We start from the raw sequence: 72,089 nt of genomic DNA, 5'->3' as shown, positions 1-72,089 counted from the left end.
GTGCTAGAACGCCTGCAAATTAATGGTTAGAATGAACATTGCTGCAAAGCAAATCCAGAATCCCACTATTGCTTGTTTTCGATTATTTTTCCTTCTTTAAATTCCTAGAAGCACTTTCTTCTCTCACTCCATAAATCTCTCCTTACTTCCAACTTTATTTCTTTCTATTATTGATAATGCGTTTGAACGGCTGCCTCGCTATGTAGATTTTTATATACATACGGGATGGCGCCTACTCTTGGTAAGGCCACTGGTAATTTGTTAATGTTAGGTAGGCAATTTTGTTCTACTGATTATTGCAAACAACTCAGCAGGAGATTAAAGGAAAACAAAGGATGGATTTTCTTGTGGGTAGATCTGACCCCATTTAATGTTACAGTGCAAAGCTTGGTTTTCTTTTCAAATATTTCGCTATTTGATTGAAGCATTATCCAGTCATGTAGAAGTCTTATTTGAGTACGTTTACATTCCAAATCTGTAAGGACCAGTAGTGTAGCACATTCCACTTCCCTCCTGCCCTCAATGGCGTTGACACTGTGTGTCACTCTTTGAGAACTGAAAGCGATTGACAGTGTTCTTCTGGTACTCTGCCCTCAGTTTGTTCCTCAAACTCTCTTCATTCTAAGATTGCTTTCAATCACAGGAGTTAATGATAGTTTGATCATTAGGTGTTAACTACATTATATTAGTAATATTTTGTGAATGTATTACTATTTTTACTATTTACTCCCTTCTTGTTTGTGCTGTCAGTGGATAAATCCTGCAGGTTCACCTGCAAAAATCAAAGTAATTTACTATGTGAATTTGCCATGTACCACATTTACCACATTTGTTCAGCGATTTGGGTTTAATAAATAGAGATGGGATTGACATATGAGTATTACTGATCTTAAGGCAGATGAGATGTGTCATTTTGGTTGATGTAACATAATTTCAATAAGTTTGCCCTTAGAGGAGCACTATAGTGTTAGTAATAGAAACATGTATTTCTGACATGATAGAGCCAGGAGCGTCTATAATATTAATAGGGCAAAGCATTTTCTTGGGCCCCATTGGGCCTCCCCGGAACAATTCAAGACATACATAGACATTCATATACACTGACACATACACACACAGTCAGACATTCTAACACATATATTCACTTACAGACATACTGACACATACACACACAGTTAGACATTCTAACACACACATATTCACTTACAGACATACTGACACATACACACACAGTTAGACATTCTAACACACATATATTCACTGACGGACATACTGACACACACACACAGTTAGACATTCTAACACACATATATTCACTGAAAGACATACTGAGACATTCACAGATACATACTGACAGACAGAGACATAGACTGACACACAAATATATACTGACTGACATATTGCCACACATTCAGGCATAGTAACACAGAGACACATACAGACATACTGACACACACAGACATACACTGACACACACACAGACACTGACAAACAGACATGCTGACACACACAGACACATACACTGACAGACATGCTGACACACACAGACACTGACAGACAGACTTGCTGACACACAGACACATGCACTGACAGACTTGCTGACACACACAGACACATACACTGACAGACATGCTGACACAGACACTGACAGACAGACATACTGACAGACACATACACTGACAGACGTGTTGACACACACACAGATACAGACAGATATACACACACAGAGAGACACAGACACTGAAAGACATGCACACACACACAAAATGTAGACTTTTGTACATGTTTCCTACTTTGCCTGGCTTAGCCCTGCTCTTCTCTGCCTCCTTGCTGTCTCCCACTCGGCTCTCTGTGGGAGGAAGTGACAGCCGCAAGTCACTTCCTCCCATAGAGAACAGAGAACCGCACGCTGCCCAGCCGGCTACAGGATAGCAAGAGGCTTACAAATGCCCACCAGGTGGCCCTTAGTGAATGGGCCACCCGGTGGACCTCCTTAGTGTGTCGTTGGCCTAAGCAAGGGGGGAGTTAAGGGCAGTGGGGCCCACTGGGCAGCTGCCTTGGGTCCCCCAGGAGTACCTGGGCCCGGGGCAGCTGCCCCGTTTGCCCTGCAATAAAGATGGCCCTGGATAGAGCTGAAGTGGCTGGTTAGTTTACCAGCCAGGTAAAAAGGTGATTTTACTCACCTTTTCTTCCACGCCGCACCGGTCTCGCTCTGCCTGGCTCTGCCTCCATGGTTAAAATCATCAAGCTTGATGACCTCAGCCGATCCAATCCGTTCCACCTTGGGTGGTAATTAAGCAGTGTGCCAATCAGCATCTCTTCATAGACATGCAATTGATTAATGAATCTCTGCAGGGAACATTTAGCATCTTTTATGCAGCACAGACCCAGGAAGTACTTCTAGTGATTGTCTGAGTGACAGCCACTAGAGGTGTTACTAGGCAGCAATGTAAACACTGCCTTTTCTCTGAAAAGGCAATGTTTACAGTGCTAACACTGCAGGGACAGGCTATTGTTTAGAAATTGATTAATAAAGAAGATTTATGGGGCAAAAGTAGAGCAAACAGCTCTATTGGATTCCATGGTGATTACCCACTTATAGGACCTTATCCCACGACTGCTCTGCATAAATGACCTGAATTTATTCTTTCACTCATTCAATAATGATGGTTAAATGGAGGAAATCTAAATCTACCAGCTGATCACGGCATTAAATCTACCAGCTGATTACGGATAATAAATCTACCAGCTGATCACGGCGTTAAATCTACCAGCTGATCACGGATAATAAATCTACCAGCTGATCACGGATAATAAATCTACCAGCTGATCACGGATAATACATCTACCAGCTGACCATGGGCAATGTGAATTTGGATGAAATGCCTGCCTGTCTTTAGAAATGGTTGTGGTGACTCCTTAGTGTAGTTTTATTAATCAAAATGTAGAAATAAAAATAAACACATGGAATTAATTTAAAACATTAGTATCTAAGACCTAATAGATATTTTTTAGCCTGATTTACATAATTGATACAAGTTGATATAGTAATTAATTAATGGCAATAATTGAGTCATTAAGTGATAAATATATACGATGATACAAGTTTATAATGAATATACCCCCTGTATGGTTAAGAGTTCTGTATACGTGGTTATAATAAAGACCCTTGACGTCCTTACATGAGGCGCTGTCACATTGAGTGTCTGCTGTTTAAACTTTGTGACTGCAGCCTGCATGCATCAGGTGATTGAAATTGATTTGTGATCAATGGGATTTGTCCCAGTAAAGTCTTGAAGTGGCTGAGATTTCATTTACAAGATGCATTCCAGTAAGGGAAGTTAAAATATTTGCAATTTCTAGTCTAGTTCTTACTACAATAGACCTGCTATCCGATTATGTGCTTCAGGAAATTTGCACTGGATAATCCTGGGTACGTGAAGGTTATACCCTGGATTGTTTTTTTTGTTTTTTTGTCAATCTGTATTTTATTGAGGCATATTAGATGGGATACAGAATAGAAAGAGGGAAATGCGCATTTAGTATACAGTATAGGGTTCAATAACAGTGGTGTCTAACATTTCCATAGTACTTGTACCTCTTTTTTTTTATATATATATATTATGGTTAAACGTTGTTCTTGTAACAGGTTTAGTCAATATGCAGTTTCAGTCGCTTAACATAGACTAGTTGTATGGGATTAAGTGCGTAAGCTTCGTATAAGTTAAATGTGCAGGTTCAATATTTCCCTGTTATGTAGATTTAACTTAAAGAGTAGGAACACGCTAACACAATAGGCGATTAGCTGCTTGCAAAAGTTACAGGTTCTAATTGCTTAATTAGGTTCAGTCGTGCTCAGGGCTCGAGTCCTGCAGGAACGCGTGGGAACGGCGTTCGTGCACTTTTTCCACAGCAGGAACGCCGTTCCCATTACTAGTCCTGCAGGACCCAGGGCTGGCACAAGCAGCTGCGAGAGCAGGGGGAGCACAAATCCGAATCCCCTGCCTCTGACTGGGGACTCGGATTTCTAAACTCACCTCTCCCCCTGCAGTCAGTGGAGTCCTCCAGCCTCTCCTGATGATGTCAGTAGGAGGGGGCGTGACTTTCTCTGCTCTTCTCACAGGACCGCTGGGGAGCAGAGGAAGCCACGCCCCCTCCTCCTGACATCATCAGGAGAGGCCGGCTTACTCCACAGGCTGCAGGCTGCAGGTTCCAGATCCTGTCCCACCCCTCCTGGCCCAAGGTAATCCTCAGGGAGGGGGGGAAGGCACTTTAGTTTTTTTTTTTTATCCCTTTCCTCAGTCCCTGTCCCCCTCCCCAGTCCCTGTCCCCCTAGTCAAGGCCCTGCCCCCCCTCCTCAGTCCCTGACCCCCTATTTAAGGCCCTGTCCCCCTATTTAAGGCCCTGTCCCCCCTCCTCAGTTCCTGCCCCCCTCCTCAGTCCCTGTCCCCCTATTTAAGGCCCTGTCCCCCTCCTTAGTCCCTGTCTCCCTCCTTAGTCCTTTTCCCCAGTCCATGCTCCCCTCCTCAAGCCCTATCCCCTTACTCAGTCCCTGTCCCCCTCCCCAGTCCCTGTCCCCCTATTTAAGGCCCTGTCCCCCCTCCTCAGTCCCTGTCCCCCTATTTAAGGCCCTGTCCCCCCCTCCTCAGTTCCTGCCCCCCTCCTCAGTCCCTGTCCCCCTATTTAAGGCCCTGTCCCCCTCCTCAGTCCCTGTCCCCCTATTTAAGGCCCTGTCCCCCCTCCTCAGTCCATGTCTCCCTCCTTAGTCCTTTTCCCCAGTCCATGCCCCCCTCCTCAAGCCCTATCCCCTTACTCAGTCCCTGTCCCCCTCCTCAGGCCTGTCCCATTCCTGAGTCCCTGTCCCCCTATTTAAGGCCCTGTCCCCCCTCCTCAGTTCCTGCCCCCCTCCTCGGTCCCTGTCCCCCTATTTAAGGCCCTGTCCCCCCTCCTCAGTTTCTGCCCCCCTCCTCAGTCCCTGTCCCCCTATTTAAGGCCCTGTCCCCCCTCCTCAGTCCCTGTCCCCCTATTTAAGGCCCTGTCCCCCCTCCTCAGTTCCTGCCCCCCTCCTCAGTCCCTGTCCCCCTGTTTAAGGCCCTGTCCCCCTCCTCAGCCCCTGTCCCCCTATTTAAGGCCCTGTCCCCCCTCCTCAGTTCCTGCCCCCCTCCTTAGTCCCTTTCCCCAGTCCCTGTCCCCCTCCTCAAGCCCTATCCCCTTACTCAGTCCCTGTCCCCCTCCTCAGGCCTGTCCCTTTCCTGAGTCCCTGTCCCCCTATTTAAGGTCCTGTCCCCCCTCCTCAGTCCCTGTCCCCCTATTTAAGGCCCTGTCCCCAGTCCTCAGTTCCTGCCCCCCTCCTCAGTCCCTGCCCTTCTATTTAAGGCCCTGTCCCCCTCCTCAGTCCCTGTCCCCCTATTTAAGGCCCTGTCCCCCCTCCTCAGTCCCTGTCCCCCTATTTGAGGCCCTGCCCCCCCTCAGTCCCTGTCTCCCTCCTTAGTCCTTTTCCCCAGTCCATGCCCCCCTCCTCAAGCCCTATCCCCTTACTCAGTCCCTGTCCCCCTCCTCAGTCCCTGCTCCCATCCTCAGGCCTGTCCCTTTCCTGAGGCCCTGTTCCCCTTCCTCAGTTCCTGCCCCCCTTCCTCAGTTCCTGCCCCCCTTCCTCAGTTCCTGCCCCCCTCCTCAGGCTCTGTCTCCCTCCTCAGGCCCTGTCCCCCTTCCTCAGGCCCTGTCCCCCTTCCTCAGGCCCTGTCCCCCTTCCTCAGGCCCTGTCCCCCTTCCTGAGTCCCTGTCCCTTTCCTGAGTCCCTGTCCCCCTCCTCAGTCCCTGTCCCCCTCCTCAGTCCCTGTCTCCCTCCTCAGTCCCTGTCTCCCTCCTCAGTCCCTGTCCCCCTCCTCAGTCCCTGTCCCCCTCCTAAGTCCCTTTCCCGAGTCCCTGTCCCCCTATTTAAGGCCCTGTCCCGTTACTCAGTCCCTGTCTCCCTCAGTCCCTGTCCCTTTCCTCAGCCCCTGCCCCCCTCCTCAAGCCCTGTCCCCTTACTCAGTCCCTGTCTCCCTCCTCAGTCCTTGCCCCCCTCCTCAGTCCCTGTCCCTTTCCTCAGTCTCTGTCCCCCTCCTCAAGCCCTGTCCCCTTACTCACTCCCTGTCCCCTTACTCAGTCCCTGTCTCCCTCCTCAGTCCCTGTCTTCTTACTCAGGCCCTGTCCCCCTCCTCAGCCCCTGCTCCCTTCATCAGCCCCTGCCCCCCTCCTCAGCCTCTGTCCCCCTCCTCAGCCTCTGTCCCCCTCCTCAGCCCATGGCCCCTTCCTCAGCCCATGCCCCCTTCCTCAGCCCATGCCCCCCCCCCTCCTCCTAAGCTCCTGTCCCTCTTCCTCAGCCCTGCCACCTTACTCAGCCCATGGCCCCTTCCTCAACCCATGTCCCCCCCCCCTCCTCCTAAGCTCCTGTCCCTTTTCCACAGCACTGTCACCTTACTTAGTCCCTGTCCCCCTCCTCAACCCCTGTCCCCCTCCTCAGCCCCTGTCCACCTTACTCAGCCCCTGTCCACCTTACTCAGCCCAGTGCTCTTACTCAGCCCCTGCATACGAGCATCAGCCCCTGTCCCCCTCCTCAGTCCCTGCCCCTCTTCTTCAACCCTGCCCCTTTTCCTCAGCCCCTGCCCCTCTTCCTCAGCCCCTGCCCCTCTTCCTCAGCCCCTGCCCCTCTTCCTCAGCCCCTGTCCCTCTTCCTCAGCCCCTGTCCCTTTCCTCAGCCCCTGTCCCCCTCCTCAGACCCTCAGTTCCTGTCCCCTTCCTCAGCCCCTCAGTTCCTGTCCCTTTCCTCAGCCCCTATCCCTTACCTCAGCCCATGTCCCCTTCCTCAGCCCATGCCCCCCTCCCCCCCCCACCCTCCCCCCCCCACCCTCCTAAGCTCCTGTCCCTCTTCCTCAGCTCCTGCCCCCCTCCTCAGCCCCGTGCCCTTACTCAGCCCCTGCATACAAGCGTATAATTTTTTGGGGGGGAGGGGGGGGAGGGGGCGGGGAGTGGATCTGGGGTGAGTTCCTGCACTTTTTTACCCAGGACTTGACCCCTGGATATACCGGTATTTGATAAACAAGTTGTTGATCCAAGGAGGAATCTAATTATGGATAATGGGCTTCACGGGTGAACTTAATCAGTTTTAATCTCTTTTTCAACCTAAACAACTATGTATAGCTTGTAAGTGGAGCACAGGAAGAGAGAGAGTGGTGGGGTTATCCAGGGATGTCTTTAATGTTGATTGGATCCTGGGCAAGCATTTGCTTGGGGCCCCTGGTCCCTGTCTCCCCCTCCTCCATTCCCAACCCCAACTCACTGGCATGCAATCACGGCTGCCACTAAACCCAGTGACATAACTAATGCAATAATTTTTTGGGCCTCCCCTCTAGCTCAAGAGTGGAGAAAAGATAGATCCCTATTTGGCAATTCTTGTAGGGTTGTATTTGTATTTGTAAGCAGTGTTTGTGCATTTGAATGTAAGCAGTTTATGCATTCTTCAAATTAAATGGGCTTTTTGCAGGGGTGGATGTAAAACTGGGCCTTTAAGCTGCAGTCTTCAAATTAAATGTTCAGTTTGTTCCTAAAACCTTTCGATTCCAGGTTAAAAACATTGCCCACATACGCCCCTTTCTTACACAGGATGCTGCTAAGGAGCTTGTTAATGCTCTAGTAATCTCTCGCATCAATTACTGTAATTCTCTCCTAATTGGTCTCCCCAGAAGCCGTACTTCCCCCCTACAATCTGTGGTGATTGATGCTGCCAGGCTGATCTTTCTCTCCTGTCGCTACTCTCACCCCCCCTCTGTCGATCTTTACACTGGCTTCCTGTCCCCTATAGGTGCCAATTTAAATTACTAACCCTTACCTATAAAGCCCTAACCAACTCTAGCCTATCTTACATTCCTGATTCATAGGTATGCCCCCTCTCGGTCTCTGCTCTACTGGTGACCTTCTCCTGTCTGCTGCTCGCACCCTTACTGAAAATTCACGCCTGCAAGACTTCTCACGGGAGGCTCCTTTCCATTGGAACAGCCTGCCTACCCCTGTCAGACTCTCCCCTAGTCTTCAATCCTTTAAGAAGTCCCTCAAAACCCATCTTTTCAGGATTGCTTATGGCCTCCAAGAGTAACTTCTATCTCTCAAACCTTCATCTCGCTCTCTCCTATAGGGCCACACTCCACTCTCACCTCCAGTTCTGCTACTTTCCCACCATGTCTACTTGCTGTCTCTCTCAATACCCTTCCTATTGTGTTTTTATACCCCACCTCCTCTAGACTGTAAGCTGGTTTGAGCAGGTCCTCAGCTACCTGTTCCTGTTACATTTTGTTATTGTCTCATTTGGTAAATTCTCCTCTTATTGTAAAGCGCTGCGGAATAAGCTGGCACTATATAAATAATAATAATAATAATAATAATAACAATAACTAAATATAGATGCATGTAGGGAGAGTGTGTCAGGTTGCTAATTATGTGTGGGGGATAACTCCTTGTTGAAATATATAAGAGAGGGAAAAGAAAGGCAGGATCAGAGATAGATAATTTCTTATATCTCTCGACCTAAACCTTCCAAGAATTGTAGCAACCCATAGATAAATAGTGGAATGAAGTAAATTAAAACATAACCTTTAATAAACGACTATTAAAACTGAAAAGTGGCTATAAGTGCTATATACACGTGGAGGGGAGGGGTATTCGGCTAGAAGGAACAAACATATTTAGTACCTGGGAACATGGAGGGGAATACACTAGTAATCTTAAAGATGCAAAAATCCAAATAGGTGCGTGCAAGTGCACCCTCCCATAGTGTTATCAAATTCCCAAAAATTCTCCAATCCCCAACTCACAATGCCGAAATCTAAAAAAGTTAGACCCCTAACCCCTTGCTAAATGTCTATCCAATAATAATAATAATAATGTAGGGGTGTATATGTATGTACTGTTACCATTAGAATTCAGTGTCGTACTTGTGTGTGGTGTTTGTGTTTGAATTTAGGGCTGTTTGTCTGTATGTAGTGTTGGCTTTTAAATGCAAGTGTGCTTTTGTGTGTAGAGTTGGTGTTTTGTATATAATTTTAGCATTTTAATAAAGGGATGTGTTTGTATGTAACTTTTCTTATTGCATACAGGGGTGTGCTTGTATGTAACGTTTGTAATAATCTTTTAAATGCAGATGTAATCTTTTAAATGCAGATGGTTCCTATATTCAAAAAGGGTTAAAAATCCTTGCCTGGAAATTATAGACCTGTGAGCTTAACTTCTGTGGCTGGTAAAATATTTGAAAGGTTATTAAGGGATAATATTCAAGAATTCCTTGAGAAGAATATGGTTATCAGCAAAAATCAGCACGGTTTTATGAAGCACAGGTCATGTCAAACTAACTTGATTGCGTTCTACGAAGAAGTAAGTAGAAGTATAGATCAGGGTGTTGCAGTGGATGTGATCTATTTGGATTTTGCCAAGGCATTTGATACAGTTCCACACAAAAGATTAGTGTTCAAACTCAAGGAAATCGGTCTCGATGAAAATGCTTGTTCTTGGGTAGAACATTGGCTTAAAAACAGAATACAAAGAGTTGTTGTTAATGGTAAATTTTCAAGCTGGACAGAGGTGGCAAGTAGTGTCCCTCAGGGGTCTGTTCTGGGACCCCTTCTATTTAACATTTTTATAAATGATCTTGAAGACAGCATTGAAAGTCTTGTTTCAGTGTTTGCAGATGACACAAAACTTTGTAAAATAATATAATGTGAGCAAGATATTACTTTGCTGCAGAAGGATTTAGATAGACTGGAGGACTGGGAACTCAAATGGCAGATGAAATTTAATGTTGAAAAATGCAAAGTTATGCACTTCGGCGTAAAGAATACACAAGCAACGTATACCCTTAATGGAAGTGAATTAGGGATAACAACACACGAAAAGGACTTGGGAATTGTTATAGACAACAAACTATGCAACAATGTGCAATGTCAATCAGCAGTGGCCAAGGCCAGTAAGGTATTGTCATGCATGAAAAAGGGCATTCATTCTCGGGACGAGAATATCATTTTGCCTCTCTATAAATCACTGGTAAGACCACATATTGAATATGCTGTGCAATTTTGGGCACCTGTTCTAAAGAAGGATATCATGGCACTAGAAAAAGTGCAGAGGCGGGCTACAAAATTAATAAAAGGAATGGAACATATCAGCTATGAAGAAAGGTTAACAAATTTAAACCTATTTAGTTTAGAAAAACGTCGCCTGAGAGGGGATATGATAACATTATACAAATATATTCGGGGCCAATACAAACCATTGTGTGGAAATCTATTCACAAACCGGACTTTACATAGGACACGAGGCCATGCGTTTAGACTGGAAGAAAGAAGATTTCGTCTAAGGCAAAGGAAAGGTTTTTTTACTGTAAGAACAATCAGGATGTGGAATTCTCTGCCTGAAGAAGTGGTTTTATCAGAGTCCATACAGATGTTCAAACAGCTACTAGATGCATACTTGCAAAGACAGAATATTCAAGGATATAATCTTTCAATGTAGGGTAATAACTGCTTGATTCAAGGATAAATCTGACTGCCATTCTGGGGTCAAGAAGGAATTTTTTTGTCCTAGCTTGCTGCAAAATTGTGCTTCAAACTGTTTTTTTTTAATTATTATTATTTTTTTGCCTTTTGGATCAACAGCAAAAAACAGGTGTGAGGAAGGCTGAGCTTGATGGACGCAAGTCTCTTTTCAGCTATCTAACTATGTAACTATGTAACTATGTATGTACTTTTGTGTGTAGTATTGATGTTTAAGTGAAGGGGTGTATTTGTATGTAATGTTTGTGTTTGCAGTGATGTATGCACATACATACTAACACAGATATACATGCACATTAACACGCAGTTACACACATAAACACACTGATACATGCACACACCTTGACACAGACCTACACATACTCAGATGCACACACTCAGGTACACACACATACTCAGATACACACACTGGCACATTCACACTGTCAGGATCCTGTCCTTACAAGCAAGACTTTCTGTATATCCTGTTCTTTAACAAAAACAAGTTTCTACATTTTGTTTTACCACTAGTGGCCTCCCTTGCCTCTAGTTTGACCACTCACCTTATCGTTCTCACCTGCCTGGACTACTTTGGGTTCCTACAAAAGGTAACGCCCAACTCACCACTTGGCCTTGACATTGAAGTTGATGATTGCCTCAAAAAACTTTATATCCTGGCTCCTGAGTTAACCTGCAGATTTTCCTTATTGGCTTCATAACCTCCTATAGTCACCAACCTGCTCCAAACTTACCTCGATCCTGCCTTATCTACAACCCTGCAGAAAACCAACCTGAACTCCCTATATTCCTGCTGAACATCCAACTTGCTTAAAACAACACTGGACTTTAATTTACTTTGTGGCCAGGGGCGGACTGACCACTCGGGCACATCGGTCATGGACCGAGGGCCCGAGGCAGCCAGGGGCCCGGCCGCACAGCCATGCTCGAGCTGGAGAGATCAGAGATCAGAGATCTCTCCAACTGGAACGGCCAAAAAAGTAAAAAATGTATTTTCCTTTAATAGGTTGCTGGGGCCCCTGATGCAGTGCAGGGCCCCAGCAACCTACCGCTCTGTAAATCCCCCCCCCCCCCCTTACCCTCACATGAGACCTGGCAGCTTCACCAGCTCTCTGCCAGGTCTCCTGCTTCCTGTCCCACGCGGCTCTGTGTGATGGGAGAGGAGAGCCAGGAAGTGAGCCTTTACTTCCTGTACTCTCCTCTCACACAGAGCCCGATCAGCAGGGGATCAGCAGGGGAAGAGCAGCAGCCTGGGAGAGAAGAGGAAGCAGAGAGAAAGGTAGGCACTACTTACCCCCCCTTACCTCCCCCCACTGTGTCACTACTCACCCTCCCTCTCTCTGTCAATGTGTCACCCCACTGTCACTGTCACCCCCTCCCACTGTCACCCCCTGTGACGGAACCATCCGTCTGTCTAGTACTTTTGTGGATTCGGCTATTTTAGGCCATCCGTCTAAAGGACTGATTTGGGATGTTATAAAGCATGTTTTACCGTTCCAGCCTGTTTTCCAGCCGTTCGCCTCGTTTCGCACGAACTCCCTGTCTAACAAATGGGTGGCCGCCATTTTGGGACTGTTGCACGTGTTCGCGGCCATCTTGCGTACGAACAGCGGTGTTTGCCTGTGAACGCGTGGAACTAAAAACGGATACCCAAACAGGCGAACACCGCTGAGACCTCCATACGCCCAGAAGTTCGTGTTGGAACTACCGAACGACGAGCCATTCGGTAGTTACTTGTAATCAGCTATGGGGAATCCAGCGAACTCGGAGACAGTTGTGGATGATAAGGATTTCGTATGATTTTAACCGGCGAACGGAGACCGACTGCAGGGCCGAAACTTGTGGAACTCTTTTCGGCTAGAAGATCCGTGCAGTCGGTCAAAACTTCAATCGTCCATAACTCCCGAACCCCTTAACCGAATGGGCTAAGATTTGGACAGAGTGTTCCCCTAACCAAGACCTTTCAAGCGGTGCTGGACTCAAGGGTGTACCCCCTGGTTTTGGGGTACATCCATAACTGGGGTGAATTATTGTACAGTTTAATTGTGTTATGTGATTATCTGAGGGGAGGAGAGGTGGGGGTGTTACCCTGTGTATAATTGGTTATTTTCATCCTCCCCCTGGGAGTGCCCTGTGTGTGCCTTTTCCTAATAAAAAGCAGGCTGGATGTTCCAGTCCTCAGATCTTGTTTTGACCCTCAACACGGAGCTTCAGTCTCGTTATTGGGGGGATTCTTATTTATGTCACCCCCTCCCACTGTCACCCCCTCCCTCTGTCACTGTCACCCCCTCCTTCTGTCACTGTCACCCCCTCCCACTGTCACCCCCCCTCTGTCACTGTCACCACCCTCCCTCTGTCACTGTCACCCCCTCCCTCTGTCGCTGTCACCACCCTCGCTATGTCACTGTCACCACCCTCCCTCTGTCACTGTCACCCCCCTCCCTCTGTCACTGTCACCCCCGTCGCTCTGTCACTGTCACCCCTCCCTCTGTCACTGTCACCACCCTCCCTCTGTCACTGTCACCCCCCTCCCTCTGTCACCCCCTCCCTCTGTCACTGTCACCCCCCTACCTCTGTCACTGTCACCTCCCTCTCTCTGTCACTGTCACCCCCTCTCTCTGTCACTGTCACCACCCTCCCTCTGTCACTGTCACCCCCTCCCTCTGTCACTGTCACCCCCCTACCTATGTCACTGTCACCACCCTCTCTCTGTCACTGTCACCCCCTCCCTCTGTCACTGTCACCCCCTCCCTCTGTCACTGTCACCCCCTCCCTCTGTCACTGTCACCCCGCCTCCCTCTGTCACTGTCACCCCGCCTCCCTCTGTCACTGTGTCACCCCCTCCCTCTGTCACTGGTCACCCCCTCCCTCTGTAACTAGTCACCCCTTCTCTCTGTCACCCCTCCCTCCCTCTGTCACTAGTCACCCTCTGTCACTAGTCACCCGTCACTGTGTCACCCCCTCCCTCACTGCCACTAGTCACCCCTCCCTCTGTCACTAGTCAACCCCTCCCTCTGTCACTGTGTCACTAATCACTCCCTGTGTCACTGTGTCACCCCCACCCTCCCCCTGTCACTGTGTCACTAGTCACCCCTCCCTGTGTTACTCCCTCTCTCTGTCATTGTGTCACCCCCTCCCTCTGTAATTGTGTTACCTCCTCCCTCTGTCATTAGTCACCCCATCCCTCCCTCTGTCACTAGTTCACTAGTCACCCCATCCCTCCCTCTGTCACTGTGTCACCCCCTCCCTCCCTCACTCTGTCACTAGTCACCCCCTCCCTCACTCTGTCACTAGTCACCCCCTCACTCTAGTGACAGAGTGAGGGAGGGGGTGACTAGTGACAGAGAGAGGGAGGATGTGACTAGTCACGGGAGGGGGACCCTGAGGGTGGGGGCACCCTTAGGGCACTATAGTGTCAGGAAAACCGCTTTGTTTTCCTGACACTATAGTGATCCTTTAACATTTATTTAATGCACAGATATTTGTGCACTCAAAGGGCCTGGGATCTAATTTTGCCCGGGGGCCCCAAAGGCTCTCAGTCCGCCCCTGTTTGTGGCTATCTATTTACTCCTACATCGGATTTACTGATATTCCAATCTACTTTGCATCCATCACAAAGGACCTGCTACTACGATATAACCTCTTATCCAAAGATACTGAACAACTACAACCCTATTTAAGTATTATTTCTGTCTAGTTATGTTTAGTTGTTTTCTTATATCCTGTTCTGGGGCATATTGCCTAAATCCTGTTTTCTATTATCCCTCTATATTGTACCTATAATCTCTCTTATAGGTTTATCTTCTATTATACTTCCTATAACTTCTTTTATAGGTTTATCTTATTTCAACTTTGAGCTAGTTGTCTAAATCCTTTATATCGTGGGCTTCTTAATTTCCAGTATATTTAGACATTGTTCTGTACACTATTTTTTTTTTTTATTCCTATAACTACAATTATAGGATATCCTGTGTTTACTAGTATGTCTAAGCTAGAAAATAAGGACCCTGCAATTAACCCCAGTTTCAGTCTCATCCCTAATCTGCACAAGATCATGACACACACAGAGATACTCGCTTACACAGATATGTACAGACACTCAGATACACATGGTTTGACACAGAAATACACACACACACACTCCGATGCACAAAGGGGTGTATTTGTGTGCAGTGTTGGCGTTGGAATGCCGGGATGTATGCATTGCCACATACACACAGATGCACACTTACACAAACACTGCGATACACACAGGAACACAGAAACATAGGTACACATGCAGCAGTGGCGGATCCAGGGAAGGGGGGGGGGACGAGGCAATTGACCCCCTCCTCCCCCCCATGAGAAAACCGACGGTCTCCCTCTCCCCTGCCAGCATATGCAGGCGCTAGCCCTGCAATGTGCCTTCGCGGACCGCAGGGGAGATCAGAGATCTCTCTCCACGGTACGCAGGCACGGTGCTGACAGCCGGCTGGGGAGGAAGTGAGATTGGACCCGGGAGCTCAGCCTGAAGCTGCTACCCATACACACATACACTGCTACACATACACACACTGCCCCCCATACACACACACTGCTCCCCATACACACACACTGCCCCCATACAAACATTGCCCTACACATACACTGCCGCCCCATACACACACATTTCCCACACTCACACATACACTGCAATCCTCACACACACACACTGCAACTGTTACACACACATACTGTCCCACACACTGCATCCCTGACATACACTGCCGCCCTCACTCACACACTACAACCTTCACACACACACACTGCTCACACACTGTCCCCCTCACACACACACACACACTGCACCCCTTACACATTGCACCACTCACACACACCACTATGCCCTACTACAACCCCATTTCCCAGCAGACCTCAGGTAAGTTGTCAAACTGTTCTTAAACGGTTTGACTACTTACTCTGGGAGGGGGTCTCGGCACTATTGACACCATAACCACTACACTAAGCTGTAGTGCTTATTGTGTCTGGATTATTTCTTTAAATAATCTACTAGTGCCCCTCCCGAGATCAGGCTCTGGATCCGCCACTGACATGCAGTAGTGTATTTGTGTGCAGTTTTGTTGTTGGAACGCAGGGGTGTATTTGTGTGCAGTGTTAGCGTTGGAATATACTAGTGTGTTTGTGTGCAGTGTTGGCATTGAAACGCTGGGATGTATGCATTGCCACACGCATAGATACACATTTATACACACTGACATTTATATACCGTATTTATCGGCGTATAACACGCACCGGCGTATAACACGCACCTCATTTTAAGAAGGAAATTCCAGGAAATTTCCCCCTCTCCCATAGTATTCCCCCCCCCCCCTCATCCCATAGTGTGCCCCAAGTGTGCACACTTCCTTTCAGTCCCGTCGGAAACCGGAACCTGAAATTGAAGTTCCAGTACCGCGGTGAGCGCTGAACACCGGCCCACGCTTCAAGACAAGTAAGTAATTATGGGATATCGGCGTATAACACACAACCAGACACACACAGGTAGATGCATTGCCAGAAACACACACACACAAACAAACAGATAGACACACAGCCAGATATACACACACATACGGCCAGATTAACACACAGTCAGTTTCACACACTGACACACACACATCTAGATACACACACAGCCAGACACAACACACCACAGCCAGATACATAAACTGACACAGCTATTCAATAAATAAATAAAGTGTTCAATAAAAACATGGCAACATTTCATTCTTTGTGTGTTATTAGTTTAAGCAGACTATGATTGTCTATTGTTGTGACTTAGATGATGATCAGATCACATTTTATGACCAATTTGTGCAGAAATCCATATAATTCCAAAGGGTTCACATACTTTTTCTTGCAACTGAAAATAAATATATATATATATATATATATATATATATATAACTCAATCACAGACAGACACACACACACCATGACAGACAGACACACACACACAGCATGACAGACAGACACACACAGCATGACACAGACAGACACACACACAGCATGACACAGACACACACACATACACTCCCACTGACAGACTGACATACATACTTTTTGCTACCTGTGGGTGGGCAGACAGATAGGTGTGCTGGCGGCCGCAGGGAGAACTTGGATGGCGGCCACAGGGGAAGCTCAGGTGGATGGGTTCTGAAAACCAGTCACTATCTGGTGTGACCACCATTTGCCTCACGCAGTGCAACACATCTCCTTCACATACAGTTGATCAGATTGTTGATTGTGGCCTGTGGAATGTTGGTCCACTCCTCTTCAATGGCTGTGCGAAGTTACTGGATATTGGCAGGACCTGGAACACACTGTAGTATACGCCGATCCAGAGCATCCCAAACATGCTAAATGAGTGACATGTCCGGTGAGTATAGTGGCCATGCAAGAACTTGTTTTCAGCTTCCAGGAATTGTGTACAGATCCTTGCAACATGGGGCCGTTCATTATCATGCTGCAACATGAGGTGATGGCCGTGGATGAATGGCACAACAATGGGCCTCAGGATCTTGTTACGGTATCTCTGTGCATTCAAAATGCCATCAATAAAATGCACCTGTGTTCGTTGTCCATAACATACGCCTGCCCATACCATAACCCCACCGACACCATAAGCCACTCGATCCACAACGTTGACATCGGCAAACTGCTCACCCACACAACGCCATACATGTTGTCTGCCATATGCCCTGTATAGTGAAGAGAACACCTCTACAAAGTGCCACACGCCATCGAATGTGAGATTTTCCCCACTCAAGTCGGTTACGACGACAAACTGCAGTCCGGTCGAGACCCTGATGAGGACGACGAGCATGCAGATGAAGCAGTTTCTGACAGTTTGTGCACCTTTAATACAGTGTAATATGCGATATCTCACTTATACAATGCAATTCAATCACTCTGATACAGTGAAATTTACACATGTGACTCAATCATATGGCACTTCGAAAATACACAGGACATTGTACACTTGTAATAAAGACTGATGTAATATTTCTAGACAATGTGTACAGTGCACTTTACATCTGGACACCTGTAACTCAATCATATGGCATCTCAAATATACACAAACTATTGTACACCTTTAATACAGTGTAATATGATATCACTCACTTATACAATGCAATGTTCACGTATAACTCAATCATATGGCATCTCAAATATACACAAACTATTGTACACCTTTAATACAGTGTAATATGATATCACTCACTTATACAATGCAATGTTCACATATAACTCAATCATATGGCATCTCGAATATACACAAACTATTGTAAACTGTAATATAGAATACTATGGTATCTGTCACTTGTACAATGCAATGTTTGCCTGTAACACAGTCATGTGGCACTTCATTATCTGTATAATATATCTGTAATAGGATAGGACAATTATAGGGTGTGTCATCTTATAATAGAGAAGTGATAGATACATGACGTTTACTTTATCTAATTCTATGTTATATTTGGTCCTGTAATGCACCAATGATATGTATCTAGCACACAAAATAGTTAAATCAGAGTATGCCGGTCACTCAGAGAATATTTAACATTTGTTCTAGTGATAATCACATTTATAGAAACACTCTTGAATTTAGTTTTTCTTTAAACAGATAATACACCAACCCTAAACAGTGTCAGAAAGGACAATTTGGCCCTGTGTTAGCGTGTAACCATTGTGTATGCCTATGTATTGGACAATTATGGGATATGAGGTTCTATAGTACAGCGCTACGGAATCTGATGGCGCTATATAAATAATAACATAATAATAATATAATAGACTATGATTGCACATCTCATCATTACCTGTCTCCACCTGGTGGTTTATATTCCTGATCATGTGATATATAGTATCGGTGGTGCTTGATTTAGATTGAGGATTATTGTTATATCTGAGTACATTTAGTTCAGGATACGTTTTTTTTCTCTCTCTATTTATCACTGATTTACTCCACTTTTGTGTTTGTTTGCATGTAGTCTAAAATTTGTTTTTTCTTATTATTTTTTACATTTGATGAAATTCAAGGGTTAGGCCTGATCTGGGATATTTGGTCGGGTGACTCACCCCTCAACCCCCTACTAGGGAATTTCCTCTAAGATAAATGCTGCACACAGCAAACTAAGGGTTCAATATTTGTTCGCATAAAAACTGAAGAGGTCAGAAAATGATAAATTTAACAAAATATTTGCCAGCAATTTCGCTCGCATGATGTATCGAAAAAATACATTTACTAGAAAGTACCACCTGGTACTGTTGGCAATGGTAGGAGGACTTTGAGTAACACATTGTATTATTTATTGATTACAGTAGAACCATCTATACACAGTGATTGATTTGATGTAGAAAGCAGCAATACAAAACATTTGGGTACAGAACACGGAGAGTTATTTTTTTTCGTCTATATGGTTATACTGAATGAAGCTTAAGGGGGTGTATTAGCAATGTTTTGGATTTTATATAAGTATGAATGCTTTTTGACAGGTTTATTTTGTGTTAAATTGTACTGGTTTGCAAACAGGAATACTTTTATTTATGTTGGGGGGCACATTGGCAAATTAATTGATGCTTGTGCCAGGGAGTATGTAACTGGCACAAACTTGCCCATTATAAAAAGACAGTTGCTTAAACAATATTTTTAGATCAGAGCCATTGTATATAGAAGGGGCGATGTATCAGTTAGGCATCGTACTACAGATTTTATAATCTATTTAACAAATGCTCTCCTCACTCTCTGCAGTTTTTCACTTTTAATTTATATTGTGTTCATTCCATTTTTTTTTTTACTATGTTTTTATTTAAGGCGATAACACATGTTTTAATACGTGGTTTAGGAGTCAGTCAGTTTTATCACCATGTACACGGTGTGAAAAATTGATATGGTTTGGCACAATAAATTGAAATTAATATAAATATCAGCATTTCATAAGTTTTTAGGGCAAGGCCTCTGGCTGATAAATAAAAATGTTTACAAATAAAAATAGTCATAATTTTTCAAGAAAAATAAGCACTTACCTGTCCATCATAAAGTTGAATATTTTGTCTTTTATAGAACATATGTTATGATAATATAGTGTCAGCTATGTTTATACACTGATGACCACTGACATTGCTGATATGATGGAGTATAATACTGTGTATATGATTTACTAAAATAGCAAAATGTCTAATACAGGGATCAATGTAAATCTGGGTTATCAGAGTTCAAATCTATCACAAAATTATGGGTTTGAAGATTTTCCTTTGGTGTAATTACACGGATCAGTAAGTATTAAGATCCTACTAACCGCTCCCATTGAGCAGCAACCATATAAATACCTAGGCATCTCATAGCAAACCACATCCACTTGCTGAATTTTCTCTGAGTCCCCTATCACTGAACAAACATGGGGACAATGGGTCCAGTCCTCTGGACTCTCTCTGTTCTAACTCTGACCTTCCCGACTGAAACACAATCTAGAGGTAAGTGATATTGCCTGACAGATCTGTGACCACATTTTTAAGCTTAGTCATAGACTTAAAATTTGGACACAAGAAGTGGATGTGGTCACATGTGGTACATTCTACTCAACCTATTCAAATACGGAGTCTGTTCAATATTTGTTTATATATCCTATCTGTCTGTTCACTGATTTCATTTTTATATTTCACTATTCCCTTTTAACCTATCTGTCTGTCATCAATGGCAAGCTGTATGAAGAAAGTTGTTAAAATAGGTTTGTATAACAAAATGATAAAGGGGATTTATTTTATTTAGAGACAGGTTGGTGAGTTGTCATTACAATAGATACGAAACTCATCATTTACAAAACCTCAACTTGTCGGGATGTTTGTTAATATTTATAGCCAGCCTTGACACAATATTGGATTTGGACGTTCATCAGCAATGTTGTTTTTTTATTTTCAGAAAGGACATATGCCATAACCACCAAAGTTCAATGTCCTTGTTATAGTGCTATGTGTATTTGGATGCCAGCCTCTAGCTTTCTTTGATACTATTTTGTCATTGGTCTTGCTCTGGTATCGAAAGACTGGCCCCTCTGGCTACAGAGGGGGCAGGCTTTAAATGCTAGGAAGAGCCTACAAAACAGTTTGTCAAATACCTGGGCAACATATCTCAAACACTCATAGAACTATAACCACGGCAGCGTATTGCAAATTTCAATTCACCTCCCGTCAGTTTTCATATCCCCTATTTGAAAAGATTTGGAACCACACTTTATTACATGTAGGTAGTCTTCTCAGGAGGTCTGCATATAATTCTTCCATATTATAAACAGCATTCCAAAAATGACATTTTTAATGTATGTGTGAAAGCTCTTTTGCAATACCTTGAACAACTACATTGGCTTAAAGGGACATTCCAGACTCTCCTAAAGCATTCAAGCTTACTGAAATGCTTATGCGTGAAAGAGTGGGACTTATTTTTTTGTTTGTTTGTTCATATTAGAAAAAGTGTAGATCTCAATAGAAATTTTCACTTTTATAAATGAACCTGGTTACACCTCCTGGATTTCAAGCAGGCAATAGGTATTGCTATTTCCTGGTTTGTTTAGCTCAGTGAAGCACAACTCATTGTCCAGAGTACCTGCCTTGTAAAGACTTCTTATTGAGCTGCTTTGGGAATTCTGTGATTGGACAGTCACAGAAAGTGTGGGCGGGGTTAGAAGGGGAGGGCATACAAAGGCTTGAGATATAACCACCATGTAAAAATGCATAATTAATGCACGCATGTTTTCACTTGGTATATATCTACTAAACAGAGATTGTATTGAATTAAATTGTGTTTGGTCATTGGAGTGTCCTTTTAACTATGCTTGTCACATATAAACTTAAATTTAAAGTTGTATTGTCAATATATATAATTTTCAACTTGAAACAAATATATTTTATTAAGCATAAGAAGGCACAATAAGGAACATTAAACTGCTTTCAATGACCTAAGATAGGGCCTCGTATTGCCCAGGACATACTCAGTAGCTCAGGCTGGCTGGTAGGCAATAGCCTTATATCTAAATCTATTTTTAATGTTTCTCTTTTGTATGACTTAAGCGTGTCACATTTGCATCTAACAAGTTAATTTTCAGCTTACGAGAAAAACATGTATCATTTGATAATCATCTGTGTCTAAAATAAATGTTTTTGGCCAATTTGTTTTCATTCAACATATACATATCCTATTGTCAAATTTGTGTTATCTGAAAAGATTCTTGATAAAACCAACAATATCAGGAAAGTATCAAAGTACCTGGTAAAATAAATACTTCCACCTTAGGTCTGAATCCGCCACACAATGACCAAGTCTGCAGCACATGGGGTAACTTCCACTACAAGAACTTCGATGGAGACATCTTTCAGTTCCCTGGCTCCTGCAACTACCTGTTTGCCTCCAACTGCAAAAATAACTACGAAGATTTCAATATTCAGATAAGACGAGCTGAAGGTGCAGAGAATACCACCATTTCATATGTGATCATGAAGATTGAGGGACTTGTCATTGAAATGACAAAAGGAAACGTCTCTGTGGGAGATGAGCAGTAAGTCTAGTATTGAAGGAACCACTGTTGTATTAAAGACTTCTAAGGCTCCACCTGGATTGCCAAAAAGAGGTCTCTTTATAGAAATCACCAGATTTGTTGAAAGGTTTTTTGTTTATTGGAAAATTAGATGGCATATCGTAGCAGCACAAATTATTTAACTAAAATTTTTTAGACTCAATAGCAAATTTGATAATGGCCTGACAAGGAAAAGAATACAGCAATCTCTGGTATATTGTGTCCTACTTAGAGATAGATAATATGTCCCTCAACCAGGCGGCATTATACACCAATATAATAATATAGAAATACAAATACTAGTTAGGAAATGCATGGGCATTTCTACATACAGTAATTACAATTTTGTAGATATTTTTTTAAAAGCCCTGGATGCTTTCTTTTGAAAATAACAAAACAAAAGAATATTCAAGAATAAAATTAATAGATTTGTGCAAAAATGTATTCCAGCCTGTACCAGCAAGCCAAATGCCTTTTAATCTATATCTAGAGAAATCAATTAATCCGAGATTTACCTGTGTATTTAAAGAATAAGTGAATCTTTAACTAGTCGACTTATCCAGATATGTATTAAAATGCGTTTGCCAGAACCAATATTTTACACAAGTCCAATAATTCGCTTGTATTTGAACAGGTTGTTTATCTGAAATCCGATAATCATTATGGAGTCAAGAATGATTTTTCCCCTTTTTGTGGCATAATTGTCCATCACTCCAGATTGGATTTTTGTCTTGTTCAGGATCAACAGCATAAAAATATATGTTTTAAACATTGAGCTTCATGCACTGAAATCTTTTATTCAGCTAAGTTATTATGTAAGTACGCTACTAAATCAAAGGATCATTACCTTTTGTATTTTCCAGAGTCACTCTTCCATACAGTCAGTTTGGGGTACAAATACAACAGAGCAGTGTATATGTGAAGGTTACTGCTAAACTTGGACCGGTCTTCATGTGGAATGAAGATGATGCCCTCATGGTGAGATGGAATGGGTTTTGCACCTTGAGTTCTTTGACACAAGGGTGTTTTAGCCCAAATTACTTCTTATTGATTAACCCACTACATCCAGTCTCCAATTAATGAACATCTACTCATGGGGTTATATATAAAAGCTGTGACTGCTGGTTTGCCATGGTGACTCTCTCAATTTTCAGAACACAACATTTTATACATGGCTTCCAACATTTCTCCCATCCCTACAAATATTCATAGTTATCTTTTATTTCTAGCTGGTCCTGCCCTCCAAATACAACGGCAGCACATGTGGGTTATGTGGAAATATGAATGGGTTGAAGCAAGATGACTTCATTATTAATGGTGAGTTTTCCATGTTTACATGTGCCAACAGTTAAGTTCGTGCTGACATTCAGCAAGATGAGCTAATTAGAGCTCGTTACCTATAATATCAGAGAAAACAAAATACAAAACGTGATATTTCTTTGTATTCTTGTAGATATTCCACTGACCCCTCTGCAATTTGGAAATTTTCAAAAACTGGATGGACCAACCGAACTATGTGAAGACATTACTTCAGCTGCCCCTAAAAACTGCAGTGACCTGGTAAGATGTCAACATTATGATGCCCATTATCTTCTTGGGTCAGTAGTGAGCTTTAAACTCAGAATACAATTCCATAAATCTTTTGGAAATCTGAGAGCACTATTTCAGGCCAGTTCCAGTCAGCAATGTGTCCTGACTGCGTCATCTAATTAATTGGAAGGTACACAACAAAATAGCACAGCAAGAGAACAGCCAAGTTGTACTTATTGCAGAGTTTTGAGAGAGTTACACCATATCAGCTATTGTCAAAATTATGGGATTCAGTTTTCGATTCACTACAGTTCGTTGTTTAGTGGATAAATGCATGATAAAATATGCATTTTTTTTTTAAATCAGCACAAGTTTTCTTCTTCCTTGTAAATGTGGGGCTTGGCTGTGGGTGACCAGGGACTCTAATTTAGTTTAACACTGCTCAAAGATGGTTTAACACTGAGTGGTGGGACAGCACTAGAGGAATACATGAACTATAACCAATTCAATGGGATAAAATGGTTATAGTGCATACAGTATTTCTTTTAAAAAATGCAACATATACTTAAACAATAATATTTAAATACCAAAGTAGTTAAAATATCCAATTGCTGAAACTCCAGTTGTCAATTAAAGATAGAAAATATAAATAAAATAAAAGAGGGAGGGGCGGGGACTCTCCTTTTCTGTAGACTGGTAAAGTAATAGTTTATACTAAATAAGAAATATGCTATTTCTATTTTTTTTTATTTTTAATTATGAGTATTTAAAAAAAAAATGAATTGAAAATAACCAAAATGTTTTAACGGTACAAAGATTTGACAAATGAAAGGGTGCTAGAGTTCTATTACCAGAGTGGCCAAAGTCTATAGCACATCTCCCTCCATCTTTAGAGGAAACAGGAAATGTTTGAATTCATGTCTGAAGCATTTCATTTATGTCCTATATCAATATTCTACTCTTAATCTCACAAGCTACTATGTTATAAAGACATATTCTATTTTATAATAGAATAAAATAGTAACCATCAACTCTCGCTCCAACAGCAAGAAACATGCTTTAGAATGCTCACCAGTCCAGCCTTCATTGACTGTAACCAACGACTTCCAGTAGATCCATATGTGGCTTCCTGCATGTTGGATCTGTGCAGCTGCACAACTTCTTTTGATGCCTCCTGTTTCTGTGACACTCTGGCTGAGTACTCACGTCAGTGCGCCCATGCTGGCGGCTCACCCCAAAATTGGCGAAATAATACTATTTGTGGTAAATACCCTATCTGACAGCTAGTACAGCTGATAACTATTTATTGGAAGTATGAAAATTGATGACTTTGCGTTCTCCATTTATTAATGATGTTTTTTATTTTGGTAGGAGCCAAATGTCCATTGAATATGGAATATATGGAATGTGGGTCACCGTGTACGGACACCTGCTCTAATCCTGACAGGGCACTGGTTTGTGAAGAACATTGTATCGATGGATGCTTTTGTCCTCCAGGTAACTTATCTATTCATCTGAAAATAGAACCAAATATGGGTTATCTTTAACTTTAAGAAAATATAATTCTACATTATATAGTTTAAGGAAAAGAATTAAGGAAGAAATACTGTGATCCCTTGTTTAATTCTTCTGATTAAATACTCATTCTTTATGTTTGATCCACAAGTAATATATCCTTTTCTTAAAGGAACTGTATTGGATGATGTTGACAACAGGGGATGTGTCCCACAAAGTGAATGCTCTTGTACACATAACAACCAGAAGTACGCACCAGGAGAATCCTACAGCACCAACTGCCGCACCTGGTAAGTAGCAAATTCCATTTGCCCAATATTCTTTACTTACGTTATTTCTCTCTGTCTTGATGTATCCCTGTTACAGCCTCGCAGCCACCATTATAAGTAATTTATCCCTCAGCTGTCCTTCGATCAACATATGATGCATTCCTCCCAAATCCAATCTTGTTAACATTAGCAGGTTGTGTTTTATCTTGTCTTCCCGCTTTTGAAAGTCTTGTTTTTCTTCTAGTTTTCCTACTACTTTGAGATATATGTACAAGATGGCATTTCATTATATACCCCATACTTCCTCTGATGTTTTATTGTTGATGTCAGTGCATTCTTTCTATATCAGTACCTGTACAGGAGGCCAGTGGAGCTGCACAGACTTTGACTGTCCTGGACATTGTTCTCTGGAAGGAGGTTCTCATATCAACACCTATGATGGAGGTCACTACACCTTCCATGGGGACTGTAGTTATATATTTACTAAGGTGAGAATTTTCAACTCATAAATTGCCAAGACCCTGACAGAGAAGGAAGAAGACCACCACCCATTATTAACTTTGACACTTTGACATGTTTTCGTATCAGGACTGTGACGATAACACATTTACTGTCCTGGCCGATTTGCGGAGATGTGGTGTCACTGACACAGAGACCTGCCTGAAGAGCATTACCCTGTCTCTGGAAAATGGAACCGCTGTGAGTCAAAAGTCACTTTATTAACTATAACAGAATTGTAAGATAAGATTGATGTATTTAATAAGAAAAAGTGAAATACTGAGCATCTCTCTATATCGTTATAGTTTTCTGTATCTTTTTTTAATAGGTTGTCACTGTAAAATCAACTGGTACAGTTCTCCTGAATGGCATCTATGCTCAGTTACCACTGGCTACAGGTACAGTACTATATAATTATATACAGTATTAGTATAAATGAAATATAAATACTATATAATAAAGGAAGATGAAAATACAAATCAACAAATGGATAATTAGCATTGGTATTGGGTGCTGGCCTTTATACCTTTATTAGAATGAGATGTCCATTCCTAATTTGCAGATGAAACAAGGACATGTACAGTGTTTCAGTTCTGGAGGGTAGTACTTAACAAATTGTAATAATTAGATTGACCTATTAACCTGTTGCCAAATCATTTCTAGCTTTCAAAGAAACATGTCAGACATGATGACATATTTTCTGCATAAGAAACTCTAACTTCTTAGTTCATAACCTTATTTAACACCAAAGTAACTTGGTTAGTGCGTATATAGTGCTGCTAGTGTGCTTGGTTCTGCGCTGAACGTCACAGTTACTACTCATTGCTACATTTTTCTCATTATCCAATTATCACATTTTGTTTTTCAGAAAGCGTTATTGTGTTCCAGCCATCCTCATTCTACCTGATTATTCACAGCATTCATGGCTTACAGATTGAAGTTCAATTGGTCCCACTAATGCAGATCTTCGTCACACTGGATCATAACTTTCTCGGTGCAACATGCGGTAAGTAAATACTCCTACCCTTAGAGATATATGACCAGAATAAGCCATGCTTCTTCCTGATTGTATCTATCTCTAAGCATTTCACAGGAACCCTTAAGGCCTCCTGATACTTTGAGGCATCAAGATCTTGTAACAAATGTAGAATACTCATAGACATGTTTGAATAAAAGAGAGGGCTATCAAGTCTATTAGATTAACTTTGTAGAGGTAATAAGCCATAGATACCATGTAATGTCACAAACATGAACTTTAACGGGAGAACGTGTAGCTTTAACATATTTAGCAATTTGTATTTACTGGCCTTCTATTATAATGGAAAATAAAATAATAATAAGAAGCACTTGTTTTGTTTTTGATGATAGGTCTCTGTGGAAATTTTAACAATATTCGTACAGATGATTTTCGATCTCTAAGTGGTGTATTGGAAGGTACAGCTGCAGCATTTGCCAATACATGGAAGAGTCAAGCAGATTGTGACGATATAAAGGACAGCTATGAAGATCCATGTACACTCAGCGTTGCAAATGGTACGGAGGCTTTCAGATCAATTATCGTGCATTGACCTAGGCTCGCAAGACGCATTGTCTTTATAAACTGCAGCAGTGTATGACAATTCATCATGTTACAGAAACTTACCGTTTTCACAATACACTTTTTTCACAACCCCTTTTGTTTCAGTATTTTAGAAGTATTGATTTTATTCATTCCCAATTCCCATTTACTGAAACACTTCCTTTCCACTAGCACTAAGAAACCAAAAATGTTTTTCATTTTTTCTGCAAATAGAAAAAGTAAAGATTATTGTGTCTTATTTATTCATACCTAACATGTTTACATATTTGTAAATATATTGTGTTACCATTCAAATATGTTCAACCCATACTGTCTGCCATTTTTTCTAACAGAGAAGTATGCTCGCTACTGGTGCTCCTTGCTCTTAGACCCCAAAGGACCGTTTTATCCCTGCCACGACATAGTGAACCCAAAGGTCTATGTGAAGGTGGGTGACATATCCTTTTGCTGCCACTGAATAATAATGAATAAGGAACTTGAACTTAAACTTAACTCAATTGGATATGTGGTATCTCTGATGTACATTTAAATAACTGAACACTGTATTGTTCTGTATTTTCTACACAGAATTGTATTTTTGACAGCTGTAATTATGAGAAGAGTGACGACAGTGTCTGCGCAGCTTTTTCATCCTATGTCCGAGCATGTGCTGCTGAGGGGATCACATTGGTTGAGTGGAGAGGTCAAATCTGTGGTGAGTTATAGGGTTATTTCCATCATTTTCCACAGCACTTACACAATACAGGAAATTGTGCTTCTGAAGTACATGATACATATCACTGCTCACAGATCCCTATTTTACTGTATTAATGCATTTGTTGAGAAATCTTCATATTGCAGATTCCTTAATTTCATTTTATGCGATTCTTGCTTCCTCAATACATTTTTATCCCCAACCATAACAAATGTTCAATGTAATGCCCTAACTTATTTAATCACCTGTACAAATGTGCTCATTGAGGTTTTTTTTTACATAGATTCTTTTATTTCAAATAGTTTTAAGTTGCTGATCCACCAGTTTTACGTTTGACGCTGAGAGACATATCTCAGAGGCAACCATGAAACAATTTAGCTGATACATTTTAGTAAGTTGATCACTGTTAGCCACTGTTGCAAGCAGAACCTGAATATCCATGTTTCCTTGTAGATAAATATACTCAGAATTGTCCCAAGAACTCTACCTACCAGTACACTATAAGCTCTTGCCAGAAAACTTGTCGCTCGCTTAGTGAACCTGACCCAACTTGTGCTGTCAAGTACAATCCCCTGGACGGCTGTGGGTGTCCCGATGGAACATTTTTAGATGAAAGTGGAACCTGTGTATCGGCCAAAGATTGTCCCTGCTTCTACAAGGGATCAGTAATGCCTGCTGGAGAGGTCATCTTTGACAATGGAGCCATGTGGTAAGCAACAAAACAGTTTTAAAATGATTAACCTGATAATAAAAAAGGTCAATAGATACATTTTTACAATATTTGGCGTCCATGGCTGGGTCATGGGGAATAAGTATATGTGGATTTTGTGAGCTTTTATGGAAGGTATGTTATTCCTAACTAAGTGTATGACTTGTACTACCTCTGCAAACTCCCTTATAGTAGGGCTTTTAAAGTAAAATGTCTCAGCTCTAATACCATTGCTGATGTTGTTGAGTTTTGTTATACATTGTCAATTTACATAAAGAACAGCTCCTAGATGTCACAATAACTCAATTACAAAAATTATTGTCAGGTTGTTCACCTCATCTCAAGTTCTTTGTAAGTTCAAAAGAAAAGGTTATGACTGGTTAACATGAGTCTTGGTTAACCTGCCAAATACAAGAACATAAACTCTACTCTCTTTTGTATCTGTATAGTTTCCCCTACCATCTCCAATAGAGAGTGTTCTGATTATTGAGAACATGCTGTGTCTTTGGCTCTAACCAAATTCATTTTGTTCGACTTTATTGCAGCACATGTCAAGGTGGCAGATTGAACTGTGCTGGGAGTGCACCAAGTTTGTATAAAGGTAATTAAAAATGCATATTGTATAGAGCACGCACTACAGAGCAACATTCAGAATTGTCCCAGGTAAAACACATATAACACTTTTGCAGTATTACAAAAATATAGTTTCAGAAGTCATTTTAGAAATTTTAAAGAATCAAGACAGAGTCAATGACAAAAAGAAAAATTCCCTTTAAAAATGTTGACATTAAAACGCTGATGTTTAAATAGCAAGCATCATAAAGCAAGGTATAAAAAACTGCATTCAAAAGGTCAGAGCTCCACTACAGGACAATTAATATTGATCTGTGTCTGTTATGACACACAGCAGAGTTCCATCCGGCCCTCATGAACAGCAGAATAATCCAACTCAAAGCCTCTCTAACTCTAATTCTAACCCGAAGTGTAACCCTAGTGGTGCAGTAATGAGAATTTGCTCTTTTCAACACAGGGCCAAGTTAGAGTCTCTAAACAGCATTAACGGACACTATAGTTACCAGAACCACTACAGCTTAACCCCTTAACCCCTTAAGGACACATGACATGTGTGCCATGTCATGATTCCCTTTTATTCCAAAAGTTTGGTCCTTAAGGGGTTAATGTACAATATACAGCTTATTGAATAGTATACAGCTTATTGAACAATATACAGCTTATTGTACGTTTACAGCTTAATGTACGGTATACAGCTTAATGTACGATATACAGCTTAATGTATAATATACAGCTTAATGTACGTATGCAGCCTAATATATAGTATACAGCCTAATGTACAGTATGCAACCTAATATATAATATACAGCCTAATATATAGTATACAGCTTAATGTACAGTATACAGCTTAATGTGTGGTATACAACTTAATGTACAGTATACAGCTTATTGTATAATATACAGCTTAATGTACGGTATACAGCTTAATACACGATATACAGCTTAATGAACGTTTACAGCTTAATGTACGATATACAGCTTAATGTATAATATACAGCTTAATGTACTATATACAGCTTAATGTACTTTTTACAGCTTAACGAACGTTTACAGCTTAATGTACGATATACAGCTTAATGTATAATATACAGCTTAATGTACTATATACAGCTTAATGTATAGTATATAGCTTAATGAACGTTTATAGCTTAATGTACGATATACAGCTTAATGTATAGTATACAGCTTAATGTATAATATACAGCTTAATACACGATATACAGCTTAATGAACGTTTACAGCTTAATGTACGATATACAGCTTAATGTATAGTATACAGCTTAATGTACGGTATACAGCTTAATGTATAATATACAGCTTAATGTACTATATACAGCTTAATGTATAGTATATAGCTTAATGAACGTTTACAGCTTAATGTACTGTATACAGCTTAATGTATAATATACAGCTTAATGTACGTATACAGCTTAATGTATGGGATACAGCTTAATGTACAGTATACAGCTTAATGTACAGTATACAGCTTAATACACGATATACAGCTTAATGTATGGTATACAGCTTATTGTATAGTATACAGCTTAATGTACGGTATACAGCTTAATACACGATATACAGCTTAATGAACGTTTACAGCTTAATGTACGATATACAGCTTATTGTATAGTATACAGCTTAATGCACAGTTACTCAGACGGCCACTAGAGGTGCTTTCTGGGTCAGTGCCGCTCCGTGTGCTGTGCATGGAAACACCGAACGCTCCCCATAGTGATGCATTTATTTAATACTTGTCTACGAGGAGATGCTGATTGGTGCAGTGTGGCCGTTTGCTGCGAATGTTTAATAGCCTCCCAAAACTTTCCAATGGGAAAGCATTAGATTAGATTGATTTCAGCCATGGAGGTGGAATCAGCCGTAGCGAGACCACCGCAGAATTGGGAAAAAGGCGAGTAAAACCACAGAATGGGGACCAGTATTCTAAACGGCCACTTCGGCGCTATAGTGTCAGGAATACATGTTTGTTAAGCTTTTAACACACTCGTTAGCCACTACTGAGTGAGAGTTTTCCTAATTACACCTAAACAACATAAACCTCCTCCTGTATTACAGAATGTCCAGATAACATGCTATATGTTGATTGTGCCAATGTATCAATGGGAGTCGAGTGTCAGAAAACATGTCAGACAGTAGACTTGGATTGTGTAAGTAAATATGCTTCATATATGAATATAATATTTATTTAAGGAACAGCAAAATAAAAACAAACACTGCTTTAGCGTTAACATATGTTTAAAAATAATGCATACATAAAAACATTAACTTAACTGCCGTCTCACCCTGCTTCCTGTGGGAAATCAGATTTCATGACTCAGAAAAGCAACACATCAGATTGTGCTGATCCTACTGAATATAGACGGTTATGGTGTATTAGAAGCTTGTGAGTTGGGTAGCTACTAATACTTGGAGAATAGACATTTAGCCTGAGACCAGGCCGAAAACTTTTTGGGTTAAACTTAACAAGTTCTCAGCTGTGCTCATCCATACTAAATGTTTCGAACAAATACATTGGTGTAGGCAGAAATGACCGGGGGTGGATCCCAATCTGGGAACTGTCTCTCCGCAAGGGAGACATCTGAGAGGCATGACATAAAATGAACTAAAAACATTTCCAGTCTTTGCCAGTAAGTGTCACTCACACATCTTCTAACATGGAGTAGATGATATCAATGTATTTTATCATTCGATATAAACTCATATTAAACATAAAAACATAGAAACATAGAATGTGACGGCGGATAAGAACCATTCGGCCCATCTAGTCTGCCCAGTTTTCTAAATACTTTCATTAGTCCCTGGGCTTATCTTATAGTTAGGATAGCCTTATGCCTATCCCACGAATGCTTAAACTCCTTTACTGTGTTAACCTCTACCACTTCAGCTGGAAGGCTATTCCATAATTCCACTACCCTCTCAGTAAAGTAATACTTTCGGATATTATTTTTACTTTACTTTAAACTATTTATTTTTTCTTTATCTATAGTTCAGCATTCAATGTGCCTCTGGCTGTGTCTGTACTGATGGGCTGGTGCTCAATAACAATGGCAGCTGTGTGCCTAAAACAGAATGTCCTTGTTTGTACAATGGTGAAGTTTACCATAGTGGGGATACTATTCAACAAGACTGCAATACATGGTAAGCCACAAGATAATATGCATCCCTTATTTTACAAACAGTTGCAATATGCAGAATGACCAGTAGACGTCATCATTACACCAACATTCTATCTAAACAACACCATACAGAAAGGAGGAGTAGTACGAGACATATATTACTCCAAAAGCAACATAATGACCTCTGAGAATTGATTTGTTTTGTCTTTTTAAACAAAATTATAATTTTGCATTATTTTTGCTATTACATACTCCTGGAATAATTGATGTTAAAAATCTGAAACAAAACACTTTTTAAATATTTTTAAGAAAATATTAATTTTATGGATTTCCTTTTTTAGTACCTGTAAAAGCAGGAAGTGGCAGTGTACAAAGAACGAATGCCATAGGACCTGTGTGGTATATGGGGAAGGACACTACGTAACCTTTGATGGAAATCGATTCGATTTCAGCGGTGACTGTGAATATACTGTGACTCAGGTATGAAAAAAGACGAATATACCATCATGATCTGAATATTCAACCAGGACACAGTTGAGCTCCAGTAGAACAATATCCAGCAGGCAGATGTTAGAAACACAGCCTCTCTAGTATTTTACGCAATTTATTTTTTGTTACTGACTTGCATTGCTGGCAAAATTCTTCTTCATTGTAGAATGCCATTTTCCTATGTAACAATTCATTTCTAAAACAAAATGAAAAAAAAATAAAAAAACAACAGAGACTGAGTCCATTTCTTTACAGCACCACATTTACTGTTGATATTTTATGGCATTTTCATTTCTTCTTCCTTTATCTTTATTTTTCTTTTGAAATGACTGATAAAACATGACGTGGTATGGCCATTCTCTTGCAGGATTATTGTGCTTCCAACTCAGGAAATGGGACATTCCGTGTGATCACCGAGAATATTCCTTGCGGAACAACTGGGGCTACCTGTTCAAAGGCCATCAAAGTGTTTTTGGGAGTATGTACAAAGAAATTAAGGGCTCTTAACTTTTGAACTTATAGTGTCCCTCCATATAACTGTTTGAAAAGCCTCTTCCTATCGTCCAATATAAACTCTCATTGTCACACCATTAATTGCTCTCATTAACTGATTTTAAAAACTCTCTTGTCTCAATAAATCGCGCTACTACATGGTGCAATCTTCATATTGTATCGTATAACTCAAGATTAATGTTCCCTTAAATCGTTATACAGTTCCTTGCAACTGTTCTCTAAGCCCCATTTCTTTCTTTATATAACTATATTTCTATAACTATAAATATAAACGTTTTGCTCCATATAGTTTGTCCTCCTACGTGTTGGATCAAACAAATGCTGTTTGCTACAAATAATTGCTCTTCTTAAGGCCACAGCTCCACGTAACCACTCTGTATTACTTATTGCATTGCTCTAAACATCCTTTCCTTCTAATCCCTCTTACAACTACATATTCCTGTTTTTTGAAACTTAGTACATCCTTACATCCTGATATAAGCATTTCCTATAACGTCATTATTGTTATGTATATCAACTGACTAATATTCCTTCAACTCTTCCTTTTGACAAGTGACCCACCTCCTTGTAACCTACCTTCTCCCTATATGTACACAAATCAAAATGTTTACTGATATCTTCATGTTATAACCTAGAGACTTTCAATGATACCTAATCAGCCATATTTATATGGGACTATATCTGCTCATTGGGTATATATGGCCATTTTTTGTAACACATTAAATGTTTCTTTAACTATGGCAACATCCATTCCATGTTCACCATTTGACTTTTATATGTAATGATATTTCAGAACTTTGAGCTGAAGCTGAGCGAAGGAGTCTTTGAAGTTGTGGAGAGAGACAGTGGAAGTGATGTTCCTTACCAGATCAGACAGATGGGGATCTACTTTGTAATCGAGGCGAAGAATGGACTTATTCTCATGTGGGACAAAAAAACTAGTATCTTAATTAAACTCAGCCCCAAATTCAAGGTGATTAGCAATGCAATTCCATCTGCCCCTCATTACATTTTTGTATACGATTTTCCATACAATTCCAACTACAGCTTTAGGGGAGACCAAAGCTCTCTGCAGGGTTTCAAATCACCGCAGACCATTGCTAAGTAAATTTGCTATGCTCTATACAGGTAATACTATTCATAGTATTTGATAGATTTGGGTAGCAGAAATTAAAATACATAATAGAAGAGAGGATGTTGAGGGAATCATAGCTCATAATGAATGGACGTTAAATAGCAAATTCTGTAGTGACACATAAAGCACAAGATAAATGGTCACAAAAACAGATATTCAAATAGCTGAATTGTTTTCATTGTAAAAAATAATCTTACCATCCTATGCATTGTTTTCTACCAGGGACAAGTTTGTGGTCTCTGTGGCAACTATGATGGCAGTGTGTCCAATGATTTTACCACAAGGAGTCTGTCAGTCGTGGTTAATGTACAAGAGTTTGGGAACAGCTGGAAGGCATCACCCATCTGCCCAGATGCACAACCTCTAAGAGACCCTTGTATTACAAATCCATACAGAAAGACCTGGTCACAGAAACATTGCAGCATTATTATGAGCCCCGTCTTCTCTAAATGTCATGGCAAGGTGAGTCACCAAAACACACAAAACATACAGAGATTAAAGCACTTTACAGAGATTAGCAATTATTCAGACATTGCTGAGATTAAACAATGTGATGGCGTACAATCAAAGTAGTCTGATAATGGCATCTCATCAGGTATGGGTACACTTATGGGCCAGAGGGAATAAAGTGGATAAACTGTGGGAGTAATGGGTTCAGATGTGTTGGATTGAGATGGAAAGCTACAGAGAACACTATTTGAGATTCAGGTACAGGTTTACGTTAAAGGAAACCTCATATTCTTTTATTTATTTATTTTAATTAGATGTACTCTTTTCATTTAGATCATGGGCCCCAGCTTTGGTTTTAACTAAAATAAACATTAGAAGTACCTTAAACTTAGCTGAAATCCAGTGCTGGGAAAGGTTTGTCATAGTACACACGCAGTCATCAGTACTAACATATGTATTGCCAATGGACATGTGTTCATTAGGGTGTAGTGGCTTTGGTGCCCACCTGTGTAGGAGTTTTTTTTAACAGATCCTTAAAATAAATAATGGAAAGAGAGGTGCCTACTTGCAAATAACCAGGAGAATTGTTTCTTCACAAAAGCCTTTCCAGGGCACAAACAGCATGTTCTATGCTCGTAAAATGGTTTTTATTATATTTATTTTCCAGGTTGACCCCAGCCCATTCAATGAAGCATGCGTCCAAGACACTTGTGCTTGTGACTCAGGAGGAGATTGCGAGTGTTATTGTACAGCTGTAGCAGCTTATGCTGCAGCCTGTAATGAAGCTGGAATCTGTGTAGCATGGAGGAGCCCCGAGATTTGCCGTAAGTTACACCCCAAAAATGTTCCAACACCCCAAACTATGGTTATCACTAGAAAATAAAATGTTATGGGAAGTAATATCTGTATGAGATGGACGGATACGATGTAAAGGAATAGTATGTTGAAAAATATATATCAGTTTATAAAGTTATAGTGTTCTTTATTTACTTCAGATTAGATATAAATGTAAAAAAGGTACTAAAAGCTATAAAATGTACTTCTACTCCAGGGCCAGGACAGCTCCTTACTGCAGCCTGATTTTCAGAGAATAAAGTCATTAATTCTGATGACTCTTGCCCAGTCAGATGCTTTCCATAGAGAATCATTGACGACACGTGGCGAATGCTCAGTCATCGCTGCTCTCTGCCAATTCAATGCTTCTCTATAATATTAGCCACATTCATCAAGACTTAACTCTAGTGGCTATCTATCTGACATGTTTTAGGCTAAATGTAAACCGTTCTAGCAAACCTCTACATTGTCAGACAAGTAGGCGGCATCTGTGTACCCAAAACACTATATTAAGATGTACTGGTTTTGATGCTTAGAACGTCCCTTTAACAAACCAGCAAGCAATCAGCTGATTGGCGATAGTGATAAATTAATTTCAAACTTTCACAAAATATGCAAAGACCAGTTTGTATCTTTGTTTCTGCAATTGGCTTGCTCCCTATAAAATTATTTTTACAAGAGAAAGAAGGAGCTAGAAAGAGAGAGGAATGGAATAAATGTTGAGCAGAAACCTTTTCAGTCCGCCAGGATATCTCTCATCTAACTCTCGGAGTACTGACATGGCTATGGTCCTTTTTCTCTGAGAGTATTTCTACATTTTGAATTTTGAGCTCTCGGTACCTAGGGGAATTTATTTTACTTTTGACCTTTTTTTCCAGCCCTTTTCTGTGATTACTACAACCCGGAAGGAGAATGTGAGTGGCATTACAAACCATGCGGATCTCCATGCATGAAGACTTGCAGAAATCCAAGTGGGAATTGCATGAACCAACTGCCAGGTTTAGAAGGTATGTAAAAATCGATGTGAGAGTTGTCACAAATGACACGGGCAGTGATCTTTTTACGTGATCTTTTTGTATTTTAACTACTTTCACAGGCTGTTATCCAAAATGCCCTAGGTCCCGTCCTTTCTTCGATGAGGATATCATGAAGTGTGTTGCACAGGCAAACTGTGGATGCTATGATGATGATGGCAAACGCTATAACGTTGGAGACATGGTGCCTTCATACAAAAACTGTGAATCTTGGTAAATCTTCCTCTTACATATATTTATCGATGATTACTATTGCCACAATTGATCCCATTCAAACAAGCACCAGTTATCTGAGAAGTACAAAATCCATTTTATACCAAGCATCAACTTTAACAATTCTCCAAATATAAGCTTGGAGACATTCTTGGATGTTCTTCGACCTTACTGCAGGGAAAGGGATGTATGTGGTGGAGGCAGAGCTAGGTTAGGCTTAGGGTTGCACAGAGGAAACTTGACGCCCGTCACCAACATACTACACATGCTGACAATGTATTTGAGGCACAGATTTCACCAAGCAAACCTGGAACTTTTGTTTTGGGCTTGCACATGCTACTGCTGTATGTGGACTTATCCACTAATGGTGGTCATACTTTGTAAATGATATATAAGTATGTCAATTCAAATTTGGAAGGAGTTGGAAGAGTTATATTGTAGACTGCATTTGCTACAATTTTTTTTTCTCATTTTGTCATTAAAGCTAATGTTCTCTTCATCTGCACAGTCAGAAAATATAATAGAGTGGTTATTTTTTGCTTATTACATTTTACTTTTTAAAAGTTGATATGTAGCACTTGTGATTTGTGATACCTATCAATACAGAATAATTTCTTAATTTATTTTTTCTTTGTCAGCATCTGTACCAGAAAAGGACGTCGCTGTCAGATGGACCTCAGAGGTGGGTTTCATATTCTTATTTTAATGGGCCACAAATAGTTTTCACATCTACCTGCCTTGTTCCTTTTATTTTCTCTTAATATCTTTTTGGAATATAAATCAATGAAAGTATCTACACATTGCTTTTTTTTTTTTTTAAATAAACATAAACATATATTCAGAGTTACATTGCCTCTTACATTAGTCAATCGAAATAAGTCAGTCTACCAACTTATTTATTTATTCACATTTATTTCAATCATTTCTTCTTCAGACACTAACAAAGATGATGTTAATTTTAGAAACATATTTGTAATGAATAATCGCTCAGAATATTTTTCCTTCAATATTTAATATTGCACAAACATCTTCCTTTTTGTAAACTAACATTATACTGATATTTACAGCATGCTATTGCTATTATGGAAACATGAAATATGAGTATGGAGAGATCATCTATAATACCACTGATGGAATTGGAGGGTGCATAACAGCCAGATGTTCAACTAATGGAACCATAGACAGAAATGTGTACCCATGTGAAACAACTACCACAACACCCACCACAACTTTCAAGTTTGACACAACTACACCACCTGCTGTAAATCTGTCCACCTCAGGTAGCTTTGAATTTTTCTGTATTTTTTACATAAGGAAGAACACATATAACTTTATATCCTAAATATAAAATAACTTTTTTTTTCCAATAATATGAATGTTTAGACATTTATAACACATCACTACTTATCTAAATTCTTTTAGACAGTATTTCCTATTAAATGTTTGTCACAAAATCTTACCAATCTTTATTTATTTATAAAATATTTTACCAGGAAAGATACATTGAGATTTCTCTCGTTTTCAAGTATGTCTTGGGTCCACAAATCATTGCATTGTTACAGTTAGTGTACAATAAAATACAAAAACAATATTAATATACAATATATACAAATTTTAACAGGTAGGAAATATATAATCAACCATGACAGGTGCATTATGTTTTGAGGTATGTAGAGAGGGATCTCTTAAAAGACTTTAAGCTTAGGGAAGATTTTAATTTGTGCGGGAGGTCGTTCCACAAATGCGGTGATCTGTAGGAGAAGGAGGATCGGGCTGCTTTCTTTTTATATTGAGGTAGACTAAGTAAAGTGTTGGTACTGGATCGGAGGTTATAGGAAGTGGGAACAGCCGGGGAAAGCATTGCGTTCAGGTAGGGTGGGAGCTTCCCAGAAATGCTCTTAAACACAAGGCTGGAAAGATGAAGGGTGCGTCTGGATTCCAGCGACAGCCAGTTTAGTTCTTTTAGCATGTCACAATGGTGGGTTCTGTGATTACAATGTAGCACAAATTGGCAGAACGAGTTATACAATGTGTTACATTTATTAATGTGTGATTGCGATGCAGATGCATATACTACATTCCCATAATCAATGATTGGCATCAGCATTTGCTGTACAATCTTTTCCTTTACTGAAGGGCTTAGGCGGGATTTGTTTCTGTACAGGGCACCTAGTTTTGGATAAAGTTTAGATGCAAGCTTTTCTATGTGCAGGCCAAAAGATAGATTGGGGTCTAACATCATACCCAAGTATTTGAAAGAGTGGACTGCGGTCAGTGTGCCATTTGAAATTGTTTTGATGGATAGTTGGGAATTGTGTAATTTGTGTAATTTAGGTACTGTTCCAAAGATCATTGTGACAGTTTTGTCAGTGTTCAGGAACAGTTTGTTTTTTGCAATCCACTTTTCTACCTCTGTAAACTGGTCTTGGAGCACAGCCTCAAGCTGCGGTAGATTGGAATTGCTCGCATAGATTACCGTGTCATCTGCGTACATGTGTACATTTGAGGATTTGCAGACATTAGGCAGATCATTTATAAATAATGAAAATAGTAGGGGGCCGAGAATAGAACCTTGGGGAAAACCACACGTGACTGGGAGAGGGAGGGAGTCGCTGTCAGAAATGGACACATATTGCGAGCGATCCGATACATACGATCAAAACCAGTTTAGCAAATGATCACCAATAACTGAGTTTTTGAGTTTGTGCAGTAGAATGTCGTGGTCTACTGTGTCAAAGGCCTTAGCAAAATCAAGGAAAATAGCTCCAGTTAGGTTTCCTTGTTCCATGCCAGTTTGGATGTCATTGCAAACTTTTAAGAGGGCAGTTGTATTGGAGTGATTCTGGCGAAAGCCCGATTGATCAGGGGTCAGATAGTTTGATTGTTGGTAATACTCACATAGTTGCGTATGGACACATTTTTCTAAGATTTTTGACAATAGTGGGAGCAATCATATAGGGCGATAGTTAGAAACCAAAGTAGTGTCACCACTTGTATGGATAGGCACTACTCTCGCAGTCTTCCAAAGTTTGGGTATGTATCCAGACACCAAGGATTCGTTAATTAGAGTTGCGACGGGTTTAGCAATTGCCGGCGCACTGAGCTTCAACAGCATTGCTGGGATTTGGTCAGGTCCGGACTGGTTTTTCATTTTTAAATTATTAAGATGTTTTTCAATTACACTAACAGGTACAGGTCTAAAAATGAACTTGTCTATATTGGGACTTTGCAAATTTAGTGAGACCTGATCCACATTTGTAGTGTCAGGATGCGTGCCATTTATTAGCTTGGCAATCAGGGCAGTAGAGCATCTGACAAAATAATTGTTAAAGGCATTTGCTACATCTAAGGGTAGTTGCAGGGTTTGGTTATCCACTTTGACAGTGGAGGGTTGGGAGTGGATTGGGGGAGTTTGTAGTTTATTTATGACTTTCCAAAAGTTTCTAGGGTTTGAGATGTTATTGTTCAGATTTTCATAGAAATATTGGGCCTTGGCCAATTTTGTTGGTTTTGTGCATATATTTCGCCATTGTCTATACGCACAGTGATCATTCATAGAGCCGGTACGCTTAAACTTTGACCACAAAGAATCCCGAAACTGGTACATTTGGATGAGGTCAGCAGTGATCCAGTTCATATGTGCTCCTTTTACCCTCACCTTACGCAGCGGGGCATGCAGATTCCAAATTTGTAGGAGTTCAGACTGAAAGAATTCAACAGCACAGTCTAGATCTGGGATAATGTTTAATCTGTGCCATGGGAGGTTCTTGATGTCCATTAGAAAGGATTCAAGATTAAATTTTTTGAAGGACCTAGTTATTTTAACCTTGGGAGAGGATTTAATAGCCTTTATTTTGCGCACACAGTACACTAAACAGTTATCACTGAAAGTGTTTGGGAGAACACCGGCCTCCTGGATTCTATCAGGAGAAGTGGAAAGAATCCAATCTAGCAGGGTATGGTTAAGGCTTTTAATGTTTATGCGAGTTGGGGAGGAGATTAATTGAGTTAGCTGCAAAGTCTTAAACAGCGTGCAAGAACTATTATTTTTAGGATTCAGCCAATCAATATTAAAATCTCCAAAGACCAACAGTTCACTTTTAGGGTTATGAGCTATGGTTTCACTAGGGAGATGGACTATGTCAGAAAGGGAATGCACAGGGGAGCTAGGTGGGCGGTAGATTTCTGCAACAATGATTGAATTACTGCACAGGATCTCAATTGTGCCGGAAATCAAAGGTGGCAGGAGGACTAAGGTTTTGTAAAGGGGTAAACTTTATGGAATTGTCAACATAAATAACAATGCCTCCTCCTCTCTTTGCTCTGTCATTTCTAAAACATGAATACCCCGGTATTGCAATGGCGGTGTCTGGTATTTTAGTCGTTAACCAAGATTCTAAGAGCACAATGATTTTTGGTTTGTAATGGGAACACCAGGCTTGCAGTGCATCCAGTTTAGGGAGTAAACTACGGATGTTGCAGTGCACAAAAGCGAGGCCTTTTTTTAGTGGGGAGATTAGGACTAGAATTAGCTGGGGGACCAGGGTTAGACTCCACATCATTTGCAAGGGCAAGTAACATAAGGAATATGAATTTGGACATCATTTTTGTTTGGGCATATAGTGAATGGGATACTTTATAATTTTGTGAGGTGGGGGGTAGGAGGGCTATTTTTTAGAACTCTCCACCAGCACCCAGCAGATAAGTTACAGGAACAAAGCATGCCATGGTGTATGATAATTTGTGTTCGAGTTTGAGGTGTGTGCTTATGCTGGTAGTGGTGTGAACAAAATTGAATTGAAAAAAGGGTTATTAAGAATATCAGTATGGTTATATTTGGATTCATGTTAGTGGTATGAGGTGTGTAGTTGAAAATGAAACTGAAACAGAAATTGTGAAAAACAAAAATTAAACAAAAAGTATATAGTATTGGTGTGTGATATATCTATTTGTAGGGATAGAGGGTATGTGTTCTATAGAGTTAAGAGATTGGAAGGGTGTGCTGATCAGTGTTTGCACCTGTCAATTTCAGGAGATTGAAAGTTGTGTGGGAGACTATCTATAAATGTGGAATTAAGCATGGGGTGGGTGGGGGAGGGAACCGAGTCTTCCAGAAGGCTACCTGTTTCAAATGGCCATGGAACAGCTGATGGAGCTCTGAGTTCTATGCTGGACTGGGTATGTTTAAAAATCAGACTGTGGGAGAGAGATGTATACTTACCCAAAGTAATGTTTAGTTTCCCTAAAATTGTCATAAACTCCATGTCCTCTTCATGTCCTCTTAAGTATTTTTTTTTTACATTTAATTCATTCCTACAGAGCCAATGTCACCAACCTCAGTATCCTGCCTAGAAGAGGTCTGCAAATGGTCAATGTGGTATGATGTCAGCTGTCCAACATTTGGTCTAACGAATGGTGATAATGAAACATTTGACAAGATCAGAGAGAATGGGCACTCTGTTTGTAAGGTTCCAGCCCAGGTGGAGTGTCGAGCAACGAAGTTCCCCAATATATTAGTTGAGGACTTAGGTCAGGTCATTCACTGCAATATATCCAGTGGACTTTTGTGTTTTAACAATGAGCAATTCTCTCAGCTCTGCTTTAATTATGAAATTCGTATCTTATGCTGTAGCTACGTGCCCTGTGAAGAGTCGACAAACACACCCACTTCTGCTCCCTTGACCTCTACACCATTTTTGTCAGTGACATCTACACCTCCAAATACTATAATAAGTTCAACTGTGTCACCAAAATATGTTTCCAGCACAGTTTCTCAACAAACCCTAGAGTCAACTTCCACCATAAGTAATACAAAATCATGGACAACAAATGAAAACTCAAAAACAGAAAGCACAAATGTCTCACAACACTCATCCACTGCTGTGCCAAATACCATTTCTCATAAAACACCATGCAAACAGACATGCACATGGACTGGTTGGTATGATAATTACTACCCAACTAGTGAGACATCTGATGGAGATTTTGAGACACTTGAAAATATTGCAGCTGTTAATAATGATCTTTGCAAAATGCCAGATAATATTGCATGTAGAGCTGAAAGGTTCCCAGATATAGACTTTAGAGATCTTGGACAAGTTGTTACCTGCAATGTCTCCTATGGTCTTATCTGTCATAACAAAGATCAAAGTAGTAACTTCCCCCTTTGCTATAACTACCAAGTAAATTTTCTCTGTTGCTCCATGAAGGACTGTGAATCATCTACCATTTCTGCCCATGCAACAACATTTATGGAGACAACCACAGTTCTTGCAAAAACATCTCAATTGACAAGAACTACAGAAAACATGATCACATCTGAAAATATAACAGAGAGAAAGAGTAGTACAGCATCATCTCCTAAAGGAGATCACACAAGTGAAATTACAGCAACAAAATTTAACACCATGGAAACATCTTCAACTCCTGGAGTTTCCAGGATTACATGTGAACCTATATGTCAATGGTCACAGTGGTATGATGAAAGTTTTCCAGATGATGAAACGTATGGAGACTATGAAACATATGAAAATATCAGAAATGCTGGGTATAATCTATGTGATGAGCCATCGGATATCCAGTGTAGAATTGTTAATTTTCCAGATATTACTTTAGATGAATCACAGCAGACTGTACATTGCAATGTCAGCAATGGACTTGTTTGTATGAATGAGGAACAGACTGGCTCATTCCCATTTTGCTACAACTATGAAATTAGAGTTCTCTGCTGTTCTGGGTGTGCATCTACAACACTATTGTCTTCAACACCTAGATATCCAACCAACACAAGTGCAAGTGAGGTTACATCCACAAAGGAAGTAGTCTCAATATTTACTACAGGCATTCATAAGTTAACAAGTGAAACACTTAAAGAAGAAGAGACTACCTTTCAGCCTATTTCTGTAAAGACAACTGCATCAAGTGCTTCAGCCACAACACCAGAAAATGTGCAGTTCCATACACCATTATCACAAAAAACAACAATGGTTGAAACAGCAGCAAATGAATATACAGGTACACATGCAAGTACTTCTGGACTGAGCACAGCTTTCAAACAATCAACAACAAAGCCTGAAGAAGAAGAAACTACTTCTCAGAAACCAATTACCCAAAAGACAACAAAGTTTTCAACATCCGCTGGTGAATTAACTTCCACAAGAAAATCTTCAACTGCATCTGGTGAAGTGACATCTGCTTACAAAACCTCGACACAGAGCACAGCTTTCCAAAAGCCAACCACAACAAAGGAAGAAGAAACTACTTCTCAGAAACCAATTACCCAAAAAACAACAAAGTTTTCAACATCTGCTGGTGAAGTAACTTCCACAAGAAAATCTTCAACTGCATCTGGTGAAGTGACATCTGCTTACAAAACATCGACAATGAGCACAGCTTTCCAAAAATCAACAACAAAGCCTGAGGAAGAAGAAACTACTTCTCAGAAACCAGTCACTCAAAAAACAACAAAGTTTACAACATCCGCAGGTGAAATAACTTCTACAAGAAAATCTTCAACTGCACATGGTGAAGTTACATCTGCTTACAAAACCTCTAGACAGAGCACAGCTTTCCAAAAATCAACCACAACACCAGAAGAAGAAGAAGAAACTACTACTCAGAAACCAATTACTCAAAAAACAACACAGTTTACAACATCCACTGGTGAAATAACTTCTACAAGAAAATCTTCAACTGCATCTGGTGAAGTTACATCTGCTTACAAAACTTCTAGACAAAGTACAGCTTTCCAAAAGTCAACCACAACACCAGAAAAAGAAGAAGAAACTACTTCTGAGAAACCAGTTACTCAAAAAACAACAAAGTTTACAACATCCGCTGGTGAAGAAACTTCCACAAGAAAATCTTCAACTGCATCTGGTGAAGCTACATCTGCTTACAAAACTTCTAGACAAAGTACAGCTTTCCAAAAATCAACCACAACAACAGAAGAAGAAGAAGAAACTACTACTCAGAAACCAATTACGCAAAAAACAACAAAGTTTTCAACACCCACTGGTGAATTAACTTCCACAAGGAAATCTTCAACTGCATCTGGTGAAGTGACATCTGCTTACAAAACTTCTAGACAGAGCACAGCTTTCCAAAAATCAACCACAACGCCAGAAGAAGAAGAAGAAACTACTACTCAGAAACCAATTACTCAAAAAACAACACAGTTTACAACATCCGCTGGTGAATTAACTTCTACAAGAAAATCTTCAACTGCATCTGGTGAAGTTACATCTGCTTACAAAACCTCTAGACAGAGCACAGCTTTCCAAAAATCAACCACAACACCAGAAGAAGAAGAAGAAACTACTACTCAGAAACCAATTACTCAAAAAACAACAATGTTTTCAACATCTGCTGGTGAAGTAACTTCCACAAGAAAATCTTCAACTGCATCTGGTGAAGCTACATCTGCTTACAAAACTTCTAGACAAAGTACAGCTGTCCAAAAATCAACCACAACACCAGAAGAAGAAGAAGAAACTACTACTCAGAAACCAATTACCCAAAAAACAACAACGTTTTCAACATCTGCTGGTGAAGTAACTTCCACAAGAAAATCTTCAACTGCATCTGGTGCAGAGACATCTGCTTACAAAACTTCTAGACAGAGCACAGCTTTCCAAAAATCAACCACAACACCAGAAGAAGAAGAAACTACTTCTCAGAAACCAGTTACTCAAAAAACAACAACGTTTTCAACATCCGCTGGTGAAATAACTTCTACAAGAAAATCTTCAACTGCATCTGGTGAAGTGACATCTGCTTACAAAACTTCTAGACAAAGTACAGCTTTCCAAAAATCAACCACAACACCAGAAGAAGTAGAAGAAACTACAACTCAGAAATCAATTACCCAAAAAACAACAACGTTTTCAACATCTGCCGGTGAAGTAACTTCCACAAGAAAATCTTCAACTGCATCTGGTGAAGTGACATCTGCTTACAAAACATCTAGACAGAGCACAGCTTTCGAAAAATCAACCACAACACCAGAAGAGGAAGAAGAAACTACTTCTCAGAAACCAATTACCCAAAAAACAACAACGTTTTCAACATCTGCTGGTGAGGTAACTTCCACAAGAAAATCTTCAACTGCATCTGGTGAAGTTACATCTGCTTACAAAACATCGACACAGAGCACAGCTTTCCAAAAATCAACAACAAAGCCTGGGGAAGAAGAAACTACTTCTGAGAAACCAGTTACTCAAAAAACGACAAAGATTTCAACATCCGCTGGTGAAGAAACTTCCACAAGAAAATCTTCAACTGCGTCTGGTGAAGTGACATCTTCTGACAAAACTTCCAGACAGAGCACAGCTTTCCAAAAATCAACAACAATGCCTGAGGAAGAAGCAACTACTTCTGAGAAACCAGTTACTCAAAAAACAACAGAGTTTACAACATCCGCTGGTGAAATAACTTCTACAAGAAAATCTTCAACTGCATCTGGTGAAGTGACATCTGCTTACAAAACATCGACACTGAGCACAACCTTCCAAAAATCAACAACAAAGCCTGAGGAAGAACATACTACTTCTGAGAAACCAGTTACTCAAAAAACGACAACGTTTTCAACATCCGCTGGTGAAGAAACTTCCACAAGAAAATCTTCAACTGCATCTGGTGAAGTGACATCTACTTACAAAACTTCCAGACAGAGCACAGCTTTCCAAAAATCAACAACAAAGCCTGAGGAAGAAGCAACTACTTCTGAGAAACCAGTTACTCAAAAAACAACACAGTTTACAACATCAGCTGGTGAAATAACTTCTACAAGAAAATCTTCAACTGCATCTGGTGAAGTGACATCTGCTTACAAAACTTCTAGACAAAGTACAGCTTTCCAAAAATCAACCACAACACCAGAAGAGGAAGAAACTACTTCTGAGAAACCAGTTACTCAAAAAACAACAAGGTTTTCAACATCCGCTGGTGAAGAAAGTTCTACAAGAAAATCTTCAACTGCATCTGGTGAAGTGACATCTGCTTACAAAACATCTAGACAGAGCACAGCTTTCCAAAAATCAACCACAACACCAGAAGAAGAAGAAACTACTTCTCAGAAACCAGTTACTCAAAAAACAACAAGGTTTTCAACATCCGCTGGTGAAGAAAGTTCCACAAGAAAATCTTCAACTGCATCTGGTGAAGTGACATCTGCATACAAAACTTCTAGACAGAGCACAGCTTTCCAAAAATCAACCACAACACCAGAAGAGGAAGAAGAAACTACTTCTCAGAAACCAATTACCCCAAAAACAACAACGTTTTCAACATCTGCTGGTGAGGTAACTTCCACAAGAAAATCTTCAACTGCATCTGGTGAAGTTACATCTGCTTACAAAACATCGACACTGAGCACAGCTTTCCAAAAATCAACAACAAAGCCTGCGGAAGAAGAAACTACTTCTGAGAAACCAGTTACCCAAAAAACAACAACGTTTTCAACATCTGCTGGTGAAGTAACTTCCACAAGAAAATCTTCAACTGCATCTGGTGCAGAGACATCTGCTTACAAAACTTCTAGACAGAGCACAGCTTTCCAAAAATCAACCACAACACCAGAAGAAGAAGAAACTACTTCTCAGAAACCAGTTACTCAAAAAACAACAACGTTTTCAACATCCGCTGGTGAAATAACTTCTACAAGAAAATCTTCAACTGCATCTGGTGAAGTGACATCTGCTTACAAAACTTCTAGACAAAGTACAGCTTTCCAAAAATCAACCACAACACCAGAAGAAGTAGAAGAAACTACAACTCAGAAATCAATTACCCAAAAAACAACAACGTTTTCAACATCTGCCGGTGAAGTAACTTCCACAAGAAAATCTTCAACTGCATCTGGTGAAGTGACATCTGCTTACAAAACATCTAGACAGAGCACAGCTTTCGAAAAATCAACCACAACACCAGAAGAGGAAGAAGAAACTACTTCTCAGAAACCAATTACCCAAAAAACAACAACGTTTTCAACATCTGCTGGTGAGGTAACTTCCACAAGAAAATCTTCAACTGCATCTGGTGAAGTTACATCTGCTTACAAAACATCGACACAGAGCACAGCTTTCCAAAAATCAACAACAAAGCCTGGGGAAGAAGAAACTACTTCTGAGAAACCAGTTACTCAAAAAACGACAAAGATTTCAACATCCGCTGGTGAAGAAACTTCCACAAGAAAATCTTCAACTGCGTCTGGTGAAGTGACATCTTCTGACAAAACTTCCAGACAGAGCACAGCTTTCCAAAAATCAACAACAATGCCTGAGGAAGAAGCAACTACTTCTGAGAAACCAGTTACTCAAAAAACAACAGAGTTTACAACATCCGCTGGTGAAATAACTTCTACAAGAAAATCTTCAACTGCATCTGGTGAAGTGACATCTGCTTACAAAACATCGACACTGAGCACAACCTTCCAAAAATCAACAACAAAGCCTGAGGAAGAACATACTACTTCTGAGAAACCAGTTACTCAAAAAACGACAACGTTTTCAACATCCGCTGGTGAAGAAACTTCCACAAGAAAATCTTCAACTGCATCTGGTGAAGTGACATCTACTTACAAAACTTCCAGACAGAGCACAGCTTTCCAAAAATCAACAACAAAGCCTGAGGAAGAAGCAACTACTTCTGAGAAACCAGTTACTCAAAAAACAACACAGTTTACAACATCAGCTGGTGAAATAACTTCTACAAGAAAATCTTCAACTGCATCTGGTGAAGTGACATCTGCTTACAAAACTTCTAGACAAAGTACAGCTTTCCAAAAATCAACCACAACACCAGAAGAGGAAGAAACTACTTCTGAGAAACCAGTTACTCAAAAAACAACAAGGTTTTCAACATCCGCTGGTGAAGAAAGTTCTACAAGAAAATCTTCAACTGCATCTGGTGAAGTGACATCTGCTTACAAAACATCTAGACAGAGCACAGCTTTCCAAAAATCAACCACAACACCAGAAGAAGAAGAAACTACTTCTCAGAAACCAGTTACTCAAAAAACAACAAGGTTTTCAACATCCGCTGGTGAAGAAAGTTCCACAAGAAAATCTTCAACTGCATCTGGTGAAGTGACATCTGCATACAAAACTTCTAGACAGAGCACAGCTTTCCAAAAATCAACCACAACACCAGAAGAGGAAGAAGAAACTACTTCTCAGAAACCAATTACCCCAAAAACAACAACGTTTTCAACATCTGCTGGTGAGGTAACTTCCACAAGAAAATCTTCAACTGCATCTGGTGAAGTTACATCTGCTTACAAAACATCGACACTGAGCACAGCTTTCCAAAAATCAACAACAAAGCCTGCGGAAGAAGAAACTACTTCTGAGAAACCAGTTACTCAAAAAACGACAAAGATTTCAACATCCGCTGGTGAAGAAACTTCCACAAGAAAATCTTCAACTGCGTCTGGTGAAGTGACATATTCTGACAAAACTTCCAGACAGAGCACAGCTTTCCAAAAATCAACAACAAAGCCTGAGGAAGAAGCAACTACTTCTGAGAAACCAGTTACTCAAAAAACAACACAGTTTACAACATCCGCTGGTGAAATAACTTCTACAAGAAAATCTTCAACCGCATCTGGTGAAGTGACATCTGCTTACAAAACTTCTAGACAAAGTACAGCTTTCCAAAAATCAACCAAAACACCAGAAGAAGAAGAAGAAACTACTACTCAGAAACCAATTACCCAAAAAACAACAACGTTTTCAACATCTGCTGGTGAAGTAACTTCCACAAGAAAATCTTCAACTGCATCTGGTGCAGAGACATCTGCTTACAAAACTTCTAGACAGAGCACAGCTTTCCAAAAATCAACCACAACACCAGAAGAAGAAGAAACTACTTCTCAGAAACCAGTTACTCAAAAAACAACAAGGTTTTCAACATCCGCTGGTGAAGAAAGTTCTACAAGAAAATCTTCAACTGCATCTGGTGAAGTGACATCTGCATACAAAACTTCTAGACAGAGCACAGCTTTCCAAAAATCAACCACAACACCAGAAGAGGAAGAAGAAACTACTTCTCAGAAACCAATTACCCCCAAAACAACAACGTTTTCAACATCTGCTGGTGAGGTAACTTCCACAAGAAAATCTTCAACTGCATCTGGTGAAGTTACATCTGCTTACAAAACATCGACACTGAGCACAGCTTTCCAAAAATCAACAACAAAGCCTGAGGAAGAAGAAACTACTTCTGAGAAACCAGTTACTCAAAAAACGACAAAGATTTCAACATCCGCTGGTGAAGAAACTTCCACAAGAAAATCTTCAACTGCGTCTGGTGAAGTGACATCTTCTGACAAAACTTCCAGACAGAGCACAGCTTTCCAAAAATCAACAACAAAGCCTGAGGAAGAAGCAACTACTTCTGAGAAACCAGTTACTCAAAAAACAACACAGTTTACAACATCCGCTGGTGAAATAACTTCTACAAGAAAATCTTCAACCGCATCTGGTGAAGTGACATCTGCTTACAAAACTTCTAGACAAAGTACAGCTTTCCAAAAATCAACCAAAACACCAGAAGAAGAAGAAGAAACTACTACTCAGAAACCAATTACCCAAAAAACAACAAAGTTTTTAACATCTGCTGGTGAAGTAACTTCCACAAGAAAATCTTCAACTGCATCTGGTGCAGAGACATCTGCTTACAAAACTTCTAGACAGAGCACAGCTTTCCAAAAATCAACCACAACACCAGAAGAAGAAGAAACTACTTCTCAGAAACCAGTTACTCAAAAAACAACAACGTTTTCAACATCTGCTGGTGAATTAACTTCCACAAGAAAATCTTCAACTGCATCTGGTGAAGTTACATCTGCTTACAAAACATCGACACTGATCACAGCTTTCCAAAAATCAACAACAAAGCCAGAGGAAGAAGAAACTACTTCTGAGAAACCAGTTACTCAAAAAACGACAAAGTTTTCAACATCCGCTGGTGAAGAAACTTCCACAAGAAAATCTTCAACTGTGTCTGGTGAAGTGACATCTTCTTACAAAACTTCCAGACAGAGCACAGCTTTCCAAACTTCAACAACAAAGCCTGAGGAAGAAGCAACTACTTCTGAGAAACCAGTTACTCAAAAAACAACACAGTTTACAACATCCGCTGGTGAAGTAAGTTCTACAAGAAAATCATCAACTGCATCTGGTGAAGTAACATCTGCATACAAAACTTCTAGACAAAGCACAGCTTTCCAAAAATCAACCACAACACCAGAAGAAGAAAAAGAAACTACTTCTCAGAAACCAATTACCCAAAAAACAACAACGTTTTCAACATCCGCGGGTGAAGTAAGTTCTACAAGAAAATCCTCAACTGCATCTGGTGAAGTGACATCTGCTTACAAAACTTCTAGACTGAGCACAGTGTTCCAAAAATCAACCACAACACCAGAAGAAGAAGAAACTACTTCTCAGAAACCAATTTCCCAAAAAACAACAAAGTTTTCAACAACCGCTGGTGAAGTAAGTTCTACAAGAAAATCATCAACTGCATCTGGTGCAGTGACATCCGCTTACAAAACTTCTAGACTGAGCACAGCTTTCCAAAAATCAACCACAACACCAGAGGAAGAAACTACTTCTCAGAAACCAATTACCCAAAAAACAACAAAGTTTTCAACATCTGCTGGTGAAGTAAGTTCTACAAGAAAATCATCAACTGCATCTGGTGAAGTGACATCCGCTTACAAAACTTCTAGACTGAGCACAGCTTTCCAAAAATCAACCACAACACCAGAAGAAGAACAAAAAACTACTACTCAGAAACCAATTACCCAAAAAACCACAAAGTTTTCAACAACCGCTGGTGAAGTAAGTTCTACAAGAAAATCATCAACTGCATCTGGTGAAGTTACATCTGCATACAAAACTTCTAGACAGAGCACAGCTTTCCAAAAATCAACCACAACACCAGAAGAAGAAAAAGAAACTACTTCTCAGAAACCAATTACACAAAAAACAACAAAGCTTTCAACAACCGCTGGTGAAGTAAGTTCTACAAGAAAATCATCAACTGCATCTGGTGAAGTGACATCCGCTTACAAAACTTCCAGACAGAGCACAGCTTACCAAAAATCAACCACAACACCAGAGGAAGAAACTACTTCTCAGAAACCAATTACCCAAAAAACAACAAAGTTTTCAACATCTGCTGGTGAATTAAGTTCTACAAGAAAATCATCAACTGCATCTGGTGAAGTGACATCCGCTTACAAAACTTCTAGACTGAGCACAGCTTTCCAAAAATCCACCACAACACCAAAAGAAGAAGAAGAAACTACTTCTCAGAAGCCAATTACCCAAAAAACAACAAAGTTTTTAACATCCACTGGTGAATTAACTTCCACAAGGAAATCTTCAACTGCATCTGGTGAAGTGACATCTGCTTACAAAACTTCTAGACAGAGCACAGCTTTCCAAAAATCAACCACAACTCCAGAAAAAGAAGAAGAAACGACTTCTCAAAAGCCAATTACCCAAAAAACAACAAAGTTTTCAACATCCGCTGGTGAAGTAAGTTCTACAAAAAAATCATCAACTGCATCTGGTGAAGTGACATCTGCTTACAAAACTTCTAGACTGAGCACAGCTTTCCAAAAATCAACCACAACACCAGAAGAAGAACAAAAAACTACTAGTCAGAAACCAATTACCCAAAAAACAACAAAGTTTTCAACATCTGCTGCTGAAGTAAGTTCTACAAGAAAATCATCAACTGCATCTGGTGAAGAGACATCTGCTTACAAAACTTCTAGACTGAGCACAGCTTTCCAAAAATCAACCACAACACCAGAAGAAGAAAAAGAAACTACTTCTCAGAAGCCAATTACCCAAAAAACAACAAAGTTTTCAACATCCACTGGTGAATTAACTTCCACAAGGAAATCTTCAACTGCATCTGGTGAAGTGACATCTGCTTACAAAACTTCTAGACTGAGCACAGCTTTCCAAAAATCAACCACAACACCAGAAGAAGAAGAGAAAACTACTTCTCAGAAGCCAATTACCCAAAAAACAACAAAGTTTTCAACATCCACTGGTGAAGTAAGTTCTACAAGAAAATCATCAACTGCATCTGGTGAAGTGACATCTGCTTACAAAACTTCTAGACTGAGCACAGCTTTCCAAAAATCAACCACAACACCAGAAGAAGAACAAAAAACTACTACTCAGAAACCAATTACCCAAAAAACAACAAAGTTTTCAACAACCGCTGGTGAAGTAAGTTCTACAAGAAAATCATCAACTGCATCTGGTGAAGTGACATCTGCTTACAAAACTTCTAGACTGAGCACAGCTTTCCAAAAATCAACCACAACACCAGAAGAAGAAGAGAAAACTACTTCTCAGAAGCCAATTACCCAAAAAACAACAAAGTTTTCAACATCCACTGGTGAAGTAAGTTCTACAAGAAAATCATCAACTGCATCTGGTGAAGTGACATCTGCTTACAAAACTTCTAGACTGAGCACAGCTTCCCAAAAATCAACCACAACACCAGAAGAAGAACATAAAACTACTACTCAGAAACCAATTACCCAAAAAACAACAAAGTTTTCAACAACCGCTGGTGAAGTAAGTTCTACAAGAAAATCATCAACTGCATCTGGTGAAGTGACATCTGCTTACAAAACGTCTAGACTGAGCACAGCTTTCCAAAAATCAACCACAACACCAGAAGAAGAAGAAGAAACTACTTCTCAGAAACCAATTACACCAAAAACAACAAAGTATTCAACATCCACTGGTGAATTAACTTCCACAAGGAAATCTTCAACTGCATCTGGTGAAGTGACATCTGCTTACAAAACTTCTAGACTGAGCACAGCTTTCCAAAAATCAACCACAACACCAGAAGAAGAAGAAGAAACTACTTCTCAGAAGCCAATTACCCAAAAAACAACAAAGTTTTCAACATCCACTGGTGAATTAACTTCCACAAGGAAATCTTCAACTGCATCTGGTGAAGTGACATCTGCACACAAAACTTCTAGTCAGAGCACAGCTTTCCAAAAATCAACCACAACACCAGAAGAAGAAGAAGAAACTACTTCTCAGAAGGCAATTACCCAAAAAACAACAACGTTTTCAACATCCACTGGCGAAGTAAGTTCTACAAGAAAATCATCAACTGCATCTGGTGAAGTGACATCTGCTTACAAAACTTCTAGACTGAGCACAGCTTTCCAAAAATCAACCACAACACCAGAAGAAGAACAAAAAACTACTACTCAGAAACCAATTACCCAAAAAACAACAAAGTTTTCAACAACCGCTGGTGAAGTAAGTTCTACAAGAAAATCATCAACTGCATCTGGTGAAGTGACATCTGCTTACAAAACTTCTAGACTGAGCACAGCTTTCCAAAAATCAACCACAACACCAGAAGAAGAAGAAAAAACTACTTCTCAGAAGCCAATTACCCAAAAAACAACAAAGTTTTCAACATCTACTGGTGAATTAACTTCCACAAGGAAATCTTCAACTGCATCTGGTGAAGTGACATCAGCTTACAAAACTTCTAGACTGAGCACAGCTTTCCAAAAATCAACCACAACACCAGAGGAAGAAACTACTTCTCAGAAGCCAATTACCCAAAAAACAACAAAGTATTCAACATCCACTGGTGAATTAACTTCCACAAGGAAATCTTCAACTGCATCTGGTGAAGTGACATCTGCTTACAAAACTTCTAGACAAAGTACAGCTTTCACAAAATTAACCACAACACCAGAAGAAGAAGAAGAAACTACTTCTCAGAAACCAATTTCCCAAAAAACTACAAGGTTTTCCACAGCCTCCGGAGATGTAACTTCAACCAGAAATGAATCTGAAGAAGTGACATCTGCTTACAGAACATCTAAACCAAGTACATCTAAGCAGATATCAACTACAAAGCATGGTGAAGAAAAATCTACAACCCAGAAACCATTTTCCTTAAAAACCACTAAGGTTTCAACTGTATCTGGTGAAGTAACCTCTACTAGAAGCTCTTCAAGTGAATCTGGTAAAGTGACATCTCCTTACATAACATCTAGACCAAGTACAATTGCCCACACATCAATTACAACGCATGAAGACATCACAACTCATAAGCCAGCCTCAGCAAAATCCACAGTTCAACAAACATTTACAACAGCCAATTGTATGTGCAACTTTAATGGCATTCTGGTTCCTCCTGGTAAGTACAACAGTGAATAGACAGAGGTTTTGGAGCTATGGATATTTTCAAATGCTGCTCAACATTAAGAAAGCAGATTCCACTCAGGGGATAATTTGTATAGTATAATAATGAATGCAACAGTGAGTAGGTATTAACCTTGTTAATGATCGAACATGCATACATATTCATTAAACAGTGAACCGGGTTTGAGATATTTCTTTAACCTAACTAGTTTGTATTAAATTCTGGATGTGATCCGCCAATCCACCTAACGTTTAGTACATTATTACAAACAAACAAATATATTCAAAAGGTTGTGTAGGCGCTTCCATTATAAATATAACAATTAGCTTGGGTGTGAAAAAAGGTGTAATCCCTTAACACCTAAAGACAAAGTAAGAAAATAAGAATAGATTCACACACACTAAAAAAGGTGCAATTCATCAATATACCACCTATTACAAGTATAAATACTGTTGTTTTTCTAACATTGTGGACACTGAGTTCTTCATAGAAACATATCGAGAGCCTCGACAGGCACCCAAGGGCGATGTACATAGAGCCTATGTGGCTCCATCTTTGTGAGTTTATTCCACATATATTTTAAACTATTTATACTTTATTTTATGGAAAGCACTATGTATATCTCATTTGTTTCTCAGATGAAACTACAGTATTTATACTTGTAATAGGTGGTATATTTATATATTGCACCTTTTTTAGTGTGTGTGAATCTATTCTTATTGTCTTGTTTAGTACATCATTCCCTCGGAGTTTGACACAGTTTACAGCACCAACCAGACCAAAAAGCAACTTTTCTTCATGATGGAATAGAATGCATTGTAACAATTGGTTTATAATAAAGAATGTTATTAAATGTGCACGGTAATGGATTTTCAGGAAATTCTACTTCCATGATACTTTAACATTCTAAAGGCATCATGTCAGTCTACAACATCTGCTGATTTATCCTTTGCCCAACTCTGACATTTAATACGTAACTTATTTATGTTGTATAGATTTTCATTTAAATATTATACTACTGTGTTTAATATATAGCTGTCATTTTTATCCTACAGGCAAAGTGTTATATAACACAACTGATAATGCAGGCTGGTGTTTCTTTGCTCGATGCAATGAGACCTGTCAAGTGGAGAGATATAGTGAAGAATGTGACCGTTTTACACAAAAAACCACCACAAGCAGCACTGAAAAAACTGTCACTACCAGAACAGCGACCACCACTTCCCAAGAGCCGAGCGTTACAACCACCGCAACATCCCAGACAAAGCATTCTGTTACAGCTCCTTTCTCGTCCAGCACCCCAACATACGAGTGCAGTGCACTGATGCCACCTAGAAAGGTATTGACATCAAACTCTAAATATATTAGCAAATTATCAGAAAAGGCAATAGGGCTTCTTTTTTATAGAGACTAAGAACAAAAATGTCTAGAGTGGTATTCAACTGGTTCTAAGAAATTGTTTATCATAAAAGAAAAGGCTTTACATTTTATATATATATATATATATATATATATATATATATATATATATAAATTAATTACACGCCCTTCTCCAGTGGATTCCATAGAAGGAATGGCAATATTCTAAAAATATTTAAGGTTTTCAAATGGTCTATTGGCTTTAGTAAAATTGTGATGGAATGCCAGAACCATCACTGCCAGAACTTAGCTTAATTGAATTCATTAATACTCTGATTTACAGAGGTAGACTATATACTGTAAGGGCATTTTATTCTAGCTTAAGCCGTGAGAGGAGAGAAAATGTTAAAATACCCTCTTTTTCACAGATGAATGAAACCTGGGCTATAAACAAATGTTCCAATGCAACTTGTGTTGGTCAGAACAACATAGCAATACAAACGATGCAATGCCCATCAGTTCAAAACATTGTCTGTGCCAATCGCTTCCAACCAAGGAAAATATATGACGAGAGTGGCTGCTGCTATCAAAATCAATGTGAATGTGAGTCCTAATAAATGCATTAAAAAATGTAGAGATTTTATAGAGAATATACAGAAAAGATGCATAAATGTATGTTAGACTGTAAGTTAGTATTCTGAGAATCAAATGTAAGCTCTTTGTAACGGTCCAGTTAGGCTTTCTTTGATAAATCGAGTGCCTTTGAGGTAAGCACGGTAATTGGACATAAACAAAAACTCGAAAATGTTAATTTAACTTTCAGTAAATAATTGAATTTCACTATTAATTTTAATTCTACTAACAGTGCTTATTTTGTAAATCCAGGTCTGTAGCTAATATGTAACTAATTGAACAAAAATGTAATTCTTATTAAATCACATAAATACCCTCCATGCTTCCATGGAGCTCAGACAAACTGTTAATTTTCGTTGTTTTCCATTCCCAGGTGTTTGTGGTGGTTGGGGAAACTCGCATTATATCACTTTTGATGGTACTTACTATGATTTCTCTGGACAATGTACCTATGTCCTTGTTCAGCAAATCACACCACTATTTGACCATTTCCGAATTTATATTGATAACTTCAATTGTGACCCCAATGATCCAAACTGTGTGAAGTCACTTCGGATCATGTACAATAATGATACTGTCGTGCTGGAGTCCCGAGAGGTCAACTACAGACCGGAGAGCGAGGTAGCAATTCTTTTCAATGCTATTAATAAACAGTTTGCAATGTAAATAAACAAGAGACAACAGCTTTTTAAAAGGAGTACTTCAAATGTCTACGTCTGAAAACAGGATGGCATATCAAACAAGGTGTAAACTAACAAGATCAGGCAAGCCCTGCGATCATTAATAATCATCACTTAATGTTTAAAAAGGAACTAAATAAGAAAATCAAGTGAGCCTTTCACTACAATTTAGATTTTTACAGTCAAAGGATGATAACTTAGAAATGATAATTTTATATATCTTCTACTTGTGAATTCATGTATATTTTGCCCGTCTTCTTATCATGATACCAATGTTCCTTAGATAAACCCGTGTAAGCTGTGTAATTGTGAAAGAGTCATTGAAGTCACATGTTAGAATATTAGTTGATTCTTTTATTCAAATATAGCTACACTGTACATTTATACACAATGTACTGATTTGGGTCACAACCTATTGCACAGACCATTAAGACTCCAAGACATTATTATATATTAACATGCTACTTTTGCATAATTTCAGATATACTTCAACGAGGAGAGGGTGTACCCAGCAATAAACAGAAATGGCATTATTATCTCTTACTCTGGTATATTTGTGATTGTGGAGATACCAGAGTTGTCCGCCTACATCTCATTTAATGTCATTAGTTTCACTATTAGGTTGCCATTCAACAAGTTTTCAGGAAATACGGAAGGCCATTGTGGTGAGAACCTAATATATTTAAACATTGTAGTTTATCTATGTCTGATTATTAAATTAACAGAGAACAAGTTGTGTACTTCATATTATACTAATGTTCTCTTTTCTTTCTAAAGGCAAGTGTTCCAATAACCGTATTGATGATTGCATACTGCCCAATGGACAAATAGCTCCATCTTGTGCACAAATGGCAGGAGAATGGGGTGCAACAGACCAGGATTCATCTACATGTAGTGCAACTTCCACCATTTCCCCTTCCACTATCATCCAAACCACATTCCCATTTTCCATCAAGGCATCCACATATTTCTCTACATTGTTATCTACCCTACCTCCAACAATCGCATCATCAGCCATTCCACTTACAGAACTGTCCACTTTACCATCTACCAATACTGTACCCAATTCCATGACAAGTGGCAATGGGCCCTGCGAAATTCCAGAGCTCTGCTCTCTCATCCTTAGCAGGTACTAACTATTTTGTAATGTATTGCATCATTCTGAGTTAGAACCATCTAAAAAGTAACAAATTTGGAACCAAGATTGTAAAACAAGGGACATTTTGACTACTCACGCTCCAGACGTACTACATCCTTTTTATAGCACTAGCTGATTACTATATATACTTCAGGTTTGCAGAAATGCTAATAAGGTTTCTGACTCATAAGATAAACAATAGAAGAGGTTCTAAAGGGTCTGTAGCTCTGATCTCTCTTAATTGCTACCAGACAAATAATGTGAGGGGTGCTGTTACATGTTGTGAGGCAGCTCTGAGAGTAAATCTTAATTTTCCTGCTTTTATTAAAGATGAAATATTAAAATGTAAGAATGTATTTAGTGTTATTCATTACAGTATTGTCAGGAATTCAAGGTGAATATAAAATGTAAGGCTAAAATAGCCAATTTGGACCTACATTTACAATTCACTTCTAATTTACTAGTTCTCAACAATTCTCAGTTTATTAAACAATTCTGTTATTTTTGGAATAAAATAAATTTGAGCAGTTTTGCTTTTTCGCTAAAGTCTTGTTTTTTTTCCCACTAGCGTCTTCAAGCCTTGCCACTCAGCTGTGCCCCCCGATCCATTCTTCCAGTCCTGTATCCATGATGGATGTCACAAAACCGAGAGTGGAATTCTCTGCTCCAGTTTACAGAGTTATGCCAGAATATGTGCTACAGAAGGCATCTGTATAGATTGGAGGAACAGTACTAATGGCATATGCCGTAAGTTCACCATTATAATACTATGGTTTATTACGAATATGTTAAGGAGATCAGACAGACAGACAGTCTATAAAACTACTCAATGCAAGGCCACCAGTCTTTCATTGACAAACATCCTTTTTTAGATTATTATTATTAGTTTACTTTATAAAACACCAACATTTTTCTTGTAATGTGCACAATAGTTGATCGCTGATAGACATACTCTCGTACACTGCACTAACCTTTATATTGCGTATAGCAAAATGAAAATAAGGAACACTCTAAGTTTATCTGCATACTTTATTTCATTTGATTATATCAAACGTTTCTCATTTCCCTCTTAAAACAGCCAAGAATTGCCCTGAAGGCACAGTTTATAAACCATGTGCTGATCCAACAGAACCTACCTGTAACTCCAAGTAAGTGAATTCACTGAATTCTGTTTTGTATTTAATGGACATTTTTTTTATATCACTTCATGTCTAATATGACTGTCATTGTAGATACAACGAAATGTTCACACAGAACAACAAACATGATATTGTGGAAGGATGCTATTGTCCTGAGGGTACCACCAAATTCAACACAATGTCGAGCATATGTGTCACCTCTTGTGGTATGTTGCCTTTGACTAAGTATTTTATAGTCATGTACCTATTTAAGGGGGATTCAAAATACTTTTACCAGACAATAGCCGTGTGATAAATAAACTATTATTAAAAATAACTATCCTTGAACATGGGTTAGAATAGGTTCTTGGTAACCACAAAGTCTGTCGAATGACTAGTGCTTTTTTTTTTTTAGGTTGCACTGGCCCTGATGGAATGCCTAAAGAGGTAATGTAATGTGCTCTATATGAAGATGAAACAGGAACTCTACAAAATGTATTTGTCCACATAGTAACGTTAAATCTTTGCTTTGTTTCCATTCTAGCTGGGAGAAGAATGGGAAAGTAACTGTCAAACATGTCAATGTGATAACCAGACAATGAGTGTGCAGTGTACACCAAAACTATGTTCTTCACCTACTCCTAATGTCTGCACAGAGGAAGGATCTATGCCAGTATCGGTGCCCGACCTTGCCAACCCCTGCTGCATGGTGACAGAATGCAGTAAGTGCTTGACACATTTATTGCTGGCCTAATGTTGTGGTTTACATGATAAATGCCTGAGAGAGTTGGTGGTGGTCTGCCAGGGCTGGTTAGTAACTAAGCTACAGCTGATAATTAACACTTACCTGTCTACAGGGTGTAACCTCAGCCTGTGTATAAGTGAGAAGCCTGTTTGTGCACCTGGCACTGAAGCTGTGTCACATTACAACGAAGGAGCCTGCTGCCCTGCCTACACATGTGGTATGTATTGTAATAATGATATGTTTTATCGTTTCATTACATGTTGGGGAGGATGCTTGCTATGTACTTAATAGAAAGTCTTACCCAAGTTCTAGGTTAACCTCTGATGTGTTTCTATCTTCACAGAGCCCAAACTTGTATGTGTGTATAACAGAACCGAGTACCAGGTAACACATCTAATATGTTGTTGTGTCTTCTGTTGCATGCAAAGATAGATATAAATTAAATGGGTTTACTTCAATCCAATGAGAAATCTAACTGCCATTTTGGAGTCTAGAAGGTTTGGGTTTGTTTGTTTTTTCCTTCTTTTGGATCACAAGCAGCAGTATTAATATGTAAAAAACTGAAAATAATGAACCTGTCTTTTTTCAGTCGATATTACTACGTACTTAGTAATCTATAGCCTATCATTTTATACAACGGTTCCCATTTTCTACTTGTGAATTCATGTATATTTTGCCTTTCTTCTTAGCCCGGTGCTATTGTTCCTTCAACTAATCCGTGCGAGCAGTGTAACTGTGAAATCACCATGAACAATCTTTCCATCTCCTGCATGCCACGTGTGTGTCAAATAAATTGCGCAGAGGTAATGGTCTAAATGAGCCACAGATGATATGGACCCCACTGCGTGGCTACTATAATGATCTTCATGGTCGATGGAAGAATCATTAACTGTAAAAGGTCTAATGGGTTCTTTCTTCCAGGGTTATGTGTATCAAGACATGCCAGGAAAATGCTGCGGAGAGTGTGTACAGACCCACTGTGTCATGGACCTTCCAGATAACTCTACTTACCTGCTGGCGGTAAGTGCATTGCACACCATTTCTATAAAGAAATGTTAAAAGTAAAGAGGAAAGAAAGAGAAATAGATAAAAAAAATATAAACTATAAAAGAGGAAGGCGTGGTTAGAAAGAAGTCAATATAGAGGAATTGAGTTGGAGGAGTATAAATAAAGGAAAAGTGTTAGAAAATGTGTGGATGTGAATGATCTAAAAAGCAAGATATGAAAAAATGAAGAGTGAGCAAAAAGGTAGTGCAGTACTAAATAGAGATACCTAGCAGTGGTGGGGTGAGTGGTGAAAAGGAGAGCATAAATAAAGAGCAATGTAAAGAATCGGGGGAAGACGCACAAATGAACCTCTCAGGCTGAGTGAATAGATAATCAAACTAGCTAATTAGATAACATGGAATTACCAGGGAGAGTATGGAGGTGTATAGTAGCATGACACTGAGTAAACTAGATGTAAATTTTAAAGAGGGCTATCTACTAACTGAAGAAGTGAGTGAATAACCAAACCATTAATTAATTAAGCAAACGTCCAAAGTGTTTCTTTGTGTGAATGATGCATGGTAGCTGTAACGGAGCTCCATGTACTCCGACCGAGTACCCTCCATTGATGGACGCTTCCTAGCTTGTGCCAAGGACCACAAGCACTGCACTGGACACCACAACCACCGCAGACTCCGCAACCACCGTAGCTTGACTGGAGTCTCGCCGTCTTCCTTCCACCCTGGATCAGCTTCTGTCCTCCAGGACCGTGTGGGAAAGACCTCTTCCTTCCACCCTGTATGAACCTCCAGCATCCAGGACTGTGTGGGGAAGACCTCTCCTCCAAGGAGAGCGTATCAGGAACAAGCTCTTAAAAGAGCTAAGTGATTCAAGCTCAAGGGAGTATGCAGAGCATAGCAATCCTCAGTGTGATATAGCAGTTCCCTCCAATAACGAGACAAGGCTACGTATTGAGGGTCAAGAAGATCTGATGTTTAATGACAGGTATCCTCCTTTTATGCAGTGCTCCCCTGCAAGGGAGACGCCCACAGGCAATTAGGCATCGACCAATCAGATATAGATTACATCCCACAGATTCCCTCCCCTCTGCTTGGGAGATAATTGAGTTTCTTACTGTATCTACTCAATTATCTTCAAGGTAAAAACTTATACTTTTTATACATATTTATAACTTTCTCAACTTACATTTTTATGAAAAACACAACTTGTGGAACAACATATTCAAAATTCGCGAAAATCCGTTCGGCCATTCGGGAGATAGGTATAAGTCCTTTATGACCGACCGCATGCCCAAAACAGTTCCATGGATTTGGGCTGTGCGGTCGGTCTATTTTGCACCGAGAAAATGACTAAGTCCCATTCAAACAAGCGTTTGAATCTTCGAACAGGACTTAGTCTCCAGCCGCAGTGTCGAAGAAGGTACGGGTCAGCGGTGTTTGTGCAATTGGGTAGCCGCAAACTGTTCCATAGATTTGGCTGCACACACCGCTGATCGCGTTCGAATAGGTTAAAATGGCTTTCACGACTTCGGCACTTCGACTGCATTCGAAGTGCCAGTTTAAAAGTTGTAACACTGCTCCCACGTATTTAAAGGGCCAGGAACAGCATACAAAAATCCATGGTGCCCAAATACAGTTCTAAAAGGGCAATACATCCCAGGGCCATAGTCGCAGGGCAGGAGGCTGGCAAACAGGCCCCTCCAAAAACCAGTGGCGAGGTTACTTTCGCCACAGTAGCCTTGTTGACGACTTGATATAAAAGAGTTAGTGGATTGTATATTCAGCATGGGAAATAATAACTAAACCAAGGTGGGCAGATACTCGTATGTCCGCTATGGATAAATAACAATTAAGATGAGCAGTATAGTTAGTGATATATTCAGTGTACTAGATAATTAAGTCTTTGCGTATAGTGGCCCATATTTACAGTCAATGAGATCCAAATGTCAACTAATGACCAAATGCCGCTATAATGACGTTTTATTTTCTTCTCAGCCTGGAGAGATCTGGTCACCTCCTGGTGATAACTGCACACATTACGAGTGTGTGAAGAAAAATGACAAGTTGTTCCCTATGGCATCCAAAATGTCCTGCCCCCAAATCGACCTGGATAACTGTCTCAATGTGAGTATCTACCCAAAGAGTTGTTAGATGTTCAAAGGTAGATTTTGTGTGAGGCAAGGGAATAATTAGAATGTCCTTAACAGTCCTTAATAACCATTCTGTGTTGGTGGCTCACTAGGCTGTAGGTGAGGTCATTGTTCACAGTTCCATGTGCTTATTCCCAGTACCTCTTGCATATGTAATTAGTTATGGTACATTGGTGCACTGTGTAAGGTGCATTGTTGACATTTTATTTTGGTGAAGAATATCAACGATTACTTGTATCACCAATGCACAGATAGTTATTATACGCTGATCCATATTTGCTAAATAAATGTCAAAAGTCAAGAAAAGTAAGTCAAACTGTGCAAATTGCTCAAAGTTTTTAAAGTTATTTCTGTTACTTTTTTTCAGGGAACAATTCAAATGGACGACACTGGATGCTGTCAGACCTGTAAGCATTATTAAACATCAATTTTGTTCCCATACTTTTAATACATTAGAAGACCAAGGGTGTTGAGCTTTTTGTTCCAATACCAGTTAAAATGTGTTAATAGGTATGTGGGAATTATTTCCCCATGCAGCCTCTGTAAGTTTGTCACAGCATTTCCACTGAATAATATATATAATAATAAAATAATAATATATGCACCCAATCCAGGCAGTTTTTTCTGTTTAGTGCTGTCGTATCTATATTGTCATAAATTCCCCTTGCAATAGTCCCTACGTCTGCTGAAAACCTCCTAAATTACTCCAGCTTTCCACAACTCTATGGCATTGGCCTCTGCTGAGTTTTCCGTCCTCCTGAACACTCTGTTAACTTCCTCTAGTTTCCCCACTCCAAGTAATCAGTCTTAAATGTTCTCTCATTTCTTCAAAGGTGTCCAAAAACCCACAAAGTGTCAGAAGACAAAAACAAAAAGCATTATCCTTCAAAATGGCTGCACGTCCCTTTCCCCAGTGACAATGTCCTACTGCTCAGGCAGCTGTGACAGCTCCTCCAAGTAAGTGAATTACCACATCCCCAACATTCTCTCAATTCAGTGGGAGCTTTATTTGCCTTGTCAGTGATATTGTATTGTAAAAGTCTGTATAACTGTGATATGAACACATCATTACTATAAAGTTACAACATGCTAAATCAACCAAAAAAAAAGAATTGGCTAGCAGGAAATAAAATAAAAATAGCATGGAATAACAAATGTAATTTAATAGCCAACTCATACTAAGGTGGAATAGACGTGCTGTTTGTCTCCTGTTTTAGTTATTTAAGCACTGTTAGAGGTAAACCTATTAAACGAGGAATTGTAGAGAATTGACAAGTTTATTAAAAGAGTTAGACCAGAATAGACAGGCTGATAAAATTCTGGGTTTTTGTTTTGAATTTTTATTTTTAGATATTATAGCTTAACATTCGCTATTAACTTGTCAGAAGTCCACAAGTCTTTATTTGTGAAGAAACACACACGTTCTTTACATTTGGCTTCATGCAATCACTTACCCCATCTTCTCTACAGATATTCGGAAACTGCACAAGCCATGCTGCGCCAATGTACGTGCTGCCAGGAAACTAAAACGGAAAATGTGACCATCGACTTAAGCTGTCCCAATGGTGTAACCAACAAATATTCCTTCATAAACGTCATTAGCTGTGCCTGTGTTGATACCCACTGCAAGGAATATGAGACGGGGGACAAAATAAGTAGCGAAGATACTAACTACACTACTAAGGAAGAGAGTGTCAATTCAAACTAACAAAAGCAGTCTCTCTAAAGAGAGAATTGATAGATATACAAGGCGGACTTGTAACAAATTCTTAGCAGTGAGCAAGATTCAGGGATAATATAAATTGCACAAAACCATTGTGAAATACTGAAATTAAACCTAAGCACCTTAAAATGAGAATGTAAGTTATCTGAGCGACTTATATCTAAATATCAGTATGGTTACGTTGAGTAAGAACTGAAGCTTGCACACTAGTTGACGCCAAATCTTGAAATTATCTTAATGCCTATTTAATTTTAATCTGTGTCTGAAATGTTCATTATGTGTGATATATATTTAAAAAAAATCAATTAAATTAATTTTAAGCATGTAAAAAAGTGTGTTCCTTTGCCTTTGTGGATATATATGCATAAACAAGCACTCATAGAAACATAGAAAACATAGAAACAAAGAAAACATAGAAACTAAGAAAACATAGAAACATAAAAACATATAAAACATAGAAACATAGAAACACAGAAAACATAGAAACATAGAAACATAGAAACATAGAAAACATAGAAACATAAAAACATAGAAAACATAGAAACATAGAAAACATAGAAACATAGAAACATAGAAACATAGAAAACATAGAAACATAAAACATAGAAAGCATTGGAACATAGAAACACAGAAAACATAGAAACAGAGAAAACATAGAAAACAGAAGCATAGAAGCATAAAAACACAGAAACATAGAAAACATAGAAACATAAAAACATAGAAAACATAGACAACATTGAAAAATAAAAACATATAAAACATAGAAACATAGAAACACAGAAAACATAGAAACATAGAAAACATAGAAAACAGAAGCATAGAAGCATAAAAACATAGAAAACATAGAAACATAGAAACACAGAAAACATAGAAACATAAAAACATAGAAAACATTGAAACATAGAAACATAGAAAACATAGAAACCTAAAAACATAGAAAACAAAGAAACATAGAAACACAGAAAACATAGAAACAGAGAAAACAGAAGCATAGAAGCATAAAAACACAGAAACATAGAAAACATAGCAACATAAAACATAGAAAACATAGACAACATAGAAAAATAAAAACATAGAAAACATAGAAACAGAGAAACAGAGAAAACATAGAAATATAGAAAACATAGAAAACAGAAGCATAGAAGCATAAAAACATAGAAACATAGAAAACATAGAAAACATAGAAACATAAAAACATAGAAAACGTAGAAACAGAAAACAGAAACATAGAAACAAAGAAAACATAGAAACGCAGAAAACATAGAAAACATAGAAACATAGAAAACATAGAAACAGAAAAAATAGAAACCTGGAAACATAGAAACAAAGAACCATAAAAACATAGAAACATAGAAAACATGGAAACATAGAAACATAGAAACACAGAAAACACAGAAACATAAAAACATAGAAACATAGAAAACATAGAAACATAGAAACACAGAAAACATAGAAACACAGAAAACATAGAAACACAGAAAAAAAACGACATAGAAAACATAACAACACAGAAAACATTGAAACATAGCTTTATTTGCCTTGTCAGTGATATTGTTTTGGAAAACTCTGTATAACTGTGATATCAATACATCACTACAACACTCCGGTTAGTTTTATTGACACAGCTAACTGCAACCATCATACAGGTATAAGCACTATTGGAAGCTGACCATAGAATTGCCAGCGAAAGGACAGTTCTGCAAAGAAAAAAAAGTTATTGGATCAAACAGCTGTAATAAATGTACCGAACGTCACCATATTAAAACCTCTAGACTTTATGAAATATTATATAGCAGTTCCTGTGTTCCTTTGCCTTTGTGGATATATATGCATAAACAAGCACTCATAGAAACATAGAAAAAATAGAAACATAGAAACATAGAAAACATAGAAACATAGACACATAGAAAACATAGAAACAGAAAACATAGAAACACAGAAAACATAGAAACATAAAAACATAGAAAACAGTGAAACATAAAAACATAGAAAACATAGAAACATAGAAAACATAGAAACATAAAAACATAGAAAACATAGAAACATAGAAACACAGAAAACATAGAAACACAGAAAACATAGAAAACAGAAGCATAGAAGCATAAAAACACAGAAACATAGAAAACATAGAAACATAAAAACATAGAAAACATAGACAACATAGAAAAATAAAAACATATAAAACATAGAAACACAGAAAACATAGAAACATAGAAAACATAGAAAACAGAAGCATAGAAGCATAAAAACATAGAAACATAGAAACACAGAAAACATAGAAACCTAAAAACATAGAAAACATAGAAACATAGAAACACAGAAAACATAGAAACAGAGAAAACAGAAGCATAGAAGCATAAAAACACAGAAACATAGAAAACATAGCAACATAAAAACATAGAAAACATAGACAACATAGAAAAATAAAAACATAGAAAACATAGAAACATAGAAACAGAGAAAACATAGAAATATAGAAAACATAGAAAACAGAAGCATAGAAGCATAAAAACATAGAAACATAGAAAACATAGAAGCATAAAAACATAGAAACATAGAAAACATAGAAAACACAGAAACATAAAAACATAGAAAACGTAGAAACAGAAAACAGAAACATAGAAACAAAGAAAACATAGAAACGCAGAAAACATAGAAAACATAGAAACATAGAAAACATAGAAACAGAAAAAATAGAAACCTGGAAACATAGAAACAAAGAACCATAAAAACATAGAAACATAGAAAACATGGAAACATAGAAACATAGAAACACAGAAAACACAGAAACATAAAAACATAGAAACATAGAAAACATAGAAACACAGAAAACATAGAAACATAGAAAACATAGAAACACAGAAAACATAGAAACACAGAAAAAAAACGACATAGAAAACATAACAACACAGAAAACATTGAAACATAGCTTTATTTGCCTTGTCAGTGATATTGTTTTGGAAAACTCTGTATAACTGTGATATCAATACATCACTACAACACTCCGGTTAGTTTTATTGACACAGCTAACTGCAACCATCATACAGGTATAAGCACTATTGGAAGCTGACCATAGAATTGCCAGCGAAAGGACAGTTCTGCAAAGAAAAAAAAAGTTATTGGATCAAACAGCTGTAATAAATGTACCGAACGTCACCATATTAAAACCTCTAGACTTTATGAAATATTATATAGCAGTTCCTGTGTTCCTTTGCCTTTGTGGATATATATGCATAAACAAGCACTCATAGAAACATAGAAAAAATAGAAACATAGAAACATAGAAAACATAGAAACATAGACACATAGAAAACATAGAAACAGAAAACATAGAAACACAGAAAACATAGAAACATAAAAACATAGAAAACAGTGAAACATAAAAACATAGAAAACATAGAAACATAGAAAACATAGAAACATAAAAACATAGAAAACATAGAAACATAGAAACACAGAAAACATAGAAAACAGAAGCATAGAAGCAGAAAAACACAGAAACATAGAAAACATAGAAACATAAAAACATAGAAAACATAGACAACATAGAAAAATAAAAACATATAAAACATAGAAACACAGAAACACAGAAAACATAGAAACGTAGAAAACATAGAAAACAGAAGCATAGAAGCATAAAAACATAGAAAACATAGAAACATAGAAACACAGAAAACATAGAAATATAAAAACATAGAAAACATTGAAACATAGAAACATAGAAAACATAGAAACCTAAAAACATAGAAAACATAGAAACATAGAAACACAGAAAACATAGAAACAGAAAAAACAGAAGCATAGAAGCATAAAAACACAGAAACATAGAAAACATAGCAACAGAAAAACATAGAAAACATAGACAACATAGAAAAATAAAAACATAGAAAACATAGAAACAGAGAAAACATAGAAATATAGAAAACATAGAAAACAGAAGCATAGAAGCATAAAAACATAGAAAACATAGAAGCATAAAAACATAGAAACATAGAAAACATAGAAAACATAGAAACATAAAAACATAGAAAACGTAGAAACAGAAAACAGAAACATAGAAACACAGAAAACATAGAAACGCAGAAAACATAAAAAACATAGAAACATAGAAAACATAGAAACAGAAAAAATAGAAACCTGGAAACATAGAAACAAAGAACCATAAAAACATAGAAACATAGAAACACAGAAAACACAGAAACATAAAAACATAGAAACATAGAAAACATAGAAACACAGAAAACATAGAAACATAGAAAACATAGAAACATAGAAACACAGAAAACATAGAAACACAGAAAAAAACCGACATAGAAAACATAACAACACAGAAAACATTGAAACATAGCTTTATTTGCCTTGTCAGTGATATTGTTTTGGAAAACTCTGTATAACTGTGATATCAATACATCACTACAACACTCCAGTTAGTTTTATTGACACAGCTAACTGCAACCATCATACAGGTATAAGCACTATTGGAAGCTGACCATAGAATTGCCAGCGAAAGGACAGTTCTGCAAAGAAAAAAAAAGTTATTGGATCAAACAGCTGTAATAAATGTACCGAACGTCACCATATTAAAACCTCTAGACTTTATGAAATATTATATAGCAGTTCCTGTGTTCCTTTGCCTTTGTGGATATATATGCATAAACAAGCACTCATAGAAACATAGAATACATAGAAACATAGAAACACAGAAAACATAGAAACACAGAAAAAAACACATAGAAAACATAGAAACACAGAAAACATCGAAACATAGAAACATAGAAAACATTGAAACATAAAAACATAGAAACATAGAAAACATAGAAACATAAAAACATAGAAAACATAGAAACATAGAAACACAGAAAACATAGAAACAGAGAAAACAGAAAACAGAAGCATAGAAGCATAAAAATACAGAAACATAGAAAACATAGAAACATAAAAACATAGCAAACATAGACAACATAGAAAAATTAAAACATAGAAAACATAGAAACATAGAAAACATAGAAACATAGAAAACATAGAAAACATAGAAACATAAAACCATAGAAAATGTAGAAACAGAAAACAGAAACATAGAAACATAGAAAACATAGAACACATAGAAACATGGAAACACAGAAAACATAGAAACACAGAAAACATAGAAACACAGAAAACATAGAAAACATAGAAAACATAGAAACACAGAAAACATAGAAACAGAAAAAATAGAAACATGGAAACAGAAACACAGAAACATAAAAACATAGAAACATAGAAAACATAGAAACATAGAAACACAGAAAACATAGAAACATAAAAACATAGAAAACATAGAAACACAGAAAACATAGAAACACAGAAAACATAGAAACTTAGAAACATAGAAAACATAGAAACATAGAAACACAGAAAAAAAACATAGAAACATAAAAACATAGAAAATGTAGAAACAGAAAACAGAAACATAGAAACATAGAAAACATAGAAACATAGAAACACAGAAAACATAGAAAACATAGAAACATAGTGTACCGGAGAGGCAGTATAATCCACAAGATCTCCACTGGTAGACAGGAACACAGGCAATAATCAGCATAGGCAGGTACAGCATACAATATTCCAGGTAGCGTAATAAGAATCCTTCCCTCCCAAGAACTAGACGAGACATAGGCTGGGAGTCAACTGAGTGCTTTATTCACAGGTCACAGTATTTATACAATTCCCCATGCAAGGGGTTTCCCTACTGACATTGCAGGGGTTGTACAGTAGGGGACTACATGGGGAACTTAGCAACCTGGACATTTCTCCCACAATACACTGCTGCACGAGAGGGACACTCCCACCAGAATATACAGTTAAGTGGATTATCCCCTCGTGCAGCAGAACCAATATTTCACATAAAAATATAAAATGTCCACAATATTCGTCTGATTTCAATGAGTGGACATTCGGTAGATAGCTGGGGTCTGAGCGCACGTTTCGTGAAAGTGCCGCT

At 39.0% G+C, this 72,089-nt stretch overlaps 1 protein-coding gene across 1 annotated transcript; it reads left to right on the top strand.

Moving 5' to 3' along the window:
- Positions 1–19,996: 19,996 nt before the first annotated feature.
- Positions 19,997–66,242, top strand: LOC134578576 (mucin-5AC-like). The gene is made up of 49 exons (XM_063437545.1): positions 19,997–20,072; positions 21,886–22,147; positions 23,029–23,143; positions 23,395–23,482; positions 23,619–23,725; positions 24,742–24,958; positions 25,067–25,192; positions 25,383–25,500; positions 25,829–25,967; positions 26,068–26,178; positions 26,306–26,375; positions 26,846–26,983; positions 27,346–27,510; positions 27,889–27,983; positions 28,124–28,250; positions 28,704–28,959; positions 29,505–29,560; positions 31,606–31,697; positions 32,537–32,688; positions 33,008–33,146; positions 33,523–33,633; positions 34,462–34,641; positions 35,026–35,265; positions 35,921–36,077; positions 36,966–37,094; positions 37,184–37,334; positions 37,973–38,016; positions 38,402–38,614; positions 42,654–42,984; positions 43,069–53,801; positions 53,844–55,550; positions 56,612–56,895; positions 57,344–57,518; positions 57,922–58,169; positions 58,710–58,893; positions 59,006–59,357; positions 59,935–60,113; positions 60,445–60,514; positions 60,599–60,711; positions 60,900–60,931; positions 61,029–61,206; positions 61,342–61,446; positions 61,573–61,613; positions 61,919–62,032; positions 62,151–62,249; positions 64,232–64,360; positions 64,754–64,793; positions 65,220–65,343; positions 65,857–66,242. Exons 1-49 carry the CDS (start codon positions 19,997–19,999, stop codon positions 66,092–66,094), a joined length of 19,350 nt encoding a protein of 6,449 aa, XP_063293615.1. The 3' UTR covers positions 66,095–66,242.
- The last annotated feature ends 5,847 nt before the right edge of the window (positions 66,243–72,089 follow it).

Source organism: Pelobates fuscus, chromosome 12 (assembly GCF_036172605.1).
Source record: "Pelobates fuscus isolate aPelFus1 chromosome 12, aPelFus1.pri, whole genome shotgun sequence".
NCBI classification, from domain to species: domain Eukaryota; kingdom Metazoa; phylum Chordata; class Amphibia; order Anura; family Pelobatidae; genus Pelobates; species Pelobates fuscus.
The sequence above is the reverse complement of the archived record's forward strand: the minus strand, read 5'-3'. Positions and strand labels throughout refer to the sequence as shown.

Bases quoted from the DNA above. Each gene is read 5' to 3' on its own strand.
- LOC134578576 (XM_063437545.1), top strand. From the start codon at position 19,997: ATGGGGACAATGGGTCCAGTCCTCTGGACTCTCTCTGTTCTAACTCTG. The intron at 25,193-25,382 runs GTAACTTATCTA...CTTTTCTTAAAG, and splicing joins TGGATGCTTTTGTCCTCCAG to GAACTGTATTGGATGATGTT. The intron at 55,551-56,611 runs GTAAGTACAACA...TTTATCCTACAG, and splicing joins TGGCATTCTGGTTCCTCCTG to GCAAAGTGTTATATAACACA.